Source organism: Orcinus orca, chromosome 14 (assembly GCF_937001465.1).
Source record: "Orcinus orca chromosome 14, mOrcOrc1.1, whole genome shotgun sequence".
In the NCBI taxonomy this organism is placed as follows: Eukaryota; Metazoa; Chordata; class Mammalia; order Artiodactyla; family Delphinidae; genus Orcinus; species Orcinus orca.
In genome coordinates, this window is record NC_064572.1 from 3,594,691 (window position 1) to 3,666,779 (window position 72,089).

The 72,089-nt window shown below is 41.6% G+C and overlaps 1 long non-coding RNA gene and 2 pseudogenes across 1 annotated transcript; all 3 read right to left on the minus strand.

Moving 5' to 3' along the window:
- Positions 1-5,878: 5,878 nt before the first annotated feature.
- On the minus strand, positions 5,879-13,671 carry LOC117201624 (NOP protein chaperone 1-like; annotated as a pseudogene).
- A 19,001-nt stretch (positions 13,672-32,672) lies between these two features.
- LOC125961031 (uncharacterized) lies at positions 32,673-34,259 on the minus strand. Its single transcript, XR_007471326.1, has 2 exons — positions 33,919-34,259; positions 32,673-33,158 (listed from the first exon to the last, which is right to left on the minus strand). It is a non-coding gene; the product is annotated as an uncharacterized LOC125961031 (long non-coding RNA).
- A 22,996-nt stretch (positions 34,260-57,255) lies between these two features.
- On the minus strand, positions 57,256-57,961 carry LOC125961023 (NOP protein chaperone 1-like; annotated as a pseudogene).
- Positions 57,962-72,089: the final 14,128 nt, after the last annotated feature.

A 72,089-nucleotide genomic window follows, 5' to 3' on the forward strand; every position in this document is an offset into this window, starting at 1 on the left:
GTTAATGATTAACATTGACTTGGGTAGCACTTGACAGTTGACACATACTTTCCTATAGAAATATTATGAAGTGAAGAATGTTTCTCCCCATGACATTTAGTAGGACAGAACTCCACCTACTCTTTCGCTAATGTATCTGAAGGTGTCGACTAAATTTCACCCCAAATTAAACTTCATTCTATATTTGATGAGCGTGTCTGCCCTGTGTGGATTGTGGTACCCAACAGTGGGCTTATGATGTGCGTACTCCTGCTGCTTTCCTGTGCAAGGGGTTTTTAGCCCTGATTTGTGTGACAAGACCTTCCAACAAGACATGAGTCCCTGGATTGTTTTCCCCACCATGAAGTAGATCCAAAGTGGCCTGGCCACATAGTCCAAGGCCATGGAGGGCAGCAATAGGGTTGAGGCCCTCATGTTGCTTGATTCCCACATGGGGAGGAACCAAGGTGACTGAGGGCAAGGGCATCCGGGGTGTGGGGAGAGAGCACAGCAGGGAGGGTGGGGCCTCTGAAGCACTGGGGCGGGTGTTGGAGAAAAAATCCTCGTGCGTTTGATCAAGAATTATTTCATGAAACATTTGAGAGTGGTGTTCTTTCTGTGGAGTCAACATTCCCCAACTGATCACTGTGCGGGTTTCCTGCAGTTTGGTGTAACTCCTAGGAACTGAACATTAATGAAATAACTCTGAAAAAGTAGCTCTAATAAAAGTACAACACCCAAGGATTTTCATGTTTTATGTGTAAATGAAAATATTACTGTCTTGATTATGTGCAGTAGCCTACACTGCCTTATTGTTGACGCTGGAGAGAGGGGGGTTCACCATATCTACACATGCCTGGGGGTTAGGTGGTAGAGCTCATTCCCAGGTGAGTGGCTGGGGATTCATGCCTGGAATGCCTAACAATGCTTTAAATGCCAGGATTCTCTTGGTTGCTTTCCCTTTCCTCATCTTTACCTGCTCAGTTTTTCATCTGACCCTGCATAAGTATGCAGAGGCGGACAAGTGTTGGCTGAGTTCCTTACAATGAAACAACATGTGAGAAGAGACTTATTTTTATTCTTGAATTGGTCCGTCTTTTGCCAAATGGTCAGGTTTCTCCTTTTGGCTTGGATCTTCTAAGTACACCCATGAAATACTAATGCCAGTTATGTTCACCACCCTGTTAGGGAGACTGATGTGGAAATAATCTCCTTCCGTCATTCACACCCACTTGTTCCAGACTCCATTAATGCTGTGACTTCACAGAACACATGGGAGAGATTTTCACTAAAAACAATAAATACAGCCCTTAGCCTCAGTAAAGAAAAATTCCCTAATTACCATGTGAATGACTACAACAGCCTTAGGTGTGTGGTGAACACAGGTGATAGTAATGAGAGAAACAAGTTTGCTGACCCAGGGTGGGGGTGGGGGGGTGGGGGGTGGAGCAGATGTGAAAGGTGCTGGGGTGGAGGTGGATACTGGACAATAAAGAGTAATGAGGAATTGTTTACTATTTCTAATTTTTAAAATATTGAACTTTTTATAGACTATATTTGAACATTTTTAAGTCTACAAAAGAAGACAAATAAAATTTCCTTCCTTCACAATAACTCAATTATCCTATGTATACTTTTCTTTTTAAAGAGTTTCCTATTTATTTATTTATTTTTGGCTGTGTTGGGTCTTTTTTGCTGAGCACGGGCTTTCTCTACTTGCTGCGAGTGGGGGCTACTCTTCGTTGAGGGGCACGGATTCCTCATTGCCGTGTCTCCTCTTATTGCTGATCACGGGCTCCAGGCGCGCGTGCTCAGTAGTTGTGGCTCACGGGCTTGGCCGTTCCGCGGCACGTGGGATCCTCCCAGACCAGAGATCAAACCCATGTTTCCTGCATTGGCAGGTGGACTCTCAACCACTGCGCCACCAGGGAGGTCCCTCCCTATGTGTTCTTCACCTTTGTTCAAACTTGAAAATTGAATGTAACATATGCAGATTATTATTTTCTTAATTGTAACTGTGTATTGAGGAGAAAGTGTATGATAGCATGAAATGTAGGACACTGGACAGGAAATGACACATTAGGGAGCTCGAAGCCCTCACTCCCCGCCAGTGACATCAATACAAAAACCAGGGTTTGTCAGCACAGGGGACCCAAGAAGTGGCAACAATGATTTCTTTTCTGCTCCCACCACTCTCAGACCTGGCAGGAGTACGGATTACCTGCCGATATGTGTGTGTGCGTGTGTGTTTCTTTTTTCTTCGTGCCACAGCTGGACTTGCTGATTGAGCCTGCGTGTTTTAAGAAAGGAATGGCCATGTTGCGCTAACAATACAGTGGACCCTCCGTCGCTCTTGTGTCTTTGGGAGTTGAGTGCACACAAAATTTGTATGATGGATCCAGGCGCGAACTTCCAGTTTTCCTCTTGGCTCATACCTGCTATGCCAGGGGAATATTCTTCCCTTGGGAAATCAGCTCAAAGGTTTTGGAGAGAAAGGCTGCACAGGTGTAGGTTGGGAGCAGCAACACTTGGCATGGACGACTGGGCAAACCAAGTGAATTGCTAAGGGTTCCTGATATGAGGAAACAGGCTGAGGACATAGGAAGGCCAGGCCTGCAGAGTGAAAGTTCTTCTTGCCTGTAGGTAGCTCTGGGTGTGGGTGGAGGAGAGACATTGAGGGGCTGAGATGCCAGCCGCCTGTCCCAGGACTGCGGAAGGAGGGGGCAGAAAAGCAGGAAGTGTGGCTCATGTTTGTTTCTGACACACTCATCGTTCTGGTTCTTGACTCCAGGCTGTAAGGAGGAATTTACTCTTGTTTTGCAAAGTTGCTTTACCTATTCCAATCCTCTACTTTTCCATTTACTCTTTTCAAAAGATATATATAAACTTGCTATTTTCATTAAACAGCTTGTCATCAACATTTTTTCCAAGTCAATAGCTATACATCTAGCTCATTAAAAAAATATATCAATAAACCAAACCACAAAGTGATAATACTGTATTGTCTGAATGTACTTGAAATTTACTTACCTGGTCCCTCTCAATGGCTGTTTTCTAAATGTTCTGTTCTTAAGTAATACTGATATCAATATTCTTAGTACACATGTATTTGCACAAATATTCCCACTTACCCACTTCTTGTCATTTGACTTTTCTTGTGGAATATGTAAAGATCAATTAGGTGGTCAAGTTATCAATCGTTTCCTCTATGGCTTCTGGGCTCTGGTTTTTATGTTTTAGTAACATCTCCACTCTGCAATTACAGAATAAAATGTCGTCCGTGTTTTCTATTGGTACGTTCATGGTTTCAGCTTACAGTTCACGCAGTCCATCCCCCTGCAGAATTTTCCTTGTTTACAGCGGCCGGCGGCCCAGGAATAGCGTGAAGAGCGCGTCTCCTTCGCGGCAGCCTCCCGGCACCATCCTCCCAGCTCCTCGTCTCCCGTCTGCTGCCGGGGTCGCGCCGTGTCGTGCCGAGCCGGGCGCTAGCTCCGAGGCGGACTCCCCGAGACGAGCTCGGGCGTTTGGGCGGCCGGCACTGCACCCTCGCCGTTCGGCGATCGGGATCCGGCCCGGGGACGTTCGAGCCGGTGGTCGGGCGCCACCTGGCGGCCGCTTTTATATCGTCCCTTGTCTCCGGAGCTTCGGCGATCTTCGCGAGGGCTGACATTCGGACGCCGGGCGCGAGGCAGCGTTCCGGGACGCCGGCTATCCGGGTGGCGATTGTCCCGGTGTTCGCGGGGCATGGGCTCCTCCTGCGGTCGCTGGAGATTGGGTGTGTAGGTTTACGAGGCTGTGATCGTTGCCGCGCTCCTTAGTGAGTTGTGAGGGTTGCCTGGCTTGGTCGACCAGCAACCGCCCGTGCCCCTCCAGCCACGGGAACTGAGCGGACTCGACCCTACCTGGGCCGCGCGCCGCGTTGTGTAGGGAGGGGTTCTTGCGAGCCCTCCGGAGCGCTTGAGGCTTGATGGTCCGTCCTTCTGAGTCACTTTAGGTGCGTTCATTTTCTACCACTTCGGTCCACCAGCGTCCCACTCCGGACGTGGGGAACGCACCAGGCACGGGCGTTGAGGCCGTTGGAGGGCCCGATGTGCTTGTTGACTGGCGCGCTTGGGTCCCTGTCTCCGGGGCATGGGCGCTTGCTGCTCTCGCGGGATTTGGACGGGCAGACATGTGTAGTGTGAGGCCGGCGCTGCGCTCCCTAGAAGTCGTTGAGTGGTGGGTCTGCTCGGTTCGACCACCACTCCCTTGTGTCCCTTGCGCGTGAAACGCCCACTTTGAAGCACGTGGTCAAGAGAGGGTATCCATCCCCGGAGTCGTCCGTGTGGCCCGGTGGTCGTACTTCCGCTTTACAAGTGTCGCCTGGGAGTGGTTCAAAGTCTCCTACGGACGTGGACGCCGACAAGTTTCCGCCGGCCTTCTCTCTTGATCCCGTTTGCCCTTATTCCCAAATATGTTTTTCTCCGCAGTGGGTAGGGCCCGAATGGCATAACGAGGAGGCACTGGAAGTGGGACCATGGCCTTCACGTCCTCCACGTTCTCCTTCCCACGGGACCGCCACGTCCCGTCCAATAGGACGCCCGGTGCTGCTTCTTGGCCGCCTTGGGAAAACGGTGCGTCCCGGTCCTGTCGCCGTGGTGGAGCTCCTCCCCTGCGTCTACTTTCTCCGAAATCCGCGAGAAGCGGTCATGGGGCTGCGCAGACGGTATTCCCCTGCAGGCCGAGCTGCGTCTACGGGGGAGTGACCGGCGTCCCACTTCTGTTGGCCACGTCGGCGAAGCGCTTGAGTGGACCAGGTCCTCTCACCACAGGGGAAAGCAAGGAAAGTCGCGGGCGAGAGGTAGGGCGCCCCAGGCGCAGCCACGGTTCCGCCTGTGGCTTGGTGGTCGGAGAAGCCTAACAAATGGGAAATGGGGAGCTGCCTGGGGCGTCTGGTGATGGTCGTGTGGAGGCATGAGGCGATGCGCAGTCCTGGGTGGGCGCGGTTGTCAGAAGCTCCTCGTGAGAATCTCGTACTGGAATGGCCTCTGAACGCGCGTGTGGATGAGGAGACAACCCGGAGAGAGAAATGGGACCTATGGCGGGCCAGAAGGGATGAGTTCGGAGGAGTGGAGGCGCACCTTCTCTTCCGTGCCATCCAGATCTATCCCGGTGGTTTTTCCTCCATTTGGTTGTTACCTGGCGTCCGCTGCTGCAAGGAAGACTAGACCATACAGCGTTGTCCTGGCAAGAAACAATTCAGTGACGAGAATTTGTTTGGAGATCCATTAGTGTAGACACTGGTGAAGTGAGAAATTCTGAGATCTACAGAACTGAAAATTACTATTGTCGTCGTTACTCAACAGCATTGTAATTACCATTGTTTGTAATTAGTGATAAAACAGTAGAGTCACACAGTAGCTGATTAATTGGAGATGATCAAAGAGGGGTTTTCAGTATTTCTAAATGCTGCTAAATGGGCAGAGGTCAAGGTGGAGACAGCAGGTATGTGCCAGGTAAGGCTGTGACGTGTGTGAGAATAAAGAGAGGTGCTGAGATTATGGAGGGTTTTCTGAATGGTACAAGAGGCTGGAAAGCATTCTTAAAGATATGTGGGGGGATAGATATAAGTTGCAGTTTACAGAAAGAGAAAGGCTCATTGCTAGTCTCCACAGAAGGATTCAGCAGCAGAGTATCTTATCAAATGCTGTTAAAAACACTCCAGGGGGCTTCCCTGGTGGCGCAGTGGTTGAGAGTCCGCCTGCCGATGCAGGGGATGCGGGTTCGTGCCCTGGTCCGGGAAGATCCCACATGCTGCGGAGCGGCTGGGCCTGTGAGCCATGGCTGCTGAGCCTGCGCGTCCGGAGCCTGTGCTCTGCAACGGGAGAGGCCACAACAGTGAGAGGCCTGCATACTGCAAAAAAAAAAAAAAAAACCTCCAGGTTATAAATCCTTTAGAAACATACCCTACACATTTGCTAGCAGCAGAATTATGCATTGCTGCATTGTTTGTAATATAAACAGATTATTGAATATCAGTGTTCATCCCAACGTGGATTGGCAAAGTGCATTATAGTACATCATCCATTCAGTGCACTGTCGTGCAGGAAACGATGTCTTGATAGAGGATAATTTGCAAAATACTGTCAAATGAATAAAAGCAAGCTATAACAGCACTGTGCCTAGTGTTCTATTTGTGTTTTTAATTAGGGTGCCAAGGAGAAATGTATATTCATATTTGCCTGTATGCACATAAAGACACTCTGGAAGTTTGCCGTGGGAAACCAGATACATGGCTACCTGTGGAGGGCAGGGACTCCTGGGCAAAGAGGGGGAGGTGGTGCGGGGCACAATGTAATGCAATTTTCAGGACCTTCAACCATGTACATGGATTACAACCTCTCTAGAAATCCAAGAAATTGAATTTTTTAAACCTCCAAGGATTAAAATGCATTTACTATTTCTACCGAGTACATGTCAACTTTGTTTTACCATGGAGCTATGCCTTCTCTAAAATGTCTACTCAAGCCTTCCATGGTGATTTTGACTATTTTCCCTTACTTTGGTAGCAGACAAAGAAAACCAGGGGAATCAATGGATGTGTAGTTCATCAGCCCCTGCAGTGGCTCCCCTGCATTTTTCTTTCAAATAGTTTATACACTTTGTTTTTTGGTGCTATTTTCATAAGTTTTATTTGCAAGAAAGAGGATAGAGGAGAAATAAAGCTGTATTAGGGTTTTGCTAGGGTTGCCAGAACAAGTGCAGACTGGGAGGCTTAATTAATTTTCTCACAGCTCTGGAGGCTTTGAGTTCAAGATCAAGGTGTCTACAGGTTCAGTTTCTTCTGAGGCCTCTCTCCCTTGCTCGCAGGTGGCTGCATTCTTACTGCATCCTCAGATGGACTTAACTCTATGAGCTGAGTGTGCATGGCTGTGTCCTAATCTTCTCATAGGGGCACAGCTCTGGATTAGGGCTCACCCTTGTGACCCATTTTAACTTCATCATCTCTCCTAAGGCCCTATTCCCAAATACAGTCACATTCTGAGGTACAAGGGTCTGGACTTCAATATGTGAACTTATAGGGTTTCAGTTCAGACCTGAAGGGAAGCCGCACCCTGTTGGTTGAAGCAGAAATCTCAGAGGAGAGAGGAGTCTTCCCACATGGCCTAGAACTTCTTGACACAGCCAAGTCATGACCCATAAGCCTGATTCCGTGGTTTTGCATGTCTCTGTGACAGAGTGGAGGTCAGGGAATGACTAAGGAATTATGTCCTCAGTACATTGTCACTAAATATTTCTGCCTTTTGGAGGCCAGGTGTTCACAAAAGTGAAGAAGTTATGTTTTGCTCAGCAAGTTCTCGGCCTTGGAAGGTACACAACGCACTGAGGAGTCAACCTAAGTGTCTCCCATATCCTGATCAGGCCACGGACACAGGAACAGGAGACAGCCATTAGAGGCCACAGCCTTGCTGGGAAGCAGGTGCATCACCAGTTTAGCTCAATCAGATCTGTGTTCTAGGTGCTGAGCTTGAGGAGGGCGTCAGTCCTGGGACACTGTGGACATGATGCAGAAAAATTACCTTAAACCCTGAGTCATATTTAAATAGAAAAACTGTGAGATATTAATTCTTATTGCCTCCACTGAGCTATAAACTTGGTGAAGGTGGTTATGTTATACGTTTCACCTCTTAGTCTCCTGAAAATTCCACATGCTGGATCCCTTGAGACTCTCAAACAATATTTGTTACTTTAGTGAGTGGTGTGGGAGAGAGCTACCTGATTTTTCTTGAAGACTCGTCCTATGATAATTTACAAAATCCAGAACACTTGGGAGATATGTTCTCCCTTAAGTATCTGATGGATACTGTGGACCCTCCACCTAGTAATGCACATGCACAGACACAAACACATTGCTGCAGTCGGCCTCAAGTGTTCTATTTCCCTCTTTTCAAGCTCATAGACCAACCCTTTAGCATTCTATATGTATGGGCTTTATACTCCTTTTGTGTGTGTGGCTGTGCGTGTGTGCATCAAGAAAGAAAAAGTTAATGGATTTGAAGGGAGAGAACACATCATGTAGCTCCTGCCCTCTCTCAAGCCAACCCGACAGCAGATAAACTTAGGACATAGGCATTCTCCACGGGGACCATCTCTTTTCCCCAGGTCTTTATTTTTCTTTATTTTTAACTTTATTGGAGTATAATTGCTTTACACTGGTGTGTTAATTTCTGCTTTATAACAAAGTGAATCAGCTCTATAGCCTGGTCCTTATTGATTAGCACCATTCTCATTGGAGGAAGAATGGAACTCGTGAGGGGGACTAAGTCCCTCTGACTTCCCTGGCTGAGGGTGGGAGGGGTGCCCCAGCCCCTACCCCTGCCCCCTGCCTCTGGTTACTCCCTGAAATGTAGGGGCCACAGGCTCAGCTGCAGAAGCAGAAAAGCCACTCCTCTTCTCTGTGCTTAGTGTTCTCATGCAATATCTCTTCCAATATTTTCACTTTCAGCATATGAGTGTCCTTACTTCGAAGTGAGTCTCTTGTAGACAACATATAGTTGGACCCTTTTTATGTCTATCTTGTCCATTTTTGTTTTTTTTAATGTTATTAAATACTCACCTATATTTTAGTATGAAACATAATTTTATTTCTTTATATTTAAATCTATAAGACCTACATAATTTATCTTAGTATCCAAATTGGTTTAAAAACAGCCACCCCTGACTCTGTATATTAAATAATTCAACCATTTTACACTTAACTTAAAACGACATCCCTATCACATATTAAATTTTTTTTTTCCTTTTCCTCCTATGTCATAAGAATGTCCACAGGAACTGAATTTAGTTGACTTCTTTAACTGTATAGAATACCTAGTCGTATTATATGAGAAGGCCATGGCAGGAGAGAAATATAATTCTACACACTAGTATGTATTCTAGACTGAATAGTCTCTTTCACTGACCATCAGACTATTTCTACTTGGCTTTGTATTTCCAGTGAAGTTACACTTTCATATCCGCATGGATAGCATGGCTTAAAATGCCCTGTACATCCTCAATATACCTGTGAATTCATTTATCGACATCATTTGGTGCCTACTGTGTACCATGCACCAAGCTAAGGAGTGAACCAGACAAATACAACTCTTCCCACAATGTGGCATGAATATTATCTGGTAGAAGACAATCCTTAAATATTCACACCAATAATCCATCACAGCTGTGTTTGGTGCTACAAAGTATACCCTTTGCAGCTGAGAAGTCTCGTTTCCAGATCTGTTCACTTCTGCATACTTTGAGTGCACAGCCGATTTCCAATTCCCAATGAAAAATACCAGAAGGAACTTGGAGAATTATCTTCAGAGTATTTACAAGATGTTATAAGCTAATGAGAGGAGTAGGAAAAAATAATTAAAACAAACCCCTAAAATATTAGGCAACAAAGTCTCATGAGCTCAATGCACTTGGAGACAGTCCTTTAAATTCTCAGGTCTATATCCTGAGCAAAGCCAGGCCCATGGCAGATGAGGTCCCAAACAAGTTAAATAAGATCAAGAATGTGGCAGAAAGGCAATTCCAATGCAGGATCATTTTGCCTTTTGAAAGGGAAAACCTGTTACTACCTCTTTATGTACTGTGACCTATTTTCCTGGGGTGTCCCTATTCTCTACAATTAATAGGTTTCAAAACTGTGGGCAACTGGAAGGGATAATTTTAATAACTGAAACAAAAAATTCCTTTATGAGAAAAAGAAGAAAGAAAACCAAAAAAACCACTAAATTTTCCAACAAGCAAATTTTACATGCATTGAGAGGCTACAGAGTCACTGACAGTGATTAAACCACAGAGCACCAGTTTTCCAGCTCAAACTGGAAAGGATTTGGTTTCTTTTAATTAAAGTAGATATGTCTGAGGGCATCTAAATATAAGTAATTCTTTTCTTTGTAAAAAATTTCTCCCTCGGGGTGGGATAGGGAGGGTGGAAGGGAGACGCAAGAGGGAGGGGACATGGGCACACATGTGTACATATAGCTGATTCACTCTGTTACAGACCAGAAACCAACATAACATTGTGAAGAAAATATACTCCAATAAAGATGTTAAAAAAAAAAAGTTCTCCCTCAATGAACCCATTTTGATGGTAATAAATAAATATGACTTCATAATAACCTAAAAAAAAACCCAACTTAAGTTTTTGTTTCTTTTGTTTTTTCAGTACGCGGGCCTCTCACTGCTGTGGCCTCTCCCGTTGCGGATCACAGGCTCCGGATGCGCAGGCTCAGTGGCCATGGCTCACGGGCCCAGCTGCTCCGTGCATATGGGATCCTCCTGGACCGGAGCATGAACCTGTGTCCCCTGCATTGGCAGGCGGACTCTCAACCACTGCACCACCAGGGAAGCCCCAAGAGGCCAATTTAAAACAAAAACAAATGGGTAACTTGTATTTTTACTTTAAAATAAGTTTGAGATTTCTGAAGTCTGTGCTGATGAAAGAGGATGCCAACAAATTCACTCATCACCATACATAAAGTTAAGCTTTCTAAACTAAATCTCTTTAGCATGAGATCAAAAACAGTCTGCTCTTAGAAGATTCCCCAAATGCTATCTCTTCCAATTCTTTAAAAGCTAGCTTCTGTTTCTTCAAGAAGCAAAATACATTCATTTTTTCAAACACCATAGGTATCTGAAATGCAAAATAACCAGCAAGCCACATTCTTTTCCACAGAATTAGCGGGAACTATCACCTGTTTCTCAGATTGTTTATGTCCCTGTTTTCTTTTTTTTCACTGGCAGGACGGTCCAGAACCTCTATTTTGCTTTTTCCATCTTCTGAATGAGGAAGCTTAATTGTATCAATGGTGACTTCACCTTCAGAAGAGGTGCTATCATCTTCATCCTCAAATTCTGAACTGTCCTCTGAACTGTCTTGTGAATTCTCTTGTGAACTGTCATCTTCTTTGAATCAGACTGATTCATCTCAAACAAGGTCATATCCATTTGCATAACTTTTCCGAGAGTGTCAATATTTTCAATATTGAAATGACCAGGTGGTGCAGCTGCCATTTCTTTCCTTAGCTTTTCGTTTGCCTGAGCCATCTGTGGGAGAAAGCTCTGTACTTGGTCCAATAGGGGACTCCTCTCTATCCTGTTTGAAGAGTGGAATTCTTTCTGGAATTACGCTTGGAGTTGATGAGCAACCTGTCCCATATACCTCCGTGGCCGCCGCTGCCCTCCATCAGCAGCTCTCTGGACACCAAGACCCTGGAGCTGACCCGGGAAAATGACGAACAGCTCGCATCGGGCTGGGATTTGCCGTGGGCCTCCCTGCTGCTCGCCCGTCTTCAGAGCAGCCCCTCCAGGCCCAGATGCCGGAAAAAGGCTGGGGACATCTTTGTTTTTTAACTGATGAGTTTAAGCCATATATATATATATATATATATATATATATATATATATAAATTACTGATATGGAATGACATTTAATTGCCAATTTGTTTTCTGTAATGTCATATAGCTTTTCTGTCCCACATTTTCTCACATACTGACGTCCTTTGTTCTTACTTTTTGTACTCATTTTCAAAATTAATTTCTTTGGCTGTGCCAGGTCTTAGTTGTGGCATGGGGGACCTTTGATCTTCTTTGCAGCATGCGAACTCTTAGTTGTGGCATGTGGGATCTAGTTCCCTGACCAGGGATTGAGCCCAGGCCCTCTGCATTGAGAACGTGGAGTCTTCGCCACTGGACCACCAGGGAAGTCCACTGACTTGACTTACTTTTAATTTCCTTCTGTGTATATTCTATAGATAATCAATTTGAGGATACCATGGAGGTTACATATAAAATCCTATCAAACTAGCTTAAACTGATATCAACATAATTTTAATCACACGCAAAATCTCTATTACATCTCCAATTACATTACACATTAATTACATGTTATTAATGTCACAAATCACATATTTACACATTAATTACATGTTAGTAATGTCACAAGTCACATATGTATACATTGTTTTCTGTTTATGTAGATGTATGAATTAGTTATTTGGGGATGCTATAACAAAATGCCACAGCTTGGGTAGCTTATAAACAGAAGTTTATTTCTCATGGTTCTGGAGGCTGAAGTGTGAGATCAAGGTGGTTAGGTAAAGGTCTTTTCTGAGTCATGGACTTTTCATTATATCATCACCTGGAGGAAGGGGCTAGAGAGCTCTCTGGGGTCTCTTTTAAAAGCACACAAGAGACTTCCCTGATAGGCCAGTGGTTAAGAATCTGTCTTCCAATGCAGGGGACATGAGTTCAATCTTTGGTCAGAGAACTAAGAGCACACATGCCAAAGGGCAACTAAGCCCATGCACCACAACTATTGAGCCTGTATGCTGGCTCTACAGCCTGTCTGCCACAACTAGAGAGCCTGTGTGCTGCAACTACCAAGCCCCCATATCACAGCTAGATATGAAGCCTGTGCGTCACAACAAAGATCCCACGTGCTGCAACTAAGAGCGAATGTAGCCAAATAAGTAAATAAATACATATTTTAAAATAAATAAAAGCACACACATTATATTCATGGTGGCTCTGTCCTCATAACCTAAGCACCCCCCAAAGGCCCTACATCCTAATACCAACACATTTGGAGGTTATATTTTTAACATATGAATTTTTGGGGAAACAATCATGCAATAGCAATAAATTTATAATTATTTTAATATTTTGGTTTAAAAAATATCCTAGAATAATAAAAAGTATAGTTACAAGTCAAAATTATAGTGTTTTCTCTATTTGTCCATTTATTTATCTTTATCAGAGACATATATATTTTCATATGGCCTCAAGTTACTGGTGTCCTTTCATTTGAACTTGAAGTACTCCCTTTAGCATTTCTTGAAGGATAGATATTATGGTACTGAACTCCTTCAGCTTTTGTCTGAGACTGTCTCTCATTTTCCTCATTTTTGAAGAATAATATTGTAAGATATAGAATTGTTGGCAGGTAGTTTCCGCCATACTTTAAGCATATCATTTCACTCTCTTCTGGCCTGCAAAATTTCTGATGAGAAAGCAACTGATAATCTTACTGACAATCACAATTAAGTGGATCATAATAATTGTCACATATAACTTTGTTTATATATATTTCTTAATGCTAACCTATTTACAAAAGTACTTATTGTTTCAAAATTTTGTATTTATCATTCTAAGATTACTTAACAAATCTATATTTTTATTCTACTTATTTATAAAATAAGAGGTTATTAGCCAAAATTATGAATTCATAGCTGAAATGTGTGGTAAAACATTCCTGATAAGCGTTTTTCCATGTCTGAGAATTTTGATATGAACTCCAGCTTTTCAGTTTGATTTTAGCATTGATAGATCCAGTGTGAGGATTCAATGTTGACTAAGGAATTAAAAATCCCTCAGGGCTCTCCTTCATTCATTATAGTAAAAGTGTTTTCTATGCTGTGAAAACTCATGTGTATGTAAGTCTATTGAATGATATTCTCCAGTTAAAATGATCTCCATGTCAGTTACATACACATAGTATGTAAATCTTCTGCAATGGACATCCCCCCTTTGTAGCATTTCTACTAGCTATCATCAAAATTCAGTCTAATTTAGTCCATAAAGTGAACACTTTATGCTGGTCTGGTGTTTACACTGCACTGTAACTGAGTTCTATGAGTCTGCTGAATTCCTAACTTACCTCATTCCCAGGTTTCACATGTGGATGACCAGGGTTCACACCTGAAGAAATTTATTATTTTCTTACAGCTACATTGTTCCACCAGGAAAATAACTTGCCTGGATATCATTTCTTGCTTTTAATGGTCACAGTTTTTGCTTGAAATAAGACAAAAATAATAATTAAATTAAATAAATAAATAAGAAACGACACATGTGACATTTGGGGATTAAATTGTTGAAAAGTACATTACATGGGGAAAGAACATGAATTTGAGGAATACACTAGTGAATAGAAACATGGTTTAGAAAAATGTTAATAAGATGTTCAGTGTTTAGGTAAAAGAAAAGTAAAATAAATTCAGACGCTACAGGGAATATGAGAGGAAACATTATTAAAGAGACCGTGGCAAAGAGAAAAACATGAAATTTTAACTCCCACGTGGACAGGAATTTTGCTTCTCTGAGGTGAAAAGTACAGGGGGAAACGTGAAGAGAAATTGATGTGTGATGCATAATGACAGAATCTGGATAATTTGACTCAATGGCTTCACATACATTTCTAAAAATATCCTTTAGTCGAGCCACCTCCAGTTGACATTCCAAGTGTCCTGCTCCCTCCCCACACAGAGCACATGTGTCTGGAGCTGACTTGGACCCCAGCCTGGGGAAACCCTCCTCTTCCCTCCACACCTACTCTTCTTGCTCCAACTGGGAAATTATATCTGTTTTGCAGAGCGGATGCCCTGGTACGTGTGGGAAATGTTAGATGGATTTAAAGTTCTGTGCTGAGAACAGTGCATGCAATGCAAGCACAGGACAACATGCCAAGGCTCAAGTGTGGGGGTATCAATGGCAGCCCAAGTTCGAGCACCCTGAAGGGGGGAAACACTGAAGGTTGTCACCCGACACTTCACTCAAAGACAGTAAAAGTCTCTGGTTGCTGCTGTTCTTGCCCAAGAAGAAAGACAGGCTGCAGGCTGCTTAGACGTCTCAGCCAGGAAGGAAGCAACGTTTTCATAATGTGGTTAACACTGTTTTCTAACAGAATCCAATAAACATAAGACCCATGAGATTATTACTTGGAGTTCATGTAGAAAGGGGGATACAAGCTGTTATGTGTTTTTTGCTGTTTTCAAACCTCATGGTAGTCCCCCGAGCAGAAGAATTACTTAGCAACATAAAGTCACTTGTCTGTTAGATAAAATAGCCCATATCTGTGTCCAGCATTATTCTGCGTGTTGGTGGCAGACTAGTAAGGAATACATGCGATTGTGGTAATGGAGACTGTATCTCCATGAAGGGGCACATGTGCTGTGATTAGTAAAGGAACACATTCGTTCCAGGTTGCTCTAAGTGCTACAGAAGCATGAGTCAGAGACAAGAGTGCAGCAGCATATGTGGAAGCTGCAGAGCCTATCTCAATAAGACATGCATAAGGAAGTAAATAAATATTGAGAGACGCACTCAAAAGATGAGACAACGGGCGTCCTCCAGCATCACATCTGTGTACATCTTTGTCTGCAATATGTCCAGCAGTTCCTACTCTTTATGAATGAGTTCTACAAACACGTTCTCAAAGGTCAGTGATCTCTAAAGCCCCGTCAATGGCTTCTCTGGGCTGATATGGCATGTGCCTTTCATACATATTCAGAAATATATATATTGTGAAAAAATGTTACTAAAGGAAGCATATGAGGTGTTGTGTAAAATAACCTATCAATTTCCCAAGAAAGTGGTAATTCAAATTCCAGATAGGTTATTATAAAAATTTTACATGCAAATTCATAAGTAATATTCTCCTCCCAATTCCAGGTAAGTCTGTAGGTGCATCAAAAGGCAATCAATAGCCCTGATCTGTCACTTTTTCAATTGACAGGCAGTGGGGATAGAGATAGAGCTGAAGCTCCATGTAAATTTTACGTGTTTTTTTCACGTATTGAACGTGTACCTGGAGTCCTGCTTTTCTTTCCCGGGTTAGAGCTGCAGACACCAGTCGTCAGAACTCATGAGATTTGCTGGCTCCATGTGTCAGGAAAGCCCAGGATCAACATTTCTCTTCTACATAGTTCTCTCCTCTGGGCTTGGAATATGAGACTTAAGTCAGCCCACGCCCTCCCATGGATTTCTTTTACCTGCTGCTGTTTAGTTTTGCTCTATTTATACCTTCACTATGCAAACCTACAATTTTGGCTGCTAACCTAAGACTCTGACTCCAAAATACCCCAGGAAACTTGTCATTCAATTAGGGAAGTCTATAATCCCTCAGTCCTTAAGTTTATTAGTATTATGATTGGTAGTAGTACAATTAATATCTTTATGATTGTAATCACTATTGATATTATTATTTATCACTATTGTTGTTATTGCATTTCTTATTAAGTTTCTCTGCTCATGAATGTATCTAATTTACTGAAGAGTATTGTGGAGGGTTTTCAACAGACTTACATACACATGGTGCTTCCTGGTTCCTGCTGTACTTATGGGTACTTGTGGGTCAGAGAGCCTCCTGAGATACTCAGACTTACCCAGTGGAGCAAGAGACAGCTGTTACTGGTAAGTGAGCCCCAGGGAGGACACTCTTGACTTTCTTGAGCCTCTAGAACAATGTTTAAGTCCTCTTAAGTGACCAGAAAGTGGTGCCAGTGCAAGAGCCCTGGAAGACACCCTTGTCCTGCCAGACTCAGCACAGGATTTTCCACCTCAACTCTGTGCCAGGAACTAATATCATGTCTCCTGGGAAGGCTGGAGAAGGTGTCGCTCCTGGAGTCCAGTCCTCTGAATTAGAAAAGTCAGACCAGGAGCTGACATTGTGACAAGTGAGAAGTAAGGGGAGTATCCTTGGCATGCCTGAACCTGGGGACATGTTCTAAATTCACTCAGGTGTCCAGGAAAAGCTGGTGCAGCACTGGCAGACATAGAGATGGTGATGTGCCTGCTCAAGTAATCATTTCTTTTTCTAAGTCCCCCAGGGAGCCCCTGCACTGTTTGTGCCAACATATCATCCTCCCTGCTGACCCAGGATCACCTGCTTGTTTTCTCCTCTCAGAACAAATTTCTTTGTGCAAACCTAGCATTCTGACTCTACAATATCCCAGAGGACATCTGATATAGGTACCCTGAAATTTACTTAGAGGAGTCTGTACGCAAATCTGCAATCTTTCTATGTTTATTTTTCTCTTTAACAGTAGTAATGGTAATATCATCATAATTCTCACTATTATTGTTTTTAGTCCATTTTATTACCTTTATTAATATGCATTATCTTTGTGGTTGTTTCTACATAACATTGAGTAGACCTGCTCTATGCTAAAGATTGTCTGATTTACTGCAGATCATTATGGAGGGTTTCCCAACATACAAAATACATACACCTAGCTACTCCTGAGCTCCCACAGCACTTAGCTGGGTGCCCTCGACTCAAGGTCTCTATGAAGCTGGGGCTGAGGTCTCAGCTGTCGCTCCACAGGGGAGGATTTGTTCCCAGACTCACTGAGATGGGTACTGGCAGGATGCAGTCTGAGCTGAGAGCCTAGTGCCTCTGCCTGGAGGCCTGGGACTTCCCTGTGTTCTCTCCTATGTGGGCCTCTCCATATGGCACCTAGTAACACCCATGCAGGCTTCCCCAGGTCCAGGGATAAAAGAGAGAGACAGACAGAAACAGAGAGAGAACACAGGATGCAGCAAGTGAGATGTAAGTGACAGAGGTTCTGTCAATGAATCTTAACACTGACCTCCCCTGATTTGCTATATTCTGTTGGTCAGAAGCCAGTCGCTAGCTACTTAGTACTTGCACAAAGAGTGGAGTTTCCTCGCTGCATGTGGATCACAGTCTGTGGCTGGGAACACCCAGGAAGGCATGTTCAGTGGTCTCCCCCAGAACTGGGAAAAGTGGCTGCATTCTGGAAATAACTGAAAGTGATGAAAGTCCAGCCTCACTCATCAGAAGATAAGTGAAAAGGAGACAATGGGTTACGTGTCATTTCTCATCCACTAAAACAGCAAAACAAAAGCTCCCCAAACTCCTGAAACTGGAAACCTTGGTGGGAATGAGGCACAGGACCACTCATTCCCCAGTGGTAGGAGGGGCACCGACTCTTCCTGGAGGGTGTTGGCTGCCGCATCCCCAGATGCCACCCACTTGAATAAGGAGGTTACTTCTAGAAAGCAAAGGCGCAGTTGTCAGAGGTGTGTATGAAGAGTCCACGTGGGTGATGTTGTCTGTCTTATTTCTAAGAGCCCTGCATGGACACCTGCGTCCAGAGGGGAGCTGCTTCCACTGACAGTGAGAACAGGCTGCAGCTCTTTAAAATGACAGTGTCCGTACTACCCAAAGCAGTCTACAGGTTTAATATGATCACTAGCAAATTACACATGACATTTTTTCACAGAAGTAGAAGAAATAACCCTAAAATGTATATGGAACCATAAAAGACCCAGAATTGCCAAAGCAATCCTGAGGAAAAAGAACAAAGCAGGAGGCCTAACCCTCCCAGTCTTCAGACAATGCTACAATGCTAATCAAAACAGCATGGTATTGGAACAAAAACAGACATATGGGTCAATGGAACAGAATAGAGAGCCCAGAAATAAACCCACAGACCCATGGTCAATTCATCTCTGATGAAGAATAGACAATGGGGGAAAAGACAGTCTCTTCAGCAAGAGGTGTTGGAAAAGTTGGTTCATGCAAATCAATAAAGTTAGAACACTCTCCCACCATACAAAAAAAAAACTCAAAATGGCTTAAAGGCTTAAATATAACACATAACACCATAAAACACGTGAAAGGGAACATAGGCAAAACATTCTCTGATATAAAGTGTACCAGTGTTTTCTTAGGTCAGTCTCCCAAGGCAATAGGAATAAAAGCAAAAATAAACAAACGGGACCCACTCAAACTTATAACTTTACTCACAGCAAAAGAAACCATAAACAAAATGAAAAGACAACATACAGACTAGGAGAAAATATTTCCAAATGATGCAAGGCCAACAAGGGCTTAATTTCCAAAATATACAAACAGCTCATACAACTCAATAATAAAAAACCGAACAAACCAATCAAAAACTGGGCAGAAGACTGAAACAGACATTTCTCCCAAGAAGACATACAGATGGCCAATAGGCACACGAAAGGTTGCCCATCATCACTAATTATTAGAGAAATGCAAACTAAAACTACAATGAGCTACAACCTCACACCAGTCAGAATGGCCAGCATCAAAAGTCTGCAAATAACAAATGCAGGAGGGGGTGTGGAGAAAAGGGAACCCTGCTACACTCTTGGTGGGAATATAAATTGACACAGCCACTATGGAGAACAGTATGGAGGTTACTAAAAATAGAGTTGCCATATGATCCTGCAATCCCACTCCTGGGCATATATCCAGAGAGAACGATAATTCAAATAGATACATGCACCCCAATGTTTGTAGTAGCACTATTTATAATAGCTAAGACATAAAAGCAACTTAAATGTCCATCAACAGATGAATGGATACAGAAGATGTGGTACATATATACAACGGAATATTACTCAGCCATAAAAAGAATGAAATAATGCCATTTGCAGCAACATGGATGCAACTAGAGATTAGCATACTAAGTGAAGTAAGCCATAAAGATAAATACAAATGCTATATGGTATTACTTATATGTGAAATCTAAAATATGACACAAATGAACCTATCTACGAAACAAAACAGACTCACAGACATAGAGAACAGACTTGGGGTTACCAAGTGGGAGGGGGTTGGGGAACGATGGACTGAGAGTTTGGGGATAGTAGCTGCAAACTATTGCATATATAATGGATAAAAAACAATGTCCTACTGTATAGCACAGGGAACAGGATATTCAATATCCTGAGATAAACCATAATGGAAAAGAATATAAAACAGATGTATATATGTGTATAACTGAGACACTTTGCTATACAGCAAAAATTAATACAACATTGTAACTCAACTATATTTCAATTTAAAAAAATCAGTTGATGTGAACAACATTAAAGGCCAAATGATCCTAAGAGTCATATACAGAGCATTCTATCCAACATATGCTGAATACACAGTCTTCTCAAGTGCAGAAAAAATATTTTCTAGAAAAGACCACATGATAAACCACATATCAAATCTTAGTGATCTCAGGAAGACTTAAATTATACCAAGTATATTGTCTGAGCATATTATTAAACTAGAAATCAATAACACGATGAAAACTGGAACACTAATGAATACAAAAAATTGATCAACACTCTCCTGACCAACTAATTTATCAAAGAATAAATTTAAGAAGAAATAAGACAGTATTTTGAGACAAAGTGAAATGGAAACACAGTATACTAAAGGTTATGGGATGCAGCAAAAGGAGCGTTAAGAGAGAGGTTTATTGCAACAAATGCCTACCTTACGAGTTAAGAAATATCTCGAATAAAAAACCTAACTCTTTTGTTCAAGGACCTGGAAAAAGAACAAACTGAGCCCAAAATTAGCGAAGCAAGAAAATTATAAAGATTACAGCAGAAATCAATGTCATAGAGATAGAGGAAAACAACAGAAAAGATTAGTGATACTAAGAGTTGGTTCATTAAAAGATAAAATTTCGAACCTTTTGCTAGACTAACCAAGGAAAAGGAGAGAAGACCCAAATCAACAAAATTATAAATAAAAGAGAAAACATTACAACTCTACTTCAGCGATAAGAAGGATAACATGTTACTTTGAACAACTACATGCTAACAAGCTGGGCAACCTAGATAAATGGAAAAAATTCTTAGAAACATACAACCTACCAAAAGTGAATTAGGAAGAAAGAGAAAATCTAAATGAAGCAATTAGTAGTATGGAAACTAAATCAGTAATCAAAGCTCTTCAAATGAAGAAAAACTCAAGATCAAATGGCTTCATTGGTAAATTTTACCAAATATTTAATGCATTAATGCCAATCCTAAAAGTCTTCAAAAGAGAAAGAGAAAAAAATGAATGAGGAGGAATAGCTCCCAAACTCATTTTACAAGGCCAGCATTACTTTGATATAATAATCTGAAATGGACACTGCCAATTACAGGCCAATAACACTGATGAATATAGGTTTAAAAATTCTGAATAAATACTAGCATATCAAATAAATGGGATGCATCATATTAATAGAACAAAAGGAAAATATAATATCAATAGGCACAGAAAAAGCATTTAATAAGTTAGGTATAAAATGAATGTAACTCAACATAATAAAGGCTAAATATCGGGACTTCCCTGGTGGCGCAGTGGTTAGGAATCTGCCAGGAAATGCAGGGGACATGGGTTCAAGCCCTGGTCCGGGGAGATTCCACATGCCAAGGAGCAACTAAGCCCGTGCACCACAACTACTAAGCCTGCGCTCTAGAGCCCGTGAGCCACAACTACTGAGCCTGTGTGCCACAACTACTGAAGCCCACATGCCTAGAGTGCATGCTCTGCAACAAGAGAAGCCACTGCAATGAGAAGCCCACGCACCACAACGAAGAGTAGCCACCACCTACTGCAACTAGAGAAAGCCCGCATGCAGCAACAAAGACCCAATGCAGCCAAAAGTAAATAATTTTTTTAAAAGGCCAAATATGACAAGGTCACAGTTCAAAGCACACTCAAGAGTGAAAATGTGAAACTTTTTCTCTAATATCAGAAACGAGACAACGGAGTCCACTCTCATCACTCATTCAGCATAGTAATGGAAGTCCTAGCCAGGGCAATCAGTCAAAGAAGAGAAATAAAAGGCATCAGAACTGGAAATTAAGAAGTAAAAATGTGTCTATTTTAAGATAACATGATTTTATATATAGAAACTCTGAAAAACTTCACCAAAAACCTGTTAAAACTAATCAACATAATGAGTAAAGTTGCAGAATAAAAACTTAAAATGCAAAAATCAGTCATATTTCTATATACTAACAATGATCTGAAAAAAGAAAACCACTCTATTTATAAGAGTATCCAAACTAATAAAATAATAAGGAATAAATTTATCTAAGGAGATGAAAGATATCTACAATACAAGCTACAATACACTGATGAAAAAAATTGGAAAAGACAGAAATAAACGTAAAGTTATCCCTTGTTCATGATTGGAAGAATTAATATTTTTAAAATGTCCACACCACCCAAAGCCATCTATGGATATAATGCAATTCCTATCAAAATCCAATGGCATTTTTTAAAGTAGAAAAAAACAACAGAGGAATGTATGAGGAATCACAAAAGAACTTGTATATGCAATGTGACTATGAGAAAGAACAGCAAACCTGGAGGTAACACATTCCATGATATCAAACTGTATTATAAAGCTATAGTAATGTAAGTAGTATGGTACTGTCATGTAGAAAGGCATACACAACAATGGAATAGAACTGAGAATCCAGATATAAACCCATGCATATAAGGTCAACTAATATTTGATAAGACAGTCAGGAACATTCGGTGGAGAGATAATCTCTTCATTAAACAGTGCTTGGAAAACTGCATAGTTATATGCAAAAGAATAAAACTAGACTCCTGTCTAACACCACTCATGACAATTAAATAGAAATAAGATAAGGTAAACACAACTGTAAGATGGGAGGCTTTTCTTCCTGGAGGAAAACAGTAAAAATCTTTTTAACACAGGTCTTTAATATTATTTTTGATGATACCTTAAGCACAAGCAACAATTAAAAAAACTAACACGTGGAACAATATCAAACTAAAAATCTGCTACACAACAAGATAAAATAAATAAATAACGAAAAGAGCCTATGTAATCAAAAATAATATTTGCAAACCTTACACCAAATAAGGGGTTGATATCCAAAATACATCATAGAACTCAGTAACACAAAATAAATTAAGCCAATTAAAACCTGTTGCAAAGACTCCAACGGACATTTTTTCAAAGAAAATATGTGAATGTACAACAAATACATGAAAATGTGTTCAACGTCATTACACATCAGGGAAATTAAATCTAAACCACAATGAGATATCACCTCAGGATTGTTAGAATGGAATTCATCAAAGAGACAAGATATCTGCTAGCAAATGCTAGCAAAGATGTGGAGAAAAGGGATGATTTTTGTGCTTTTGCTTGTCTTATGAATTGGTTCAGCCTCTATGGAAAACACTAGAGAAGGCCCTCAAAATTTAATATGACTACCATATGGTCCAGCATTTTCATCTATAGAAATATATTGAAAGAATTAAAAACACTATGTTGAAGAGATATCTGCACTTCCATGTTCATAGCAAAAGTGTTTACAATAGCCAAGACATGGAAAAAAACGTGTGTCTATCAACAGATGAGTGGATATAAACCTTGTGGTATATTTAGAAAATGGAGTAACATTCAGCCATAAGAAAGAAGGAAATCTTGCCATTGGTGACAATATGGATGGACCTTGAGGGCGTTATACTAAGTGAGAGAAGTCAGACCAAGCTTATATGTGAAACACACACACACACACACACACAAACACAACTCATAGAAAAAGGTCAGATTTTTGGTTACCAGAGGAGGGAGGTGAGAAGAGGCAGAATTTGATGAAGTCCAAAAGTACCAACTTGCAGCTATAGGATAAATAAGTATTGAGAATATTATATACAACATGATGAATAGAGTTAACACTGCCATATGGTATATTTGAAAGCTGTTAAGCAAGTAGATCTTAAGAGTTCTCATCACAGGAAAATATATTTTCCTTATTTTTCTTTTCTTGCATCTATATAAGACGATGTATGTTAACTAATCTTACTGCAATAACAATTTCACAATATATGGAAGTCAAATCATTATAATGTGCATTTTCAACTTAAATAGTACTGTGTTCAATTATATCTCAATAAAACTGGGGGGAAAATTACAACACCTTTACAATAATGTCTTTGAAATTTAAAAACAATCTTAAAAGGAAATTGAAACACAACTTGCTAAAACTTATGGGCTGCAAGAAAAACAGTAATAAGAGAGTTTATTGAAACAAATGCCTACAATAAGAAAAAAGAAAGATCACAAGTAAACAATCTTACTTCTCACGGGACTAGCAAACAAAGGAAAAACCACTAAGCTCACAAGTAGCAGAGCAATGAAATAAGAGATAAGAGAACAGAAATAAAACAGAGACCATGCAAACAATAGAAAACATCAATGCAAGAGGTGGTTTTTGAAATGAAAACAAAATTAACCTTTTAGCTATACTAATGAAGAATAAAAGAGAATACTCAAATAAAATCAGAAATGAAAAAGGAGACATTACAACTGATGCAACAAAAATACAACAGCTCATGAGAGGTGACCATCAACACATATATACCATCAAGTTTGATACCCTAGAAGAAATGAATTCCTAGCAACATAAAAAATACCAAAACTGAATCATGAGGAAATAGACAAACCAAACAGACCAATGATGAGTGAAAAGATTGTATCAGTAATAAAAGATTTACAAAAAACAAACAAACAAACAAAAAACAACAGGCTAGGACCAGATGGAAATTTTCCAATTTCCATTGGGAAATTCAATCAAATATTTAAATCAAATTAAAACAACTCCATGTCAAAGTTTTCTAAAAAAACTTTGAGGTACATTCCCAAACTCATTTGATGAGTCCAGCATTATCCTGATACCAAAGCTAGATAAGAACATTACAAGAAAAAAAACAAACAAACAACTGTCAAGTATTACTAATATAGATGCAAAAATTCTCAGTGAAATACTAGCAAACAAAATTCAACAGTATATTGAAAGGATCATACACCATGATCAAGTGGAATTTATCCCTAGAATGCAAGGGTAATTCAACCTATGTAATTCAAACATGTGATGCACCACATTAAGAGAATGAAATATGAAAATCATATGGTTATCTCAATAGATACAGAAAGAGAATGTGAAATAATTAAAGAACCTTCCATGATAAAAAATACTTAACAAATTGTTATACGTAGAATGTACCTCAACACAATAAAAGTCATATTGAACAAATTCACAGCAGACATTAAAATCAATGGTGAAAGCTTGAAAGGTTTTCTGCTAAAAATATAAACAAAATAAGTTTTGTGCACTCTCACCACTCCTTTTCAGCATAATACTGGAAGTCATAGCCAGAGCGGTTAGGCAAGAAAAATAAATAAAAGAAATACAAATTGAAAAGGATGAAGTAAAGCTATTTCTGTTTGCATTTAATATAATCTTATATGGAGAAAATCCCAAAGATTCCAAAAAAATGTATTACTAATTATAGACAAATTCAGTCAAGTTGCAAGATACAAAATCAACATGTGAAGAGCAATTGTACTTCTATATACTAACAACAATTTGAAAAAGAAATGTAAAAAGCAATCATATTTAAAATGGCATCAGAAATATATAAAACATTTAGGAATAAATTAAACCAAGTAGGTAAAATATCCATACACTGAAAATGACAAAACACTGGTGAAAAAACTGAAGATACAAATAAATGAAGAACATTTCCATGGTTATGAAACAGAAGAATATTGTAAAAATATCTATACTACCCAAAGCTGTCTATAAATTCAGTGCAATCTCTATCAATATTCCAATGATTTTTTCACAGAAAGAGAAAACAACCCTAAAATTTGTATGGAACCACAAAACACCACTAATAGCCAAATCAACCTGGTCAAAGAAGCACAAATCTAATGGCATCACAATTCCTAACTTCAAACTTTATTACAAAGCTATAGTAATCAAAACAATAGATTCTGGCAAAAAATAGAGACTTAATCCAATGAAACAGAATCAAGAGCACTGAAATAAAACCAGTCATTTACTGTAAACAAATATTTGACAAGGGAGCCAAGGAGCTGCAGTAGGGGAAATACAGTCTCTTCGATAAATGGTGCTGAAAAAAAACTGGATAACAACCTACAGAAGAATACAATTGGACCCCTTTCTTGTACCACTCACAAAAATTAACTCAAAGTGGACTGAAGGCTTAAATATAAGACCTAAAGCTGTAAAACTACTTGAAGAAAGCATAAAGAACAAGTTCCTCAATATAGTTTTGGCAAATATTTTTCGGATATAATACCAAATGTGGGAGCCACAAAAGCAAAAAAAAAAAAAAAAAAAAAGTGGAACAGCAAACAAACAAACGAAAAACTTTGCATAGCAAAATGAACAATCAGCAAACTAAAAAGCATCTACAGAACTGGAGAACATATGTGCAAACCATTTTTTTGATAAGGGGCTAATATTCAAAATATATAAGAAGTAACATAAAATAATAGCAGTCAAAAATTAAATAAAAAATGGGCTAAAGGACTTGAAAAGACATTTTTCCCCAAAAAAGACATACAGATGGCCAACAGGTACATGAACATATGCTCAACATCAATAATGATCAAAACCACAATGATACATCAGCTCACACCTGTTAGAATGGCTATTATAAAAATGAGAAGAAAAAACAAATGTTTGTGAGAATGTGAAGAAAAGGCAACTTGTGTGTATATTTGGTGGAAATGTAAACTGGTACAGTCTAATGAATGTAAAAGAATTCCATTGGACCCCTATCTCACACTACTCACAAAAATTAACTCAAAAGAGATTAAAGACAAACATGTATGACTTGAAACCGTAAAACACCTAAAAAATTCCTGGGGGAAAATCTCCTTGACCTTGGTCTTGGGAATAGTGATTTTCTGGTTATGACCCCAAAGGACAGGCAACAAAGCAAAAGCAAAAATAAAATGGGACTAAGAAAACCTAAAAAACCTTCTGTTCAGAAAAAAATAAAACCACACACAAAAGCAAAACAAAACAAAAAACAACTGGTTAAAAATGGAGAAAGGATCTGAATAGATATATTTTCCAAAGAAGACATACAAATGTCCAACAGATATATGAAAAAGTGTTCAATGTCTTTAATCATCAGGGAAATGAAAATCAAAATCACGAGATCATCTCACTCCTTTTAGAATGGCTACAGCCAAAACACAAGAGATTACAAGTGTTTGAAAGAACATGGAGAAAAGAAAATCCTTGTGCATTGTTGGTAGAGATGTAAATTAATACAGCCACTATGAAAAACAGTATGGAGGTTCCCCCCAAAATTATAAGTAGTATCCAGTTGTTCCAGTACCATTTGTTGAAGAGACTATCCTGCCCAGTGGATGTGCTTTATTCCCATCTCAAATATTAGTTACTTATACACTGGGGTTTACTTCTGGGCTCTCTATTCTGTTCCTTTAGTCTATGTGTGTATTTTAGTGCCAATATCATAGTGTCGTGTAACTACAGGATTTTAATATTGTTTCTTTTTGTTTAAAATAAATTTACTTATTTATTCACTTATTTTTGGTTGTGCTGGGTCTTTGCTGTTGCGCGCGGGCTTTCTCTAGTTTCAGCGAGTGGGGACTACTCTTCAGTGTGGTGTATGGGCTTCTCATTGTGGTGACTTCTCTTGTTGCAGAGCATGGGGTCTAGGCACGCGGGCTTCAGTAGTTGTGGCACATGGGTTAAGTAGTTGTGGTTCATGGTGTCTAGAGCACAGTCTCAGTAATTGTGGTGCACTGGCTTAGTTGCTCCGTGGTATGTGGGATCCTCCCAGACCAGGGCTTGAAATTGTGTCCCCTGTATTGGCAGGCGGATTCCTAACCACTGCAGCACCAGGGAAGCCCCTGTAATATAATTTTAAATCAGGAAGTGTGATGACTCCCAATTTTTTCTTTCTCAGGATTGCTCTGGTTATTTGCGGTCTCCTGTGGTCACGTACAAAATTTTAAAATTGATTTCTCTATATCTGTAAACGATGCTGTTGGAATTCTGATAGAGATTGCATTGAACCTATAGATGTCTTTGGGTAGTATGGACATTTTAACAACAATAATTCTTCTGATCACAGAACACAGTACTGTATATCTTCCCACTTGTTTTGTCTTCTTCAATTTTTTTTGATCAAAGTCTTGTAGTTTTCAAAGGACAAATTTTTCATTTCCTTCGTTAAGTTTATTTCTAAATATTTATTCGTTTTAATGCAATTTTGAATGGGGAAAGGATAGTGTCTTCACCAAATTCTGTTGGGAAAACTGGAAAACCACATACAGAAAAATGAAACTGGACACCTATCTTATACCACTCACAAATATTAATTTGAAGACTGAAACATAAGACCAGATACTATGAAACTCCAAAAGAAAACATAAAGAAGAATCTACTTAACACTGGTTTGGGCATATGATCCCAAAAGCATAAGCCAGAAAAGTAAAAACCAACAGATGGGATTATATCAAACTAAAAAGCTTTATATGTATATATATATATATATATATATATATATATATATATATATATATATATTTTATATATATATATATATAAAATCTACATACAGATTAGGAGAGAATATCTGCAAATCATACGTTGCATCAAAGAGTATAAACTTCCACTTTTAAGGTGAGTAAGTTCTGGGAACTTTAACATACATTATGGTGGCCATAGCTAACAACGCTGTATTATATATTTGAAAGTTGCTAAGGGAGTAGATCTCAAAAATTTTACCACACAAAAAAGTTAATGATGTGAGTTTATGGAAGAATCCTTATTGCGGTAATCATTTCACATTATATATATGTATCAAATCACCACAATGTACATCTTAAACTTACACAGTGCTATATATCAATTATGTCTCAATAAGTCTAGAGGAGAAAAAAAAATCAGAATTTCAAGATGGACACAAGAGCATGAAGCAAAGCACGGGCGTTTCTGAGTGAAGAACCTTGCGTCATATCCATGTGGCTGGCCCCAGTTGTATCTGCAAAACCACAACGAATATCTGACAACTGGTCTCCATCACCAGGGCTAACAACGTGCCTGAGCTCCCACCTTGGTTACTACAGCAGTCTCCTAATTGGCGCCCCAATTCTGCTTTTGCCCCTTCAGTCAGTTGGTAGGACAGCAGCCAGAGGAAGTCAGATGATAGCCCTCCTCTGCTTACAACCATTCACTGGTCCTTTATTTCACACAGAGTAAAAGCCAATGTCCTTTAAATGGCCGACAATCTGTTGACAACACCAAGGGCTCTATCCCTTGCTCACTTAACTTCAACCACCCAGCATTCCCAACTTTCCTCAAACAAGCCAGCCATGTTCCTTCTTTACAGCATTTTACCTTGCTCTCCCCTCTGCCTGGAATCTGCTTTTGCCACCTATGCACACTATGTATGCCCTCCCTCATATCTTTTAAGTCTTATTCACAGGTATTTACTGAGCAAGACTATGTGCTGGACAGTATTCAAGGCACAGATGTTTGGACCCAGCATCTCTCTGATCCTTCTGAGATGGAGCATCATTTCATAAACTTACTGGCTATTATTTCTGGAAAAAACAGATACATAAATATGGGAGTGTAGGAATCGCTCAGGCAAAATCCCAAATAATAGATACAGATGTTTAACTATCAGAAAGGTGGAGCATAACTTCCCAACTCCCTAAATGTGTCCTGCACGCAGTGACATCCTTCCAAACGGTACACACTGAATGGAAGGGAGAAAAGTTTGATGTTACAGTGAGGAACTTGACAAACTCCACCTCAGCCAGGTGATCAAGGGCAACATCAACAGTAGTAAGTCATCTGCAGAGCATGTGCCCTTGATACGAAGTGAAACACATAACCCCAGGCTAATCACGAGGGAAACAACAGGTAAATCCCAATTCGAGACTGACAAGGTCATCAAAAACAAGAAATGTCTCAGAAACTATAACAACTAACAGTGTCCTAAAGAGAAATAGCAGCTAAATGGAATGAGGGTGAGATATCCTGAATGCAATCCTAGAAGAGAAAAAGGTAAGTCTACGAAAATTTGAAAAAAGTGTGGGTTATAGTTAATAATCAGGTGTCAACACTAGTTCATTAACTGTAAAAATGTACCCTAATGACATGAAACTGTAATAAGAGAGGAAACTGAGTCTGGGCTAGTTGTGAAATCCTGCACTATTCTTGCAAATTTTCTATAAATCTGAAACAATTTTAAAATGAAAATGTATTAAACAAATTTTTATTTTTTTCTAACACATATTATTTTTAAACTGTCCTACCAGTAATTACTATTAATTTCCCCTGTCACCTAGTTGTACTGTTTCATCTTGTTAAATAGAATTTATAACAGAGAGAAGTAAATTACCCATGATAGTAGAAAATTTCCAATAACACCAATTTTACATATTTTATGTTAAATTAAGAATGCACATGTGTATAATCATTTATTATATATTATGTTATTTGGGAGTTTTTGTTTTTTTTCTTTCGGCTGCAGTCATTTTACTGGTATGGCTGTATCCTGAGTCACTTTCTAAGAAGTCACTCACCAGAGATGTCTGTCAGGACTCAGAAGTGAGTCTACATGTCACTTCATGGCTGAACATATCCAAACAGCCCATTTATAAAATAAAAATAAAATAACTAATAATTCATTGTGACTGGTTCATTTATTCCAAGAATGCTTTTAAAAAATTTTGTTTCCATGCTTACATTTCATACTAATGGAACAAAATCAAATTATGTGCCAACTCAAATATTACATTAGAATAATGAGAACTGAGTTGTGACCACAAAAATTCAATGTTTCATCCTGATATTTTCTAATCAGAAGTGTTTTTTAAAATATTCAGGGCTTCCCTTGTGGCGCAGTGATTGGGAGTCTGCCTGCCGGTGCAGGGGACACGTGTTCGTGCCCCGGTCCGCGAGGATCCTACATGCCACGGAGCGGCTGGACCCGAGAGCCATGGCCGCTGAGCATGCTCTTCCGGAGGCTGTGCTCCGCAACGGGAGAGGCCACAGCAGTGGGAGGCCCGCGTACCGCAAAAAGAAAAAAAAAAATCAAACTCCGTTCCTAGGGGATAGCTGAAAGTGACAATATCAGAAAGCCCAAATGGCACACAAACTTGCAAGTGATTATAGATGTTGCCATATAATGTGCCAGAAATAAATTACCTCTTAGAAGATTACATAAAATTACTTGAAGCTCAAACCCTGGAATGCTTCCCAATTTTGTCAGACTTACATGTTATTGTAATGTCTATATCCATTTAGCTCATGAGGTAGGTAAAGATAAAAAGTGATCTGTTCTTATGTGTTTAATACAGTTTAAAAAAGTATCTAATGCTCCTAAGAAATCAGGTTAGATCTGGAATACAGATGAAAATATGAAATGAAAGTACTTTGCTTTGTACAAGAGCAGTAGCCCACCATGTACAAATATGTCAGATGACAATGTACCTTCATGTTAAAAAAGAAAAAATGCCATCACTGCAAAAGAAAGCTTTATTGATTGTACTGAAGTAAAAGGAAAAACTAGATATGATATACCTCAGCTAATTACGAGTATATTGGGAAAAGATAATGTTGACATAAAAATGCTCATGCTCACAGATATTATACAGGTGTAACTGTGACACATGTATGAAGACGTAGAAGCCATGTTCCTCCACTGAGCATGATGATGCCAAAAGTGTGACCTGATCATTTCTTAACCTTAATGGACAAAATTTCTGCTCCCACAATTTAAAATATGACCTTTAAAATGCTGTATAACGAGACGATGTGATATTTTAATGTCTGTTCTAAGTAGTACTTTAAACACACATAAGTCTATCCAACTGTCAGTCAGAAAGATCAGATACAATCAGCTATCATTCTATGCAAATGAATGGCATGTAGCAAATATTCATATATGTGTGTACCTATATAAAACATGTTAGCATATATGAATAAAATCAACTATGTTATATTAATATTTAATGTAAAATCATATTAACAAATGCACTGTGGTGAAATAAGAAGCATCTAGGTATAAATAGATTACAAATTTTTATGCAGTTTTCACAATGGGATAATATTGTGACCAAAGTGGAAATTGTAAAGAAAGTCGTCCAAGAAAAACATCTTGACTATAGGAAAAATCGCATGCTTATTACAAGGCCTCTCCCCTTGTTTACAACCAATGTCAGAAAGTAACCTTGAACTAGGTTAGGAGAATAAAAACTTTAACAAGACATAGGAATACTCTTTCTGTTGTAGAAAATAAACCAAAATAAAAAGTAAATGAATAAGTTACGAAGATTCTACAGATAGAAATATAAATTCTTATGGGAAAGAGGCTTAAAATAAATAATAAGGAGATTATAGATATCCTAATTTCACCTTTTGAATGGAGCTATACAACATTAAGCTAAAAACCTTCATATTCTCTATTAGCAGAAAATGTATTTGCTATGAATGTATTTAATTTACAAAAAGCAGCCCCTGTCTTACCTTTTAAGTATTCTGTTGAAGTTTTAAGTTTTAATATATTTCATCTTAAATGGTCTTATGAAGTATGCAATGGTTGGTATTTTAAAAATCGTCACTGTGCCTGGAACTTCTAAAAGTGATTCACGATTTTTTAAATTACATTCTTATAAAAATTTGGTATTGACATGAATATTATGATTTTTAATAATACTAGTCACATTGGAATATTGCAGAAGATTTTTCAATGAGCTTATGTGTATAAATATTTAAGACTGTCACTGTATTATGAGAAAATTTCAAACACAGCAATATTTTGACTTGAAAATGAGAAAAAAGCTAAGAACTACATCTTAAATATTGCTCATTGTGGGGCTTCCCTGGTGGTGCAGTGGTTAAGAACCCACCCCCCAATGCAGAGGACACGGGTTTGAGCCCGGGTCCGGGTAGATCACACATACAGGGGAACAACTATGCCTGTGAGCCACAACTACTGAGCCTGCGCTCTAGAGCCTGCAAGCCACAACTATTGAAGCCCACGCACCTAGAGTCCATGCTCTGCAACAAGAGAAGCCACCGCAATGAGAAGCCGTGCGCCACAACAGAGTAGACCCCGCTTGCCACAACTAGAGAAAGCCCATGCAACAACGAAGACCCAATGCAGTCAAAAATAAAATAAATTAAATAAATTTAAAAAAGAATTATTTGTAAAAATAAATAAATAATAAATATTGGTGACGTAAAGAAAATAGCACAACATGAAAGTTGTGAGTTAAGTTTTATTGGGGGCAAAATAAAGACTATATCCTGGGAGACAGAATCTCAGATGGCTCCAAGAAACTGTTCCAAAGAGGCAGGGGGAAGGCCAGTATATATGCAATTTTGGTGAAGGGGGAGTACACGCAATCGAGCACATATAATTTTTGCAGAAGGTTTCTGCTCGTCTCATGCAGGCTCCGGCTAGTGACGTCACCATGAAGGATTTCAGTGCTTCTCTAGACACGAGGAGATACAAGAACTGGGCTCATAAAATCAGCTCCTGAAAGTATCTAACTCTCTGAAGAGCTGTCCTGCCAGCTTTCCCCGAGCACAGAGCACGTTATTTCCGCTCTCCACCCTGAACTCCTTTCAGGGGGTGTTGAAGGTCAGCGGCTGCAGCAGCTGCACCAGCACCTGATTTAATCCTTGTCGAGGTAGAAGGCAAGTGCCGATCCATAGCTGACAATACGCTCCAAATAATTTTATTCCTTTAAGATGGAAAAGTAAAATACAATAAATTCTGATTCTGACATGTTTAAAGTATAAAACTTAACATAGTGTGTTTTACTACACTGTTTTTTTTTACTCTTTTTTTAATTTTTATTTTGCGGTACGCGGGCCTCTCACTGTTGTGGCCTCTCCTGTTGCGGAGCACAGGTTCCGGACGCGCAGGCTCAGGGCCATGGCTCACGGGCCCAGCCGCTCCGCGGCATGTGGGATCTTCCCGGACAGGGGCACGAACCCGTGTCCCCTGCGTCGGCAGGCGGACTCTCAACCACCGCGCCACCAGGGAAGCCCTGTTTTTTTACTCTTTCAATACGTTTTAAACTAGATCCACGTTACCTGCACATCATCCGTGTATAGTCTGTTAGTTAAGGTCTTTGAACAAAGGAATAAGTGGATAATTCCGTGCGGTTGAGGACAAGGGGCGGAAACATTTCTCTTGGCCGCTAAAAAAAGGGGACATTTTTACAACCTTCCGGGGGCGTCTGAGGAAACGCAGCAGAGTCAGTCCGCGACGGTGAACTCTCCCGGTCGCCCGCGCCCCAGCTCCTTCCCCGCGGCCCGAGGGTCTGGGGCCCAGCCGCGCCGCCCACGAGGGCACGCGCTTCCCGCGCTCCGCCTTGGGCGGAGCTCCTCCCGCCAACCGCCCCGCGTCCGGAATAGACGCCCCGCCGGGAACAGCCTCCACGCCGCCGGCCCCTCGGAGACCGGATCCGAGGGACAACAAGCGACATCGAACGTTACCTGAGAAGGTGGGGATACACCGCGCGGGGCGGCCGGAAAGGAAGACGCGGAGCGTCGAGGAACGGGCACAGCCCCTTTGCACCGGCCGGGGCGCGGGTGGGGAACATCGTCCTCCCGCAGACCAGCCAGCCCCACACGCGGGCCCGCAACCGCCATGGCACCTCCACTCCGTCCTCAGGGAAGACCGCCCATCAAGTGCGGGTGCAGTTGCGCATGCGCCCCATCGCCTGTGACATAGTGGCTTCGTGCCCCCCCTGCAGGCCCTTGGGGGAAGTGTAGGATGCTCGAACTCACTGGAGAACATGTGCCCCCTCCCAGCCAGGATGCTAAGTTACTCAAAATCTCAGTGCCTCAGACTCTCTGCTGATGACACTGGTGATGCTCTGTTCAAGCCATGCCGGCTCTCTTGCCTGGGATGTGCCCCACTCTTTGGAGCCATGTTATCTGGTTTTTAGGTCATCCCCCCAAAAATGATAATAACCTCTATTCTATGCTACAATGACAGCATCAATTTCAGGTCCCTAGAAAAGAGCAACCAATTTCCATCATCAGATTCTCCACTGGATCTTCAACGTGTTAGACACAGAGGACAGCTCCTCTGCTTGGAATAAAATTCTCTATAGTAATATACAGAGTTGATCACAAACACAAATAACTGAAACAGAAGATGGGAGTAGAAAATCTATGGACTTTTCCTCATTTGAGAATAGGAGTCCACAGTTAATTCCAAGAAACCGTTAGCTATCTGAGGCAGTGGAATACAGCTGGCATACCTTGGAGCTTGTCAGGGAGGGAATCAAACTGTGTTTTCCCTCATTTAGCAAATCCTCTCAAAAATTAAGGAAACAAGAAAAAACATTCTGCTTATGACCACCTTTATTCAATTATATTTTATGCACAAGAAAGTAATGTAAAATACGTTAAATATAAAATATCAGAAAACAAAATGATAATGTATTTAAGATACACATTTCTAATATCCAAAATTATTTACAAAATTCATAATCAGTTTCTTAAATAAACAAACTCATGAATTACATTTTAAAACTTATCCTTTCAGAACTTCATGTGGGATTTTCTGTTTTCAGACTTTGGAAAGTAATTTTTCTTGAAAAAATTTCTTCAGAACATACTTTTGTTACAGACTTTAAAATTAGCTGCTTAACAGATATACATGAAAATATCAGTTGTTTGAACCTTTCATAAACTTACACTCACATCATATAAAGGCTCAACAAAGGCTTTGAAATAGCAAATGATTCTGCTTGTTGATTTTCTTCCAATAAGAGATTCAGGGACCCAGCAACCTTCGATTTGTGGATTGTCCAACAACAACATGTGCTTTCAACTACGGGTATGTTCCTTGGGTTTATTCCACTCAGTTGTAAAGGGAAAATGTATGGCAAATCAGGGAGCGTGTCTCCAGGGCCTGAGCCTCTACAAAGAAAATATCACTTCCATCCCCAATTTACTTGCTGGGAACCACTCCACTGTGAATGATCTTCGTGCTTAGGGCTCCAGAGAATGTGGACCTTTTAGACACAGCAGGTGGGGGCATCAGACAGAGCTCACCTTTGAGGAGAGCCCTTCTTGCAGTGTTCATGCTGGTGCAGGGAGGTGGGGTACAGGCGCCCTGTCTCTTGCTTGTGCTAGGACATCGACAGGTATCTTGGTCACTCCTGCTACATGTCCGCCTACATCTGCCCGTGTTAGGAGGCCTGTGTACCTGTGCCTGCCTGAGCTCACTCACGTCAACCACCCATCTACTGTTGCTGGAGCCTGAGAAACTTTCTGGCTGTGCACGTGCCTATGTAACTCTGCATCGAAACCCTCTTTATATAATTTGAAAACTGAAGCCCAGAAAGAGGCAGGGACTTGTCTAGGACACCATATGTGAGCAGAGGCCGGAATAAAAGTGAGGAATCCAGCTCCCTAAGCCAGTACTCAGTCCCTCCCATCATGTTTGGTTTTGAAATAAGAGCCCTTAAGATCCTGGTGAATTCCTGCCAACTCGGCTCAGTTTGGGCCATTACTCTCTCCGCATCTCCATGCAGACACATGTATGTACAAATAGAAATAGGGTTAACAGCTGGGGATGATGCGAGGGTGGTTAAGGAAGAGAAAACAATATGTAAGTGTTGAGGAGAGCAAGAAGATGTTGGAGAGAGCTCTGCCATGGAACAGGGGCGTCCACCCCTCTGGCAGTGTGTCCAGAGGTCGAAAGAATGAGGGGGATTCTCCAAGTTCCCATAGTCCTGCCTGGGCCTGGGCCATCTCCCTCGTGTTCTCCAGCGGACAGGGCCTGGGGTCTTACAGTCCACCATTCTGATCTTCTAGACCCAGGCTGAGCACACACCCCATTCCCCAGTGTAGACAGTGCTGCAGGGGAGAAGGGCTTTCTTTCTCTACAAATTGTCTGCTTGCCGTGGCGGATTGCAAGTGTTCTGCATGCTTGGAAAGACTGCTGAGAAACTTGGTTCTCCACCACTGACCACTGTGTTCTGAGAGTTTGGCAAAATGCTTTCCACTTCACGGAGGTCCCTCAGAGGAGGGATTAGCTGGGGAAACGAGGCCTTGTGAGCACAAGGGGGCAGAGCCTCAGACCCGGAGCCAGGGTTCTAGGAAGAAGACCAGTCTTAGTTGGTGCCTCGTGGTCCTCATTTGAATGTGGGGATATCATTGTTTTGGCTGAGGTCATCCCTGACGAGCAAAGAGACACCACAGTGATGGACAAAACGGTGGGGGAAAGGAAGCTTCTGGGGCCACTTTCACTGCACTGCCCTGGAGCCTGTATGTTCTACTCTATGCCCCTGTGACTCTGAAGAGCTTCTGTGTTGAGGACACCCAAATAAAGGTACCAGTTTTTGAGGGGTGTGCAGGCCCAGGACCACAGTTGTAGTGCTGGTCACCTAGGAGCAGACAGGCTTTTGCATCACTGATGCCCACTGAGGGCCACGTAGAGGGCTTTGTGGTCCCCCCTGTTACACATACAACTTTAAACTCTTGTCAGTAGCATTCACCTCCACAGTCCAACTGCTTAAAAGGGAGGAGGGCGCCAAGATAGTCACACATATTCCTTCAGCAACTATGCACCATGCACTCCTTCTCTGCCAGGTGCCCTTGTGTGGGGCACAAAATGACCAAGAGTTCCCTAGTTTCCAGGAGCTCACAGCCTGGAGCAGAGATGGGCAAAATACAGGAGCAAGACATATGAAAGAAAAGAGCAAGTGTGAGACTGGAAATAAAGACTGTGCTCTGAGGGAGGTTTGGCGAGTCCCTGGGTAGGAGGGTCTCAGAGGCCTCACTGGAGTGAGAGTTACGGGGACCAGAATGACAACAGCGAACCAACCCTCACATATCTGGGAGCAGCATGTCAGGGAGAAGTCACCACTGCTGCAGACACCTGTGGGCAGAGGTGAGTGGACCAGAGATGCTAGAAAGTGATGAGTAGAACTGGAGAAAAAACTGCGGGGGTTAGGGGGAGTCAGGAAGTCAGGGCCATATCCTGGGGTCTGCTAGACTGTTAGGTATCTGTTTCTTTCTAACAACATTTACCCCAAACCTTGCATCTTAAAATTACATACATTTAATAGCTCGCAATTTTTGTGGGTAAGAAATACGGGCACAGCATAATGGACTCCTCTGCATCAACGTGTCTCACAGGCTGGGGCTGCAGCCTCAACTGAGACTCAAGTGACAGAGGATTTGGTCCCAACTTTACTCACAGTGTTCAGGATGCAGGTTGGATTTGGAGTTTGAGTTTCTTTCTGTGTGTTGACTTGGGCAATGCCTCGATTCTCTCCTTTGTGGGGCTCTTTATATGACAGCTCAAAACATCTGTGCTTGATTCCTCAATTCAGGGATAAGAGAGAGAGAAGTGGAAAATTAGAGAGGGAATAAAAGGAAGGTGAGCGATTTTTGAAATTAAAGCGTACGCATCACATTCCATCACTTCGGCTAAAATCTACTGATTGGGGTATTTGCTAACCACTTAGTTACACAGAGGTATGTATAGGAAAGGTGGTGTCACTGGATGCCATGTGGAGGCTGCCCACCACACAGGCCAATTTGAGTCACTTGAGTCTCATTCAAATTATAACAGGAAACAACTGAACAGTTTTACTCCAAAGGGTGACAATGTGTGAATTTCCATTAATTTCAACCCCCTCATGCTGCTGACCTAAAAGTGAGGCTAAGAGGGGAAGTGACAGTTCCAATATCACCTTCCTGAAACTCAGACATCTTTTGAGTTATTTTATGCTGTGTCCCACCCCTTCTTGTAATTTTCCAGTCTCTCCTTTGTGCCTTAGACACACGTGACACTAGCTACAGCTGTTATAGATATTATCTCAATGCACATGGTGATGCTCCTAGAAAGGACATTCTAGCCCGATCTCCACTGTGCAGGTTGGAAGACTGAGGAACAGCTGAGAGGAGCAGAGTGTTTTCCAGGACACAGAACTGGTGAGAAAAGGGACTGATTTCAGTTCTATCTTCTGAAATTTAGGACCCTAGCTACATTTCCAGACAGCTGTGGCCAGGGCTGTGTCCTCTCATCGTGTACAAAAAAAGAGGATGACATTGTGTGGGAGGGGCAGTTAACAGCCTAGAAGCGGATTTGTGTAGATTTGATGGAAGGGAGGATCCCAGATAATAAAATCTTGAATAAGTGACCTCACTTCCTTGGTGAGAGTCCCCAACAGAACTTAAACACTGGTAACGAGACACCCACATTATAGGAAGAGCCCCCAAGAACTCACTCGACTGGAGACTCTCAAGAGAACAATCTATTCTGTTGTTCCCCACTTTTCAGAGGCTCTGGGCTGAGGGACTTTTCTGTCGCTGTGGACATTGCTCATCCCTCATCACCGATACCTCTGGCCATTTGGCAGGAGGTACTGAAAGGTAAAAGAGGGCAGCCCAGCATTGTTTGTGTGTGAAGGGGGTGGCGGGGCCAGGGAAGGAGGGGTATTGCCTTCCAGGGCAGGAGCAGGTTGTCAAGTGTCGGCAGCCTGGGGGTGGGGGGGTCTCTCATGCCCAAACCCAGTTCGTGGCTGGCAGGATGAGAGGTGAGCGCTTGAGACCCAGGTCATCTGCGCACATGTTAAACCTGATCCCTAGAGCTTTCATCTGCTTTCCCCCCTGGCTGGGGGATTTGACAGATGCCTCTCTGTTCCTGAACTGAGGAATAGAAATTCTCATTGGGACTCTCCCTGTGGCGATGTTCAGATAGGCTCCTGATCACTCCTGGCCCAGCTACCAGACAGTGTCTTTGCAGAGTTCCACCCAGAGATCTTTGAGGAGCTGGTCAATGGGTTCAACTCTTCCACGTTTCTAGGCAAGGGGCAGGCCACCAACAACATCAAATTCTGGTCTTCAGTGAGAACAGGTGCAGAGGAGTCTCAAACCCCAAGACTTACAGGTGATCAGGGTTGGCCTAGAACCCAAACATGAATCTGGTAAGTGCCTGGGGTCCTCTGAGGAATGTGGTTTTCCAGGGCCTTCTGCTCCACATGAAGAGCAGACCAAGCCTCAGGCAGCTTAGAGGGAATGTCATGCAGCCCGTGCTTTGGGCAGTTCCCTGTTTGTTGACCTGCATGATCTTGAGTACTTGTTTGTAATTCCTAACCCTCTATTTTCTCATGTCTACAGTGGTGTTTACTGATGTCTAACTGGGATGATGCACTTAAAACCGGGAGGTGCTGGTGTTCCTCAGATAAGAGAATGTCTTGAAGGCGTCAACGGTCTATTACCCCCTTCCACTTAAATTGTACTTTTAAACATAGAACCTTTTTCGGGGTGGGCACTCAGGTCCTCCTCTTGCACCAGTTCCTGCTATGCTACTGGTTTCTGGTCTGAACTCCACATCCTGATCCTACTGGTGATTTATGGTGTTGCCATTGTGTATATGTCCTTCCTTGTCTACATGGTGTGAAAAGAGACAACCCTGTCCCCAGATGATACCTGAATAATGCTGCCCCTCAAAACAGGCACAAGGAAGAATCACGGAGAGTCCCTGGTACCAGCTTTCCCAGGTAGAAACATCACCTACACCACGCTGTTCCTCTGCTCCAATCAGGCCTTCATTACTGCCCAGCAGGTCCTGCATGATCAGTTTCATAGGCGAGGGCTGCGCCAGCCACAGCATGGTGGGGAGTGCCACACCTTTATCTGTGTGTCTTTGGAATGTCACCGCACCTCTCTGAGCTTCACTTTGCTCTTCTCACAAGTAGGTGGATAAAAGTATGAACCTCCTAGTGTTACTGTAGCAAGTCATGGTAGATGCTTGCCTGGTGGCTGGCTCTGAAGAGAAGGCTGCTGGCCATGCTGTGTGTCTTCACATATATATTTCTCTCTCCCCAGTGAAGAAACTCTCTGCCTCATCCAGCACCGGCCTGTGGTCTTTGTGAGTTTGGAAAAGCACATGAAAATCACCCTGATTTCCTATTTGCAAAGAAGCTTTGTGTTTGCATCCATCTTGTTCTGGACCTAGTCCTTGGTATGGACAGATTAGGAATTTCTGGGAACTCCAGGCCCACCCAGATACCTGGGATGGTTCTGGTTGGCATTCACTCATTCAGCAATACAGATTAAGTACCCAGTACATGCAGGCATTTTCCTAGACACTAAATTTAAAGAATAAAACAGACACAATCCCTGGGGCTAAATTATAAACTGAGTTTCAGATCATCTCTCTAGACATCTTAAGTAGTCATGCCCAGAGTGCATGAGAAGTGATGCCCCCATGGCTGCCTCTGGATATGGGTGCTCCTCCCATATTACAACACAAATATGAACCACAGGACCAACTAAAACTCTGAGTGGTCTTGGGCTCACAGGCTCCTCTGTCGACCCAAATATCACTGTGCTAGGCCTCAGCACAGAGTGGGAGTCTGGAGGCTGTGCTGGGCAAGGACAGGCAGAACACTGGAGCTCACACACCTTTCAGTTCCCATAGGAATGCTTATGTCTGGGGGCTTCCCCTGAAGAAGCAAATGAGTCAGAAAGCTGTGGATAGGGTCCCAGCCTCCCTGGAATCAGAGGGGTTGGGTTAGTCCCTGAGAGACTCATCCCCTCCATAGCCCCATCTCACTCCACCTGCCCTCCCTACATCAACCTTCTCTGGCACCCATAACTGGGGACCAGAAGAGGAGGTGAGGTGAGCAACATGTTCACAAAGCTGTCTCAAGCTCAGTTCTGATGCTCATGTGCATGGAGGATGGAGTATGCTGTGCCCATGACCTTGGAGAGAAGAGTGTCAGTAAGAAGACCAGACTCACACAATCTCTGCCGGGCTCAGGCCTTCCAGTACAAGGATAACCACAGTGGGGTTGGAAGTGGGCTGAGGCCATCATCTGGGTCCAAGAGCCAAAGGAGGGTGCTTCGGGTGCACAGCATTGAGTGAGGCCAGGCATCCGGCTCTGCTCCACACGTGACTCTCCCCACGCTCTGTCTCTCATCCTAGGCACCTGGTTGTGTTAGTACCTGCAGCTTACCTGGCAGCCCCTGCTCTGTCCCTTTTTTAGGCTAAAGTTGGCCTACATGCAGATCAGTTTGCCTGCCTCAGACATGAAACACCATGCCCCATTTTCCTGATCCAGAAGGAGATTTTAGAGTCCACTGAGGCAAAGCCAGAGGGTAAGAGGGACTGTGGGCAGGGAAGATTCTCTGCGTTAGGGTTTAGGGGCTGGGTATTCCTTTTAAAGACAGTAGATGTTTCTGTTTGGGGAAAGGCACAGGGAAAGTCAGTTACGTGGGTGAACCTTTCTCTTTATCCTGCTCTAGTGCCAGCTCCAAGGTTCTTGCTGAAGGGTCAGAAGAAGGGTCAACGCAGTGCTAGAGACAGCTGCACCAAGACCATTGGCTCCGATGGGCATGTGGAGTAGGTGGGCGCTCATGGTGGGCCTGGGGTCCCACACCTTCCTTTCCATGGCCTGGACTCCTATGATCAGGGTGCAGATCCCCAGCTCCACCACTTATCAACCACGTAACCTGGGCAAGTTCACTGTCCACCTGAGATCAGTAGAGATGGACAATGAGAGGACTTCCCACACAGTGGCTGTGCAGATTAAAAGAGGTAGAACAGAGGGAACATCAGGCAGAGCCTGGTCCATTGCCTGGGGGAGGAGAGCTCACTGTGTGCAGCCAGGTACCCGGGTCACCCCACAATCTGCCCAGAGACTCAGCAGCCTCAGCACCTATTACACATCTGAAGTGCCCTTAACCTCAAGGGACAGAAACAGACAAAGCCCCTGGTTGTAGCTGCACAGAGCAATGTGCATTTGAACAAGGAATTAGAGCAGAAGGGTGACCGTGGTGGGTTGAAGATGCTCCCTTGGGTTGAGCAGAATTGAGCTGCCTTGTGGAGCTGGCAGTTAGTGGAGATGGGCAGGCTTAGCTATATCCTCCACTTCTGAGCTCCCACTGTCAGTGATGACCCTGCCGGGCATGCAAAGACGGGGTGTGTCAGACCCATGTGACGTTCCCCCTGCTCCCCAGGACGTGTTCAAGAAGGTGGTTCCCACTCAGTGCCTGGGCTCCATCTGGTCCCAGAAAACACATTTGGAAATGAGCACATGGCACAAACCATCCATGCCACTGTCACCCAGTTCAACAGTGTGGCCAAGTGCGTCATCACCACCTGCCTCGGAGATCTGGGCATGATGGCCCAGGAGAGGGCCTGGGTGGTGAAGCACTGTATGAAAGTGACCAGGGTCTGCCATTGGAGGTCCAGCAGAGTAGCTCTTCAGAGTCCTGGAACTGCCACTTCCAATGTAACAGATTTCAGGATTGAAGTCTGTGGTCTAAACACCTGCACTATCCCTATGAGGCAGGGAATAGATGGGTCCCAGGGTGAACAGCTGGAGTTTCTCCCCTGTGGACAGATACTCCAAAATATCAGGAGTGAGAGAGGAGGCTGGGCCCTGCCCAGATAAGAGAAAAAAGAGCACATATTCCTCATTCTCGAAGTCAAGGAAACCTTCCCAAATACACACATGCAGAAAGGCTCATTGAAGGTCAAAAAGGGAGGGTGAGGGTTAGGGTTAGGGTTAGGGTTGGTGATGTCTTCGTACATCCGTGTTGCTCCCAACCTCCAGGCGAGTTGGAAAATATGAGAATGTACGACCAACGGGACACACGGAGGAGGACGCCAGGCACGGACACACTCTCCTGGTCACACAAAACAGGCCCGTGGTCCCCGTTACCCGAGGGGAACCACGGCGTGCTGGTCGACCCATCCAGTATACCCAAACCTCCCCACAGCTCAGCGCCAGCCTCAGAAGGTATAGACCTGCTCGGTCAATCTCCAGCGACAACATGAACCGCCCACGTCCCGGCGCCACCGGAACAGTCGCCGCCAGCCTCGCCGGCCTCCCGGAACTCTGACTCGGGCACGGCGGCTGAGTCCCAGCCCTCGCAATGGGCACTGAAGCTCCGGATGGAAGGGACGGTCTCAAAGCGGCCGCCACTTGGCGCCCGACAAGCGGCGGGAAAGTCTGAGGCATGGATCCCGATTGCCGGCCGGCGAGGGTACAGCGCAGGCCTCCCAAATGCACGAGTTCGTCCCGGGGCGTCCGTCTCGGCGCTAGCTCCTGTATCAGTACCGCGGGAAGCGACCCCGGCCACAGAAGAAGAGGGCGGGGGACTGGGAAGAGGTCGCCGGGAGGCTGCCGCGGAGAAGCGCTCCCCACGCGATTCCCGGCCGGGAGGACGTACTAGCGGCCCACAGCGCTAGGGCGGGTCCCTGCTCCTGGGAGCACTTAGGGATTTTGCGGGGACTTGGGCTGCGTGGACTCTAAAACTGAAACAATGAAAGTACACGTAGAAAACATGTATGAATGATTTTTATTCTGTGGTTTCAAAATGGAGTCCTTGTAAAGCATTTTTTTTTGCATGCTTTTTAGAAGTGCAAAAATCATCCAAGAAATGAATGATAAACTTGACCACAAATTCATCTTTACATATTCCACAAGCAAAGTCCAATGATAAGAAACCGGTGTGTGAGCAACATTTGTGCAAATGCATGTGTAATAAGATTACTGATATCAGAAATATTTAATATAAAAACGGAACATTCAGTAAACATAGCCATTAAGAGGGATCAGGTAAGGAAATTCTAGTATGTCTACACAATGCAATATTATTAATTTGTATTTAGTTTTTGATATTTTTACATGAAGTAAATCTATAGGTGTAAAGATGTTGACTTGGAAAGATGTTGATGATGGACTGTTCAATGGAAATAGCAAGTTGTAGGATTTCCACTGGTGCTAAAAATAAAAATTAAAGCATACACACACAAACACACAGGAGAGACTATAGCATCCATCTGATCCTACGGGAAAATATGACTCTGGAATCAACCACATAAATGTGTCATTCAGGAGAAAGATCATCTAAATCACCTTATTCATTCCTTAATCAAATTTTCATTTATTAACAACTATTTTCTGAGACCCTCCAATATTTCAGAATTTGAACTGTTATGAGGATTGAAAGGTAAATAATACTATGGCCTTACTTTCATAGACTTCTTCTTCTTAATACAGTAAATTAAATTACCCTGCAAAATAAAACTACTGATATTAAAAATTAAATGTAAATAAGGGTTTACCCATTGTATAATTCCAAAATTTTGCTACTAGTTTACAAAGAAAAGTTGGCACTTTACAAAGTAAAGTTGACATTTAAAACATTGTCAGTTCTGGATCCTTGATTAGGCTGTATATTTTCAGAAAGGCTGGGTTATTAAAAATACTGTCTAAAATTCTGGACTTCTGTAAAGTTGCACTGCAAGATTTAGAAAGAGTAAAGCTAGATTTCTTTTCCTAAGAGCCAGGTTTCCTGTTTACTCTATCATGAAATAAGTATTTTTTAAAATTAATTGTTTGGATTCGAAAATAAAGTTTTGAAAATCAATAATGGCTTTTATTAGAATAGAAAATCTGCTGCACATGTGCCTTAGAATTCCATTTATCTGCCATTTTATTTGAACATCCATGGGGCACCATTTTCAAGAATACTGTACAAGAGGATCTCTATTTAAATCATTATTTTGAGCTCCTAATTTTCTCTTAGCTTAATTTTAGAGAATCCAAAACACCCCAAATAACACAGTATTGTCATATAGACATTTCCTGAAATGTGCTATAAGCTATATACATTATTGATAAATTTGAAATGAAATGTATTGATAAATACATAATAAAAAATGTATTTTGTTTCTGTTACTATTATGCAAGAATGCACTTTTAAGAAAGAAATGTTATACGACATGCAAGAATCTCTGGAAGTTGCATGAAAATGCTTTTGTATTTAATAACCGAAAATTATGTAGTTCTAGACTTTGGTTATTTTTCTTAAGTTTTCAGTAGCATATTAAATTATGTATTCATTATTTCATCAATGTGACCATTTTTAGAGTTTGCTTTACTCCCAAGTGTAAATTAGAACTCATTAACTCCTGATAGTTTTCTATCAATAAATTATTCTTTTCTAAAAAATATAAATAAAATACATAAATTTATTTATTAAAAAAAGGGATCCTATAGTGAAAGAAATTTCTCTTCTAAAAAGCAGTGATGTACAGGGTTAAAAGTTCTTGTGCAATGTGCAGATAAAATAAAAATGAAGTTGGTTGCTATTGTCATCTTTAGTGCAATTTCACCACTCTGGTTTTTTTCAGTATACCTGGAAAATTAAATCTGTGATCACTCTTAAAGTCATATCTTTTTTAAAAACATACATCTTTATTAGAGTATACTTACTTCGCAATACTGTGCTAGTTTCTGTTGCACAACAAAGCGAGTCAGACATATGCATACACATATCGCCATTTCCCCTCCCTCTTGAGGCTCCCTCCCATCCTCCCTATCCGACCCCTCTAGGTCATCACAAAGCATCTAGCTGATCTCCGTGTGCTATGCTGCTGCATCCCACCAGCCAACTGTTTTACATTCGGTAGTGTAAATACGTCGATGCTACGTTCACTTTGCCCCCCACGCTGTGTCATCAAGTCCATTCTCTATATCTACCTATTTATTCCTGCCCTGGAACTATGTTCATCAGTACCTTTTTTGTTTTTCTTAGATTCCATATATATGCGTTAGCATACGGTATTTTTTTTTCCTCTCTCTGACTTACTTCAGTCTGTATGACAGACTATGTCCATCCACCTCACTACAAATAACTCAATTTCGTTTCTTTTTATGGCTGAGTAATATTCCATTGTATATATTGCCACATCTTCCTTATCCGTTCATCTGTCGATGGACATTTAGATTGCTTCCATGTCCTGGCTATTGTAAATATCGCTGCAATTAACATTGTGGTGCATGTCTCTTTTTGAATTATGGTTTTCTCAGGGTATATGTCCAGTAGTGGGATTGCTGGGTCATATGGTAGTTCTCTTTTTATTTTTTTAAGGGACCTCCATACTGTTTTCCATAGTGGTTGTATCAATTTACATTCCCACCAACAGTGTGGGAGGGTTCCCTTTTCACCACACCCTTTCCAGAATTTATTGTTTCTAGCTTTTTTGATAATGGCCATTCTGATTGGCATGAGGTGATACCTCATTGTAGTTTTGATTTGCATTTCTCTAATAATTCATGATGTTGAACATCTTTTCATTTGCCTCTTGGCCATCTGTATGTCTTCCTTGGTGAAATGTCTATTTAGGTCTTCTGCCCATTTTTTAATTGCATTGTTTGCTTTTTTGATATTGAGCTCCATGAGCTGTTTGTATATTTTGGAGGCTAACCTTTTGTCTGTTGCTTCATTTGCAAATATTTTCTCCCATTCTGTGGATTGTCCTTTTGTCTTGTTTATGGTTTCGTTTGCTGTGCAAAAGTTTTAAGTTTAATTAAATCCGATTTGTTTATTTTTGTTTTTATTTCTGTAACTCTAGTAGGTGGGTCAAAAAAGATGTTGCTGTGGTTTATGTCAAAGAGTGTTTTTCCTATATTTTCCTCTAAGTGTTTTATAGTGTCTGGTCTTACATTTTTAAGTCTTTAAACCATTTGGAGTTTATTTTTGTGTATGTTGTTAGGGAGTATTCTAATTTCATTCTGTTACATTTGCCTATCTAGTTTTCCCAGCACCAATTATTGAAGAGGTTGTCTTTTCCCCACTGTATGTTCTTGCCTCCTTTGTCATAAATTAGGTGCCCATAAGTTTGTGGGTATCTGTACCATCCTGTACCATGGATCTATATTTCTGTTTTTGTGCAAATACCATACTGTTTTGATTATTGTAGCTTTGTGGTACAGTTTGAGGTCAGGGAGCATGATTCCTCCAGCTCTGTTTTTCTTTCTCAAGATTGCTTTGGCTATTCGGGGTCTTTTTTCTTTCTATACGAATTGCAATTTTTTTTGTTCTAATTCTGTGAAGAATGCGATTGGTACTTTGATAGGGATCGCAATGAATCTGTACATTGCTTTGGGTAGTATAGTCATTTTCACAATATTGATTCTTCCAATCCAAGAATATGGTATATTTCTCCATCTGTTTACGTCACCTTTGATTTCTTTCATCAGTGTTTTATAGTTTTCTGAGTACAAGTCTTTCACCTTCTTAGGCAGGTTTATTCCTAGGTATTTTATTCTTTTTGTTGTAATGGTAAATAGGAGTGTTTCCTGAATTTTTCTTTCTGATTTTTTGTTGTTGGTGTATAGGATTGCCAGAGATTTCTGTGCATTAATTTTGTATCCTGCAACCATACCAAATACAATGATTAGTTCTAGTAGTTTTCTGGTGACATCTTTAGGATTTTCTATGTGTAGTATCATGTTATAAGCAAATAGTGAAAATTTTACTTCTTCTTTTCCAATTTGGATTCATTTTATTTATTTTTCTTCTCTCATTGTCGTAGTTAGGACTCCCAAAACTATGTTGAATAAGAGTGGTGAGAGTGGACATCCTTGTCTTGTTCCTGATCCTGGTGGAAATGCTTTCAGTTTTTCACCATTGAGTATGAGGCTTGTGGTGGGTTTGTCATATATGGCCTTTATTATGGTGAGGTAGCTTCCCTGTATGCTCATTTCCTGGAGAGTTTTTATCATAAATCAGTGTTGAATTTTTTCAAAAGCTTTTCCTGCATCGATTGAGATGATTGTATGGTTTTTATTCCTTAATTTCTTAATGTGGTGTATCAGATTGTTTTATTTGCGTATATTGAAGAATCCCTGGGACCAATCCCACTTGATCATGGTGTCTGATCCTTTTAACGTGCTGTTGGATTCTGTATGCTAGTATTTTGTTGAGGATTTTTACATCTATGTTCATCAGTGATATTGCCCTGTAGTTTTCTTTCTTTGTGATATCTTTTCTGGTTTTGTTTGGTATCAGGGTGATGGTGGCTTCATACAGTGAATTTGGGAGTCTTTCTCCCTCTGCAATTTTTTGGAAGAGTTTGAGAAAGATCGGTGTTAGCTCTCCTCTAAATAGTATTCGATAGAATTCAATAGAATAGAATAGAATAGAATTTGATAGAATTTTTCTGTGAAGCCAGCTGGTCCTTGACTTTTGCTTCTTGGAAGATTTTTTTAATATAAATTTATTTATTCATTCATTTATTTAATTTTTGGCTGCATTGGGTCTTCACTGCTGCACACGGGCTTTCTCTAGTTGTGGTGAGTGGGGGCTACTCTTTGTTGAGGGGCACAGATTCCTCATTGCCGTGTCTTCTCTTATTGCTGAGCACGGGCTCCAGGCGCGCGTGCTCAGTAGTTGTGGCTCACGGGCTTGGCCGTTCCGCGGCACGTGGGATCGTCCCAGAACAGAGATCAAACCCATGTTTCCTGCATTGGCAGGTGGACTCTCAACCACTGCGCCACCAGGGATGTCCCTCCCTATGTGTTCTTCACCTTTGTTCAAACTTGAAAATTGAATGTAACATATGCAGATTATTATTTTCTTAATTGTAACTGTGTATTGAGGAGAAAGTGTATCATAGACAGAATGAAATGTAGGGCACTGGACAGGAAATGACACATTAGGGAGCTCAAAGCCCTCACTCCCCGCCAGTAACATCAATACAAAAACCAGGGTTTGTCAGCACAGGGGACCCAAGAAGTGGCAACAATGATCTCTTTTCTGCTCCCACCACTCTCAGACCTGGCAGGAGTACGGATTACCTGCCGATATGTGTGTGTGCGTGTGCGTTTCTTTTTTCTTCGTGCCACAGCTGGACTTGCTGTTTGAGCCTGCGTGTTTTTAGAAAGCAATGGCCATGTTGCGCTAACAATACAGTGGACCCTCCGTCGCTCTTGTGTCTTTGGGAGTTGAGTGCACACAAAATTTGTATGATGGATCCAGGCGCGAACTTCCAGTTTTCCTCTTGGCTCATACCTGCTATGTTAGGGGAATGTTCTTCCCTTGGGAAATCAGCTCAAAGGTTTTGGAGAGAAAGGCTGCACAGGTGTAGGGTGGGGCCAGCAACCCTCGGCATGGACGACTGGGCAAACCAAGTGAATTGCTGAGGGTTCCTGATATGAAGAAACAGGCTGAGGACATAGGGAGGCCAGGCCTGCAGAGTGAAAGTTCTTCTTGCCTGTAGGTAGCTCTGGGTGTGGGTGGAGGAGAGACATTGAGGGGTTGAGATGCCAGCTGCCTGTCCCTGGACTGCAGAAGGAGGGGGCAGAAAAGCAGGAAGTGTGGCTCATGTTTGTTTCTGACACACTCATCGTTCTGGTTCTTGACTCCAGGCTGTAAGGAGGAATTTACTCTTGTTTTGCAAAGTTGCTTTACCTATTCCAATCCTCTACTTTTCCATTTACTCTTTTCAAAAGATATATATGAACTCGCTATTTTCATTAAACAGCTTGTCATCATTTTTTCCAAGTCAATACCTATACATCTAGCTCATTTAAAAAAAAAATCAATAAACCAAAGCACAAAGTGATATTACTGTATTGTCTGAATGTACTTGAAATTTACTTAACTGGTCCCTCTCAATGGCTGTTTTCTAAATGTTCTGTTCTTAAGTAATACTGATATCAATATTCTTAGTACACATGTATTTGCACAAATGTTCCCACCTACCCACTTCTTGTCATTTGACTTTTCTTGTGGAATATGTAAAAATCAATTAGGTGGTCAAGTTATCAATCGTTTCCTCTATGGCTTCTGGGCTCTGGTTTTTATGTTTTAGTAACATCTCCACTCTGCAATTACAGAATAAAATGTCGTCCGTGTTTTCTATTGGTACGTTCATGGTTTCAGCTTACAGTTCACGCAGTCCATCCCCCTGCAGAATTTTCCTTGTTTACAGCGGCCGGCGGCCCAGGAATAGCGTGAAGAGCGCGTCTCCTTCGCGGCAGCCTCCCGGCACCATCCTCCCAGCTCCTCGTCCCCCGTCTGCTGCCGGGGTCGCGCCGTGTCGTGCCGAGCCGGGCGCTAGCTCCGAGGCGGACTCCCCGAGACGAGCTCGGGCGTTTGGGCGGCCGGCACTGCACCCTCGCCGTTCGGCGATCGGGATCCGGCCCGGGGACGTTCGAGCCGGTGGTCGGGCGCCACCTGGCGGCCGCTTTTATATCGTCCCTTGTCTCCGGAGCTTCGGCGATCTTCGCGAGGGCTGACATTCGGACGCCGGGCGCGAGGCAGCGTTCCGGGAGCCCGGCTATGCGTGTGGCGACTGTCCCGGTGGTCCCGGGGCATGGGCTCCTCCTGAGTTCGCTGGAGATTGGGTGTGTAGGTTTTCGAGCATGTGATCGTTGCCTCGCTCCCTAGTGAGATGTGGGGGTTGCCTGGCTTGGTCGACCAGCAACCGCCCGTGCCCCTCCAGCCACGGGAACTGAGCGGACTCGACCCAACCTGGGCCGCCCGCCGCGTTGTGTAGGGAGATGTTCTTGCGAGCCCTCCAGAGCGCCTGAGGCTTGATGGTCCATCCTTCTGAGTCACTTTAGGAGCGTTCATTTTCTACCACTTCTGCCCACCAGCGTCCCACTACGGACGGGGGAACGCACCGGGCACGGGCGTTGAGGCCGTTGGAGGGCCCGATGTGCTTGTTGGCTGGCGCCCTTGTGTCCCGGTCTCCGGGGCAAGGGCGCTTGCTGCTCTCGCGGGATTTGGACGGACAGACATGCATAATGTGAGGCCGGCGCCGCGCTCCCTAGAAGTCGTTGAATGGTGGGTCTGCTGGGTTCGACCGGCACTCCCTTGTGTCTCTTGCGCGTGAAACGCCCACATTGAAGCATGTGGTCAAGAGAGAGTATCTCTCCCCGGAGTCGTCCGTGTGGCCCGGTGGTCGTATTTCCGCTTTCCAAGTGTCGCCTGAGAGTGGTTCAAAGTCTCCTACGGACGTGGACGCCAAGTTTCCGCCGTCCTTGTTTCTTGATCCTGTTCGCCCTTATTCCCAAATATGTTTCTCTCCGCAGTGGGTATGGCCCGAATGGCATAAAGAGGAGGCACTGGAAGTGGGACCACGGCCTTCACGTCCTCCTTCCCACGAGACCGCCACGCCCCATCCAATAGGACGCCCGGTGCTGCTTCTTGGCCGCCTTGGGAAAACAGTGCGTCCCGGTCCTGTCGCCGTGGTGGAGCTCCTCCCCTGCGGTTACTTTCTCCGAAATCCGCAAGAAGCGGTCATGGGGCTCCGCAGATGGTATTCCCCTGCAGGTCGAGGTGCGTTTACGGGGGAGCGCCCGGCGTCCCCACTTCTGTTGGCCTCGTCGGCGAAGTGCTTGTGTGGACCAGGTCCTCTCACCACAGGTGAAAACAAGGACATTCGCAGGCGAGAGGGGAGGGCGCTCCAGGCGCAGGCACGGTTCCGCCTGTGTCTTGGTGGTTGGAGAAGCCTAACAAATGGGGAAATGGGGAGGAGCTTGGGGCGTCTGGTGATGGTCGTAGGAGGCACGAGGTGATGCGCGGTCCTGGGTGGGCGCGGTTGTCAGAGGCTCCTCGTGAGAATCTCATACCGGAATGGCCTCTGAACGCGCGTGTGGACGAGGAGACAAGCCGGGGAGAGAAATGGGACCTGTGGTGGGCCAGAGGGGATGAGTTCGGAGGGATGGAGGCGCACCTTCTCTTCCGTGCCATCCAGATCTATCCCGGTGGTTTTTCCTCCATTTGGTTGTTACCTGGCGTCCGCTGCTGCAAGGACGACTAGATGACCATACAGCGTTGTCCTGGCAAGAAACAATTTCAGTGACTTGAGAATTTGTTTTGAGATCCACTAGTGTAGACACTGGTGAAGTGAGAAATTCTGAAATAGTGAGAAATACAGAACCGAAAATTACTATTGTCGTTACTCAACTGTATTGTAATTACCATTGTTTGTAATTAGTGATAAAACTGAGTAAAGTTGAGTCACACAGTAGCCGATTAATTGGAGATGAACAAAGAGGGGTTTTCAGTATTTCTAAATCCTGCTCAATGGGCAGAGGGCAAGGTGGAGACAGCAGGTATGTGCCAGGTAAGGCTGTGACGGGTGTGAGAATAAAGAGAGGTGCTGAGCAGATTATGGAGGGGTTCTGAATGGTACAAGAGGCTGGAAAGCATTCTTAAAGATATGTGGGGGGACAGATCTGGTAAGTTGCAGTTTACAGAAAGAGAAAGGCTCATTGCTAGTCTCCACAGAAGGAGTCAGTAACAGAGTATCTTATCAAATGCTCTCAGTTAAAAACCCTCCAGGTAATAAATCCTTTAGAAACATACCCTACACATTTGCTCGCAGTAGAATTATGCATTGCTGCATTGTTTGTAATATAAGCGGATTATTGAATATCAGCGTTCATCCCAACGTGGATTGGCAAAGTGCATTGTAGTACATCATCCATTCAGTGCACTGTCGTGCAGGAAACGATGTCTTGATAGAGGATAATTTGCAAGATACTGTCAAATGAATAAAAGCAAGCTATAACAACACCGTGCCCAGTGTTCTACTATTTGTCTTTTTAATTAGGGTGCCAAGGAGAAATGTATATTCATATTTGCTTGTATGCACATAAAGACACTCTGGAAGTTTGCCGTGGGAAACCAGATACATGGCTACCTGTGGAGGGCAGGGGCTCCTGGGCAAAGAGGGAAGGCAGTGCGGGGCACAATGTAATGCAATTTTCAGGACCTTCAACCATGTACATGTATTACAACCTCTCTAGAAATCCAAGAAATTGAATTTTTTAAACCTCCAAGGATTAAAATGCATTTACTATTTCTACCAACTGAGTACATGTCAAGTTTGTTTTACCAGGGAGAGCTATGCCTTCTCTAAAATGTCTACTCAAGCCTTCCATGGTGATTTTGACTATTTTCCCTTACTTTGGTAGCAGACAAAGAAAACCAGGGGAATCAATGGCTGTGTAGTTCCTCAGCCCCTGCAGTGGCTCCCCTGCATTTTTCTTTCAAATACTTTATACACTGTGTTTTTTGGTGCTATTTTCATAAGTTTTATATGCAAGAAAGAGGATAGAGGAGAAATAAAGCTGTATTAGGGTTTTGCTAGGGTTGCCAGAACAAGATAGTGCAGACTGGGAGGCTTAATTTTCTCACAGCTCTGGAGGCTTTGAGTTCAAGATCAAGGTGTCTACAGGTTCAGTTTCTTCTGAGGCCTTGCTCGCAGGTGGCTGCATTCTTGCTGCATCCGCAGATAGACTTAACTCTATGAGCTGAGTGTGCATGGCTGTGTCCTAATCTTCTCATAGGGGCACAGCTCTGGATTAGGGCTCACCCTTGTGACCCATTTTAACTTCATCATCTCTCCTAAGGCCCTATTCCCAAATACAGTCACATTCTGAGGTACAAGTGTCTGGACTTCAATATATGAACTTACAGGGTTTCAGTTCAGACCTGAAGGGAAGCTGCTCCCCGTTGGTTGAAGCAGAAATCTCAGAGGAGAGAGGAGTCTTCCCACATGGCCTAGAACTTCTTGACACAGCTAAGTCATGACCCATAAGCCTGATTCCGTGGTTTTGCATGTCTCTGTGACAGAGAGTGGAGGTCAGGGAATGACTAAGGAATTATGTCCTCAGTACATTGTCACTAAATATTTCTGCCTTTTGGAGGCCATGTGTTCACAAAAGTAAAGAAGTTATGTTTTGCTCAGCAAGTTCTCGGCTGTGGAAGTACACAACGCACTGAGGAATCAGCCTAAGTGTCTCCCATATCCTGATCAGGCCACGGACACAGGAGCAGGAGACAGCCATTACAGGCCACAGCCTTGCTGGGAAGCAGGTGCATCACCAGTTTAGCTCAATCAGATCTGTGTTCTAGGTGCTGAGCTTGAGGAGGGCGTCAGTCCTGGGACACTGTGGACACAATGCAGAAAAATTACCTTAAACCCTGAGTCATACTTAAATAGAAAAAATGTGAGATATTAATTCTTATTGCCTCCACTGAGCTATAAACTTGGTGAAGGTGGCTATTTATACATTTCACGTCTTAGTCTCCAGAAAATTCCACATGCTGGAATCCTGGAGACTCTCAATAAATATTTGTTACTTTAATGAGTGGTGTGTGAGAGAGCTACCTGCTTTTTCTTGAAGACTCTTGTCCTATGATAATTTACAAAATCCAGAACACTTGGGAGATATGTTCTCCCTTAAGTATCTGATGGATACTGTGGACCCTCCACCTAGTAATGCACATGCACAGACACAAACACATTGCTGCAGTCGGCCTCAAGTGTTCTATTTCCCTCTTTTCAAGCTCATAGACCAACCCTTTAGCATTCTATATGTATGGGCTTTATACTCCTTTTGTGTGTGTGGGTGTGCGTGTGTGCATCAAGAAAGAAAAAGTTAATGGATTTGAAGGGAGAGAACACATCATGTAGCTCCTGCCCTCTCTCAAGCCAACCCGACAGCAGATAAACTTAGGACATAGGCATTCTCCACGGGGACCATCTCTTTTCCCCAGGTCTTTATTTTTCTTTATTCTTAACATCTTTATAGAGTATAATTGCTTTACACTGGTGTGTTAATTTCTGCTTTATAACAAAGTGAATCAGCTCTATAGCCTGGTCCTTATTGATTAGTACCATTCTCATTGGAGGAAGAATGGAACTCGGGAGGGAGACCAAGTCCTTCTGACTTCCCTGGCTCAGGGTGCAGAGGGTGGGAGGGGTGCCCCAGCCCCTGCCCCTGCCTCTGTTTACTCCCTGAAGAGTAGGGGCCACAGCCTCAGCTGCAGAAGCAGAAGAGCCACTCCTCTTCTCTTTGCTTAGTGTTCTCATGCAATATCTCTTCCAATATTTTCACTTTCAGCATATGAGTGTCCTTACTTCGAAGTGAGTCTCTTGTAGATAACATATAGTTGGACCCTTTTTATGTCTATCTTGTCCATCTTTGTTTTTTTTAATGTTATTAAATACTCACCTATATTTTAGTATGAAACTTATTTTATTTCTTTATATTTAAATCTTTAAGACCTACATAATTTCTTAGTATCCAAATTGTTTTAAAAACAGCCACCCCTGACTCTGTGTATTAAATAATTCAACCATTTTACACTTAACTTAAAACGACATCCCTATCACATATTAAATTTTTGTTTTTCCTTTTCCTCCTATGTCATAAGAATGTCCAGAGGAACTGAATTTAGTTGACTTCTTTAACTGTATAGAATACCTAGTTGTATTATATGAGAAGGCCATGGCAGGAGAGAAATATAATTCTACACACTAGTATGTATTCTAGACTGAATAGTCTCTTTCACTGACCATCAGACTATTTCTACTTGGCTTTGTATTTCCAGTGAAGTTACACTTTCATATCCGCATGGATAGCATGGCTTAAAATGCCCTGTACATCCTCAATATACCTGTAAATACATTTATCGACATCATTCGGTGCCTACTGTGTACCATGCACCAAGCTAAGGAGTGAACCAGACAAATACAACTCTTCCCACAATGTGGCATGAATATTATCTGGTAGAAGACAATCCTTAAATATTCACACCAATAATCCATCACAGCTGTGTTTGGTGCTACAAAGTATACCCTTTGCAGCTGAGAAGTCTCGTTTCCAGATCTGTTCACTTCTGCATACTTTGAGTGCACAGCCGATTTCCAATTCCCAATGAAAAATGCCAGAAGGAACTTGGAGAATTATCTTCAGAGTATTTACAAGATGTCATAAGCTAATGAGAGGAGTAGGAAAAAATAGTTAAAACAAACCCCTAAAATATTAGGCAACAAAGTCTCATGAGCTCAATGCACTTGGAGACAGTCCTTTAAACTCTCAGGTCTATATCCTGAGCAAAGCCAGTCCCATAGCAAATGAGGTCCCAAACAAGTTAAATAAGATCAAGAATGTGGCAGAAAGGCAACTCCAATGCAGGATAATTTTGCCGTTTGAAAGGGAAAACCTGTTACTACCATTTTATGTACTGTGACCTATTTTCCTGGGATGTCCCTATTCTCTACAATGAATAGGTTTCAAAACTGTGGGCAACTGGAAAGAATAATGTTAATAGCCGAAACAAACAAAAAATTCCCTTTGACAAAAAGAAAACCAAAAAAAACACAAAATTTTCCAACAAGCAAATTTTACATGCATTAAGAGGCTACAGAGTCACTGACAGTGATTAAACCACAGGGCACCAGTTTTCCAGCTGAAACTGGAAAGGATTTTATTTTAATTAAAGTAGATATGTCTGAGGGCATCTAAATATAAGTAATTCTTTTCTTTGTAAAAAATTTCTCCCTCAGGGTGGGATAGGGAGGGTGGAAGGGAGACGCAAGAGGGAGGGAACATGGGCACACATGTATACATATAGCTGATTCACTTTGTTACAGAGCAGAAACCAACACATTATGTAGAAACTATACTCCAATAAAGATGTTTAAAAAAAAAATTCTCCCTCACTGAACCCATTTTGATGGTAACAAATAAATGTGACTTTTAAATAGCCTAAAAAAAAACCCCAACATAAGTTTTTGTTTGTTTTTTGTTTTGTTTTTTTCAGTACGCGGGCCTCTCACTGCTGTGGCCTCTCCCGTTGTGGATCACAGGCTCCGGATGCGCAGGCTTAGCGGCCATGGCTCACGGGCCCAGCCGCTCCGTGCATATGGGATCCTCCTGGACCGGGGCATGAACACGTGTCCCCTGCATTGGCAGGCGGACTCTCAACCACTGCACCACCAGGGAAGCTCCAAGAGGCCAATTTAAAACAAAAACAAACGGGTAACTTGTATTTTTACTTTAAAATAAGTTTGAGATTTCTGAAGTCTATGTTGATGAAAGAGGATGTCAACAAATTCACTCATCACCATACATAAAGTTAAGCTTTCTAAACTAAATCTCTTTAGCATGAGATCAAAAACAGTCTGCTCTTAGAAGATCCCCAAATGCTATCTCTTCCAACTCTTTGAAAGCTAGCTTGTTTCTCCAAGAAGCAAAATACATTCATTTTTGCAAACAGGCACCATAGGTATCTGAAATGCAAAATAACCAGCAAGCCACATTCTTTTTCACAGAATTAGCGGGAACTATCACCTGTTTCTCAGATTGTTTATGTCCCTGTTTTCTTTTTTTTCACTGGCAGGACGGTCCAGAACCTCTATTTTGCTTTTTCCATCTTCTGAATTAGGAAGCTTAATGGTATCGATGGTGACTTCACCTTCAGAAGAGGTGCTATCATCTTCATCCTCAAATTCTGAACTGTCCTCTGAACTGTCTTGTGAATTCTCTTCTGAACTGTCCTCTTTTGAATCAGACTGATTCATCTCAAACAAGGCCATAACCATTTGCATAACTTTTCCGAGAGTGTCAATATTGAAATGACCAGGTGTGCAGCTGACATTTCTTTCCTTAGCTTTTCGTTTGCCTGAGCCATCTGTGGGAGAAAGCTCTGTACTTGGTCCAATAGGGGACTCCTCTTTTTCCGAACTTTTTGAAGAGTGGAATTCTTTCTGGAATTAGGCTTGGAGTTGATGACCAACTTGTCCCGTATACCTCCGTGGCCGACACTGCCCGCCGTCAGCACCTCCCTGGACACCGAGACCCCGGAGCCGTCCCAGGAAAACGACGAACAACTCGTGTCAGGTTGGGATTCGCCACGGGCCTCCATGCTGCTCGCCCGTCTTCAGAGCAGCCCCTCCAGGCCCGGATGCCGGATAAAGGCTAGGGACATCTTTGTTTTTTAACTGATGAGTTTAAGCTATATATATATATATATATATATATATAAAAATTACTGATATGAAATGACATTTAATTGCCAATTTGTTTTCTGTAATGTCATATAGCTTTTCTGTCCCACATTTTCTCACATACTGACGTCCTTTGTTCTTACTCTTTGTACTGACTCATTTTTAAAATTAATTTCTTTGGCTGTGCCAGGTCTTAGTTGTGGCATGGGGGAACTTTGATCTTCTTTGCAGCATACGAACTCTTAGGTGTGGCAAGTGGGATCTAGTTCCCTGACCAGGGACTGAGCCCAGGCCCCCTGCATTGGGAGCATTGAGTCTTCACCACTGGACCACCAGGAAAGTCCCCTGGCTTGACTTACATTTAATTTCCTTCTGTGTATATTCTATAGATATTAAATTTGTGGACACCATGGAGATTACATATAAAATCCTATCAAACTAGCTTAAACTGATATCAACATAATTTTAATCACATGCAAAATCTCTATTACATCTCCTATTACATTACACATTAATTACATATTATTAATGTCACAAGGCACATATGTATACATTGTTTTCTGTTAATGTAGATGTACGAATTAGTTATTTGGGGATGCTATAACAAAATGCCACAGCTTGGGTAGCTTATAAACAGAAGTTTATTTCTCATGGTTCTGGAGGCTGATGTGTGAGATCAAGGTGGTTAGGTAAAGGTCTTTTCTGAGTCATAGACTTTTCATTATATCATCACCTGGAGGAAGGGGCTAGAGAGCTCCCTGAGGTCTCTTTTAAAAGCACACAAGAGACTTCCCTGGTAGGCCAGTGGTTAAGAATACGCCTTCCAATGCAGGGGACATGGGTTCGATCCCTGTTCAGAGAACTAATATCCCACATGCCAAAGGGCAACTAAGCCCATATGCCGCAACTATTGAGCGTGTATGCTGGCTCTAGAGCTTGTCTGCCACAACTACAGAGCCTGTGTGCTGCAACTACCGAGCCCCCATGCCACAGCTAGATATGAAGCCTGTGCGTCACAACAAAGATCCCACGTGCTGCGACTAAGAGCGAAGGCAGCCAAATAAGTAAATAAATACATATTTTAAAATAAATAAAAGCACACAAATCCTATTCATGGAGGCTCTGCCCTCATAACCTGAGCACCCCCCAAAGGCCCTACATCCTAATACCACCACATTTGGAGGTTTTATTTTTAACATATGAATTTTAGGGGAAAAAATCATGCAATAGCAATACATTTATATTTTAATATTTTGGTTTTAAAAAATATCCTAGAAATAAAAAGTGTAGTTACAAGTCAAAATTAAAGATTTTTTCTTCTATTTGTCCATTTATTTACCTTTATAAGAGAAATATATTTTTTCATATGGCCTCAAGTTTCTGGTGTCCTTCCATTTGAACTTGAAGTACTCCCTTTAGCATTTCTTGAAGGATAGGTATTATGGTACTGAACTCCTTCAGGTTTTGCCTGAGACTGTCTCTCATTTTCCTCATGTTTGAAGAATAATATTGTAAGATATAGAATTGTTGGTAGGTAGTTCCCGCCATGCTTTAAGCATATCATTTCACTTTCTTCTGGCCTGCAAAATTTCTGATGAGAAAGCAACAGATAATCTTACTGACAATCACAATTAAGTGGATCATAATAATTGTCACATATAACTTTGTTTATATATATTTCTTAATGCTAACCTATTTACAAAAGTACTTATTGTTACAAACTTTTGTATTTATCATTTCAAGACAACTTAACAAATCAATAATTTTATTCTACTTATTTATAAAATAAGAGGTTATTAGCCAAAATTATGAATTCATAGCTGAAATGTGTGGTAAAACATTCTTGATAAGGGTTTTTCATGTCTGAGAATTTTGATATGAACTCTGGCTTTTCAGTTTGATTTTAGCATTGATAGATCCAGTGTGAGGATTCAATGTTGACTAAGGAATTAAAAATCCCTCAGGGCTCTCCTTCATTCATTATAGTAAAATTGTTTTCTATGCTGTGAAAAATCATGTGTATGTAAGTCTATTGAATGATATTCTCCAGTTAAAATGATCTCCATGTCAGTTACATACACATAGTATGTAAATCTTCTGCATGGACATCCCCTCTTTGTAACATTTCTACTAGATATCATCAAAATTTAGTCTAATTTAGTCTATAAAGTGAACACTTTATGTTGGGCTAGTGTTTACACTGCACCATAACTGAGTTCTATGAATCTGCTGAATTCCTCACTTACCTCATTCCCAGGTTTCACATGTGGATGACCAGAGTTCACACCTGAATAAATTTACTATTTTCTTACAGCTACATTGGTCCACAGGGAAATAACTTGCCTGAATATCATTTCTTGCTTTTAATGGTCACAATTTTTGCTTGAAATAAGGCAAAAATAATAATTAAATTAAATAAATAAGAAACGACACATGTGACATTAGGGGGATTAAATTGTTGAAAAGTACATTACATGGGGAAACAACATGAATTTGAGAAATACACCAGTGAATAGAAACATGGTTTAGAAAAATGTTAATAAGATGTTCAGTGTTTAGGTAAAAGAAAAATAAAATATATTCAGACGCTACAGGGAATATGAGAGGAAAAATTATTAAAGGGACCATGGCAGAGACAAAAACATGAAATTTTAACTTCTACGAGGACAGGAATTTTGCTTCTCTGAGGTGAAAAGTACAGGGGGAAACGTGAAGAGAAATTGATGTGTGATGCATAATGACAGAATCTGGATAATTTGACTCAGTGGCTTCACATACATTTCTAAAAATATCCTTTAGTCGAGCAAACCTCCAGTTGACATTCCAAGTGTCCTGCTCCCTCCCCACACAGAGCACAGGTGTCTGGAGCTGACTTGGACCCCAGCCTGGGGAAACCCTCCTCTTCCCTCCACACCTACTCTTCTTGCTCCAACTGAGAAATTACATCTGGTTTGCAGAGCTGATGCCCTGGTACGTGTGGGAAATGCTAGATGGATTTAAAGTTCTGTGCTGAGAACAGTGCATGCAATGCAAGTGCAGGACAACATGCCAAGGCTCAAGTGTGAGGGCATCAATGGCAGTGCAGGTTCGAGCACGCTGAAGAAGGGAAACACTGAAGGTTGTCACCCGGCACTTCACTCAAAGACAGTAAAAGTCTCTGGCTGCTGCTGTTCTTGCCCAAGAGGAAAAACAGTCTGCACGCTGCCTAGACGTCTCAGCCAAGAAGGAAGCAACGTTTTCATAATGTGGTTAACACTGTTTTCTAACAGAATCCAATAAACATAAGACCCATGAGATTATTACTTGGAGTTCATGTAGAAAGGGTGATACAAGCTGTTATGTGTTTTTTGCTGTGTTCAAACCTCATAATAGTCCCCCGAGCAGAAGAATTACTTAACAACATAAAGTCACTTGTCTGTTAGATAAAATAGCCCTTATCTGTGTCCAGCATTATTATGTGTGTTGGTGGCAGACTAGTAAGGAGTACGTGCGATTGTGGTAATGGAGACTGTATCTCCATGAAGGGGCACATGTGCTGTGATTAGTAAAGGAACACATTCGTTCCAGGTTGCTCTAAGTGCTACAGAAGCATGAGTCAGGGACAAGAGTGCAGCAGCATATGTGGAAGCTGTAGAGCCTATCTCAATAAGACATGCATAAGGAAGTAAATAAATATTGAGAGACGCACTCAGAAGATGAGACAACGGGCGTCCTCCAGCATCACATCTGTGTACATCTTCGTCTGCAATGTGTCCAGCAGGTCCTACTCTTTATGAGTGAGTTCTACAAACACGTGCTCAAAGGTCACTGATCTCTAAAGCCCCGTCAATGTCTCCTCTGGGCTGATATGGCATGTGCCTTTCATGCATATTCAGAAATATATATATTGTGAAAAAATGTTACTAAAGGAAGCATATGAGGTGTTGTGTAAAATAACCTATCAATTTCCCAAGAAAGTGGTAATTCAACTTCCAGATAGGTTATTATAAAAATTTTACATGCAAATTCATAATATTCTCCTCCCAATTCCAGGTAAGTCTGTAGGTGCATCAAAAGGCAATCAATAGCCCTGATCTGTCACTTTTTCAATTGACAGGCAGTGGGGATAGAGATAGAGCTGAAGCTCCATGTAAATTTTACGTGTTTTTTTCACGTATTGAACGTGTACCTGGAGTCCTGCTTTTCTTTCCCGGGTTAGAGCTGCAGACACCAGTCGTCAGAACTCATGAGATTTGCTGGCTCCATGTGTCAGGAAAGCCCAGGATCAACTTTTCTCTTCTACATAGTGCTCTCCTCTGGGCTTGGAATATGAGACTTAAGTCAGCCCAAGTCCTCCCATGGATTTCTTTTACCTGCTGCTGTTTAGTTTTGCTCTATTTATACCTTCACTATGCAAACCTACAACTGTGGCTCCAAAGCATGTGCTAAACTCGGACTCTGATTTCAAAATACTCCAAGAAACTTGTCATTCAATAAGGGAAGTCTGTAATCCCTCAGTCCTTAAGTTTATTAGTATTATGATTGGTAGTAGTACAATTAATTTCTTTATGATAGTAATCACTATCGATATTATTATTTATCACTATTGTTGTTATTGCATTTCTTATTAAGTTTCTCTGCTCATGAATGTATCCAATTTACTGAAGAGTATTGTGGAGGGTTTTCAACAGACTTACATACACATGGTGCTTCCTGGTTCCTGCTGTACTTATGGGTACTTGTGGGTCAGAGAGCCTCCTGAGATACTCAGACTTACCCAGTGGAGGAAGGGACAGTTGTTACTGTGAGCCCCAGGGAGGACATTCTTGACTTTCCTGAGCCTCTAGTACAATGTTTAAGTCCTCTTAAGTGACCGAAAAGAGGGACCAGTGCAAGAGCCCTGGAAGATACCCTTGTCCTGCCAGACTCAGCACAGGATTTTCCACCTCAACTCTGTGCCAGGAACCACTCTCACGTCTCCTGGGAAGGCTGGAGAGGGTGTCCCTCCTGGAGTCCAGTCCTCCGAATTAGAAAAGTCAGCCCAGGAAATGACATTGTGATAAGTGAGGAGTAAGGAGAGTATCATTGGCATGCCTGAACCTAGGGACATGTTCCAAATTCACTCAGGGGTCCAGGAAAAGCTGGTGCAGCACTGGCAGACATAGAGATGGTGACGTGCCTGCTCAAGTAATCATTTCTTTTTCTAAGTCCCCCAGGGAGCCCCTGCACTGTTTGTGCCAACATATCATCCTCCCTGCTGACCCAGGATCACCTACTTGTTTTCTCCTCTCAGAACAAATTTCTTTGTGCAAACCTAGGATTCTGAATCTAAAATACCCCAGAGGACGTCAGTTATAGGTACCCTGAAATTTACTTAGATGAGTCTGTACGCAAATCTGCCATCTTTCTAAGTTTATTTTTCTCTTTAACAGTAGTACTGGTAATATCATCATAATTGTCACTATTATTGTTTTTAGTGCATTTTCTTACCTTTATTAATATGCATTGTCTTTGTGGTTGTTTTTACATAACATTGAGTAGACCTGCTCTATGCTACAGATTGTCTGATTTACTGCAGATCATATGGAGGGTTTCCCAACATACAAAATACATACACCTAGCTACTCCTGAGCTCCCACAGCACTTAGCTGGGTGCCCTCGACTCAAGGTCTCTATGAAGCTGGGGCTGAGGTCTCAGCTGTCACTCCACAGGGGAGGATTTTCTCGAAGACTCACTGAGATGGGTACTGGCAGGATGCAGTCTGAGCTGAGAGCCTAGTGCCTCTGCCTGGAGGCCTGGGACTTCCCTGTGTTCTCTCCTATGTGGGACTCTCCGTATGGCACCTAGTAACACCCATGCAGGCTTCCCCAGGTCCAGGGATAGGAGAGAGAGACAGACAGAAACAGAGAGAGAACACAGGATGCAGCAAGTGAAATAGAAGTGACAGAGGTTCTGTCAATGAATCTTAACACTGACCTCCCCTGATTTGCTATATTCTGTTGGTCAGAAGCCAGTCGCTAGCTACTTAGTACTTGCACAAAGAGTGGAGTTTCCTCGCTGCATGTGGATCACAGTCTGTGGCTGGGAACACCCAGGAAGGCATGTTCAGTGGTCTCCCCCAGAACTGGGAAAAGTGGCTGCATTCTGGAAATAACTGAAAGTGATGAAAGTCCAGCCTCACTCATCAGAAGATAAGTGAAAAGGAGACAATGGGTTACGTGTCATTTCTCATCCACTAAAACAGCAAAACAAAAGCTCCCCAAACTCCTGAAACTGGAACCCTTGGTAGGAATGAGACACAGGACCACTCATTCCTCAGTGGTAGGAGGGGCACCGACTCTTCCTGGAGGATGATTGCTGCCTCATCCCCAGATGCCACCCACTTGATTAAGGAGGTTACTTCTAGAAAGCAAAGGTGCAGTGGTCAGAGGTGTGTATGAAGAGTCCACGTGGGTAGTGTTGTCTGTCTTATTTCTAAGAGCCTTGCATGGACACCTGCTTCCAGAGGGGAGCTGGTTCCACTGACAGTGAGAACAGGCTGCAGCTGTTTAAAATGACAAAGTCCATACTACCCAAAGCAGTCTACAGGTTTAATGTGATCACTATCAAATTACACATGACATTTTTTCACAAAACTAGAACAAATAACCCTAAGATGTATATGGAACCATAAAAGACCCAGAATTGCCAAAGCAATCCTGAGGAAAAAGAACAAAGCAGGAGGCATAACCCTCCCAGTCTTCAGACAATGCTACAATGCTAATCAAAACAGCCTGGTACTGGAACAAAAACAGACATATGGGTCAATGGAACAGAATAGAGAGCCCAGAAATAAACCCACAGAACCATGGTCAATTCATCTCTGATGAAGAATAGACAATGGGGGAAAAGATTGTCTCTTCAGCAAGAGGTGTTGGAAAAGTTGGTTCATGCAAATCAATTAAATTAGAACACTCTCCCACCATACACAAGAATAAACTCACAATGGCTTAAAGGCTTAAATATAACACATAACACCATAAAACTCCTAAAAGGGAACATAGCCAAACATTCTCTGTCATAAATTGTACCAGTGTTTTCTTAGGTCAGTCTCCCAAGGCAATAGAAATAAAAGCAAAAATAAACAAATGGGACCCACTCAAACTTATAAGTTTTCTTACAGCAAAAGAAACAATAAACAAAATGAAAAGACAACATACAGACTAGGAGAAAATATTTCCAAATGATGTGACCAACAAGGGCTTAATTTCCAAAATATACAAAAAGCTCATACAACTCAATAACAAAGAAATGAAAAAACAAATTAAAAAATGGGCAGAAGACTTCCCAAGAAGACATACAGATGGCCAATAGGCACACGAAAGGTTGCCCACCATCACTAATTATTAGAGAAATGCAAATTAAAACTACAATGAGGTACCACCTCACACCAGGCAGAATGGCCATCATCAAATGTCTGCAAATAAGAAACACAGGAGGGGGTGTGGAGAAAAGGGAACCCTCCTACACTGTTGGTGGGAATATAAATTGACACAGCCACTATGGAGAACAGTATGGAGGTTCCTATAAATAAAGTTGCCTTATGGTCCTGCAATCCCACTCTTGGGCATATATCTGGAGAAAACCATAATTCGAAAAGATACATGCACCTCAATGTTCATAGAAGCACTGTTTCTAATAGCTAAGACATGCAAGCAACTTAAATATCCATTAACAGATGAATGGATACAGAAGATGTGGTACATATATACAATGGAATATTACTCAGCCATAAAAAGAATGAAATAATGCCTTTTGCAGCAACATGGATGCAAGTAGAGATTAACATACTAAGTGAAGTAAGCCATAAAGATAAACACAAATGCTATATGGTATTACTTATATGTGAAATCTAAAATATGACACAAATGAACCTATCTATGAAACAAAACAAACTCACAGACATAGAGAACAGACTTGTGGTTACCAAGGGGGAGGGAGTTGGGGAAGGATGGACTGAGAGTTTGGGGTTAGTAGCTGCAAACTCTTACATATAGAATGGATAAAAAACAATGTCCTACTGTATAGCACAGGGAACAGGATATTCAATATCCTGAGATAAACCATAATGGAAAAGAATATAAAACAGATGTATATAAGTGTATAACTGAGACACATTGCTATACGACAAAAATTAATACAACATTGTAACTCAACTGTATTTCAGTTAAGAAAAAAAGAATCAGTTGATGTGAACAACACTAAAAGCCAAATGATCATAAGAGTCATATACAGAGCATTCTATCCAACATACGCTGAATACACAGTCTTCTCAAGTGCAGAAAAAATAATTTCTAACAAAGACCATATGACAGACCACATATCAAATCTTAATAAATTCAGGAAGACTTAATTTACACCAAGTATATTATCTGAAAATATTATTAAACTAGAAATCAATAACAGGAGGAAAACTGGAACTCTAACTAATACAAAAAAATTGATCAACACTCTCCTGACCAACTAATTTATCAAAGAATAAATTTAAGAAGAAATAACACAGTATATGGAGAAAAACTGAGATGGAAACACAGTATACTAAAAGCTATGGGATGCAGCAAAGGAGTGTTAAGAGGGAAGTTTATTGCAACAAATGCTTACCTTCCGAATTAAGAAATATCTCAAATAAAAAACCTAATTCTTCAGTTCAAGGACGTGGAAAAAGACAAAACTGAGCCCAAAATTAGCAGAAGCAAGAAAATTATAAAGATTACAGAAGAAATCAGTGTGATAGAGAAGAGGAAAACAATAGAAAAGAAGAGTGATACTAAGAGTTGCTTCATTAAAAGATAAAATTTCGAACCTTTAGCTGGACTAACCAAGGAAAAGGAGAGAAGACCCAAATCAACAAAATTATAAATAAAAGAGAAGACATTACAACACCACTACAGAGATAAGAAGGATAACATGTTACTTTGAACTACTACATGCTAACAAACTGGGCAACCTAGATAAATGGAAAAAATTCTTAGAAAGATACAACCCATCAAAAGTGAATTAGGAAGAAAGAGAAAATCTAAATGAAGTAATTAGTAGTATGGAAATTAAATCAGTAATGAAAACTCTTCAAATGAAGAAAAACTCAAAATCAAATGGCTTCACTGGTAAATTTTACCAAATATTTAATGCATTAATGCCAAACCTAAAAGTCTTCAAAAAAGAAAGAGAAAAATGGATAAGGAGAGAAAACTCCCAAGCTCAATTTACGAGGCCAGCATTACTTTGATATAATAATCTGAAATGAACACTGCCAATTACAGGCCAATAACACTGATGAATATAGATTTAAAAATTCTGAATAAATACTAGCAAATCAAATAAATGGGATGCATCATATTAATAGAACAAAGGAAAAATATAATATCAATAGGCACAGAAAAAGCATTTGTTAAGTGAGGTATAAAATGAATGTAACTCAACATAATAAAGGCTAAATATCAGGACTTCCCTGGTGGCACAGTGGTTAAGAATCTGCCAGCCAATGCAGGGGACATGGGTTCAAGCCCTGGTCCGGGAAGATCTCACATGCTAAGGAGCAACTAAGCCCATGCGCCACAACTACTAAGCATGCGCTCTAGAGCCCGTGAGCCACAACTACTGAGCCTGTGTGCCACAACTACTGAAGCTCACATGCCTAGAGCCCATGCTCTGCAACAAGGGAAGCCACTGCAATGAGAAGCCCATGCACCACAATGAAGAGTAGCTGCCACTTACTGCAACTAGAGAAAACCCGCATGCAGAAGCAAGGACCCAATGCAGCCAAAAGTAAATATTTTTTTTTAAAAAAGGCCAAATATGACAAAGTCGCAGTTCAAAACACACTCAAAAATGAAAGTGTGAAACTTTTTGTCTAATATCAGAAACAAGACAAGGGAGTCTACTCTCACCACTCATTCAGCATAGTAATGGAAGTCCTAGCCAGGGCAATCAGTCAAGGAAGAGAAATAAAAGGCATCAAAATTGGAGATTAAGAAGTAAAAATGTGTCTATTTTAAGATAACATGATTTTATATATAGAAACTGAAAAACTTCACCAAAAATCTATTAAAACTAATCAACATAATGAGTAAAGTTGCAGAATAAAAACTTAAAATGCAAAAATCAGTCATATTTCTATATACTAACAATGATCTGAAAAAAGAAAACCATTCTATTTATAAGAGCATCCAAACTAATAAAATAATAAGGAATAAATTTATCTAAGGAGTTGAAAGATATCTACAATACAAGCTACAATACATTGATGAAAAAAATTGGAAAAGACAGAAATAAACGTAAAGTTATCCCTTGTTCATGATTGGAAGAATTAATATTTTTAAAATGTCCACACCACCTAAAGCCATCTATGGATTTAATGCAATTCCTATCAAAATCCAATGGCATTTTTTAAAGTAGAATAAAACAACAGAGAAATGTATGAGGAATCACAAAAGAACTTGTATATGCAATGAGATCATGAGAAAGAACAACAAACCTGGAGATATCACATTCCATGTTATCAAACTGTATTATAAACTATAGTAATGTAAATAGTATGGTATTGTCATGTAAAAAGGCATACACAACAATGGAATAGAACTGAGAATCCAGATATAAATCTATACATATAAGGTGAACTAATATTTGATAAGACAGTCAGGAACACTCGGTGGAGAGACAATCTCTTCATTAAACAGTGCTTGGAAAACTGCATAGTTACATGCAAAAGAATAAAGCTAGACTCCTGTCTAACACAACTCATGACAATTAAATAGAAATAAGATAAGGTAAAGACGGGAGGCCATAAAACTCCTAGAAGAAAACAATAAAAAAATTTTTAACACAGGTCTTAAATATTATTTTTGATGATACCTTAAGCACAAGCAACAATTTAAAAAATTAACAAGTGGAACTATATCAAACTGAAAGTCTGCTACACAGCAAAATATATAATCAACAAGATGAAAAGAGCCTATGTGATCAAAAATAATATTTGCAAACCTTACACCAAATAAGGGGTTGATATCCAAAATACATCATAGAACTCAGTAGCACAAAATAAGCCAATTAAAACCTGTGCCAAAGACCCCAACAGACATTTTTCCAAAGAAGATATGTGAATGTACAACAAATACATGAAAATGTATTCAACGTCACTACACATCAGGGAAATTAAATCAAAACCACAATGAGATATCACCTCAGGACTGTTAGAATGGAATTCATCAAAGAGACAAGAGATCTGCTAGCAAATGCTAGCAAAGATGTGGAGAAAATGGATGATTTGTATGCTTTTGGTTGTCTTATAAATTGGTTCAGCCTCTATGGAAAACACTAGAGAAGATCCTCAAAATTTAATAGGGCTACCATATGGTCCAGCATTTTAAACTATGGGAATATATTAAAAGAATTACAAACACTATGTTGAAGAGATATCTGCACCTCCATGTTCATAGCAAGTGTTTACAATAGCCAAGACATGGAAAAAACGTGTGTCTATCAACAGATGAGTGGATATAAACTTTGTGATATATTTAGAAAAAGGAGTAATATTCAGCCATAAGAAAGAAGGAAATCCCGCCATTGGTGAAAATATGGATGGACCTTGAGGGCGTTATACTAAGTGAGAGAAGTCAGACCAAGCTTACATGTGGGGAAAAAAAAAATAAAACAACAAAACACTCATAGAAAAAGATCAGATTTTTGGTTACCAGAGGAGGGAAGTGGGAAGAGGCAGAATTTGATGAAGTCCCAAAGTACCAACTAGCAGTTATAGGGTAAGTAAGTATTGAGAATATTATATACAACATGATGAATAGAGTTAACACTGCCATATGGTATATTTGAAAGATGTTCAGCAAGTAGATCTTAAGAGCTCTCATCACAGGAGAATATATTTTCCTTTTTTTTCTTTTCTTGCATCTATATAAGATGATGTATGTTAACTAATCTTACTGTAATAACAATTTCACAATATATGGAAGTGAAATCATTATAATGTGCATTTTCAACTTAAATAGTACTGTGTTCAATTATATCTCAATAAAACTGGGGGGAAAATTACAACAGCTTTACAATAATGCCTTTTAAATTTAAAAAAAAATTTGAAAGCAAATGGAAACACAACTTGCTAAAACTTATGGGCTGCAAGAAAAACAGTAATAAGAGAGTTTATTGCAACAAATGCCTACAATATGAAAAAAGAAAGATCACAAATAAACAACCTTACTTCTCAGGGGACTAGCAATCAAAGGAACAAACCACTAAGCTCACAAGTAGCAGAGCAACGAAATAAGAAATATGAGAATAGAAATAAAACAGAGACCATGCAAACAATAGAAAACATCAATGCAAGAGGTGGTTTTTGAAATGAAAACAAAATTAACCTTTTAGCTATACTAATGAAGAATAAAAGAGAATACTCAAATAAAATCAGAAATGAAAAAGGAGACATTACAACTGATGCAACAAAAATACCACAGCTCATGAGAGGTGACCATCAACACATATATACCATCAAGTTTGATACCCTAGAAGAAAAGAATTCCTAGCAACATAAAAACTACCAAAACTGAATCATGAGGAAATAGACAAGCCTAACAGACCAACGATGAGTGAAAAGATTGTATCAGTAATAAAAAATTTCCAAAAAAAAATGGCTAGGTCCAGATGGTTTCATTGGGAAATTCAACCAAACATTTAAATCGAATTAAAACAGATCCATGTCAAACTTTTCTAAAAAACTTTGAGGTACATTCCCAAACTCATTTGATGAGTCCAGCATTATCCTGATACCAAAGCTAGATAAGAACACTACAAGAAAAAATAAAACTGTCAAGTATTACTGATATAGATGCAAAAATTCTCAGTGAAATACTAGCAAAAAGAATTCAACAGTATATAAGTGGTCGTACTTTCTCAGTTTTTCCAAGTCATCGGGAGGTGGGGAACGACAGGGATGTACTCGGACGGCGCTTGGCCTTCCCTGGCCTCCGCACTGTATCCCGAACTTATTCACCAATTTTTTACGTCTCTCGCTGGAGTGGAGCCCCGGCCGGATGGCGAAACAAGGAGGCGCTGGGAGGGCGACTGCGAGCCTTCCCTTCCTCCTGCCCACGGGACGATGACGCCCCGACCCACAGGCCATCCAGCGGTGCGTCCTCGCTTCTTTGGGAGCCTGGGTCTGTACAGGTGCTGTCGTGGCACTGGGGCTGCTCCCCGGGGGCCACTTTCTTTTCTGCATGTTCCACAGGAAACAGTCACAGATCTCCGTAGATGGGATTCCCCTGCATTCTGGCTGCGTCTACACTGGCAGCAACCGGCGTCCTGTCTCCTTTTTGCCTCGGCGCAGCGCTTGTGTGTTGACAGCACACGCAGCAGGTCCCCTCACCGCGGGGTACGACATGGAGTGTCGCGGGCGAGCGGGGAGGACTCTCCAGGAGCTGCGACCATCCCACCTGGGTCTCCGTGGTCAGAGCCCCTAACAAACGTGTGGGAAACGGGGTGCGGCCTGGGCCATCCGCTGGTGGTCGGGAGGAGCCCTGAGTCTGGGCACAATCCTGGTTGGAAGCGGTTGTCTGAGGCTCCCCCACGGAATAAGCTCTCTCTCTAGATCCTGGGAACGGTGCTTTATGTTTCCATGAATTAGTACATTCAAGCCTGCTGTTCTAAAACAATCTGGAAATGGATTGCTCCATGTCTGCAATGACCTGCCAGTTTCTCAGTACCGAGATAGGTATCTGCCCTTCTTGTGAGAAAAATCCTTTGGCTCCAAAATTCTAATATAGGGGATAAACCACTGCCTGACTCTGAGTTCTTGGAATTTTTCTGTCCAGGTACACACAGTTCTCCAGGAGTAGCAGCCTTCTAAAAGAGTAAATTAATTTATAATTTTCTTTTAATTTATGAGAGAAATAATACATTAAAAATTGAAGTAACAGGATTAGTTGAATTAATGCTGACTCTGAGTCCTCTGTGTGTTCTGAGACTGGAGCTCCAACTGGAGGCTCTTCCACCATGAGTACAGGTGTAGGGTTTCTCTTCACTTGAGTGTCCCGGTGGTTTAAGAAAAAGAAATTC